The sequence below is a fragment of the Hemiscyllium ocellatum genome, chromosome 24 (assembly GCF_020745735.1).
Source record: "Hemiscyllium ocellatum isolate sHemOce1 chromosome 24, sHemOce1.pat.X.cur, whole genome shotgun sequence".
Classification (NCBI taxonomy): domain Eukaryota; kingdom Metazoa; phylum Chordata; class Chondrichthyes; order Orectolobiformes; family Hemiscylliidae; genus Hemiscyllium; species Hemiscyllium ocellatum.
In genome coordinates this window covers 23,008,149-23,080,237 of record NC_083424.1, presented here as the reverse complement: position 1 = coordinate 23,080,237, position 72,089 = coordinate 23,008,149, and the positions used below count along the sequence as shown (strand labels likewise).

At 42.6% G+C, this 72,089-nt stretch overlaps 1 protein-coding gene across 1 annotated transcript; it reads right to left on the bottom strand.

The window, feature by feature from the left end:
* Positions 1 to 25,825: 25,825 nt before the first annotated feature.
* rtn4r (reticulon 4 receptor) lies at positions 25,826 to 30,867 on the bottom strand. The gene is made up of 2 exons (XM_060843954.1): positions 30,599 to 30,867; positions 25,826 to 27,820 (listed from the first exon to the last, which is right to left on the bottom strand). The coding sequence occupies exons 1-2, from the start codon at positions 30,606 to 30,608 to the stop codon at positions 26,385 to 26,387; spliced, it is 1,446 nt and encodes a 481-aa protein (XP_060699937.1). The 5' UTR covers positions 30,609 to 30,867; the 3' UTR covers positions 25,826 to 26,384.
* Between the last annotated feature and the right edge of the window lie 41,222 nt (positions 30,868 to 72,089).

Genomic DNA, 72,089 nt, shown 5'->3' with positions numbered 1-72,089 from the left:
TTGGGAGTAACAGATACAGTACATTTACTCTGTCCTGGAGGAGGAATGCCTCATCTTGTGCCTCGGGATCCTCCTACCACATGGCATCAATGTGGATTTCACCCATTTCCTCATTTCCCCTCCCCCATCTTATCTCAGTTCCAAAATTCCAGCTCAGCACCGCCTTCATGACCTGTCCCACCTGTCCATCTTCCTTCCCACCTATCTGGTCCACCCTCTCCTCTGACCTATCATCATTACCCCCATCCCTATCCACCAATCGCACTCTCAACTACCTTCATCCAGCCCAACCACCTCCCCCCCACCCCCTCCCATTTATCTCTCCATCCTCTCGGTTAACAAGCCTGATGAAGGACTGCTGTCCGAAATGCCGACTTTCCTGCTCCTCGGATGCTGCCTGACATGCTGCGCTTTTCCAGCACCAGCACTCTCCATTTTCTTTGATATGCCAAGACCTAGGCAATTGGATCACACTGAACTTAACCTCATGGCATTCTCCTTCCATGAGGACATCACACAGTAATAACAGGTTGGAAAGGTCACAAGAGACCAATACACATACTGCAAGAAGCAACAATTAAACCAGTCACCACTTTGGAATGAAGAGGCCCACCTCAAATAATCAGAAGCACCCTCTGAACATCATGCTTTTACATGCATAATTTACATGTAATGATCACAAACTATTTGGAAATAAAGTGTTTTTTGTTGTCAGTTGAATTCCAGAGATATTCCACAGATGTTTGCATGAACATCCACATGGATGCATCAATGATCTTTCTTTGACAGGTGCACCTTTCATCAAACCCTATCAGCCAATCATGATGCTCTTTCAAGGTGGTGACTTTAAAGTGTTCAACAGCCTGTTGAAATAGCTCATCTGTGACCTGGGTAACTGAATTGCAAACAGAATGGCCTTTTGTCAGGGAGGAGTACATACCAAAATTGTTGTATTGCTTTTATTGATATTGGACAGGGCTGATATTGTCACTTAGTTTCAGATCTGGTTCAAAGAGATTCTATCATTAAATTGTCTTCCTTTCTAAGATGTGACTTCCTTGTGTGATAATTCATGTGGTTACGCATCTCTGTTATTTTCAATAAATGTCCTGTGTAATAAATCTTGCTGTTCCTCATCTTATGACTTCAGATCCGCTTCTATCAAAATTCCACAACATACCATGTCCACATCCTGACTCCTCCCCTCTTGCTTATCATTGTGTCTCTTTAATTTTTCCAGTAATCTGTGACATCTTGATGCATCCATTCTGCTGTGAGGTACAAAATTGTTGATTTATCCATTTAAGTGTCTCATCTTTTACCTTTCTGGACTTTTCTGAAATGTTCTAAGGGCAAATTTATAGCCACCATAATTAATGCAATGTGCACTGAGAGGCAACCATGAGTAAATTTGCACATCTCACCATTAATTGGTGCTTAATAAGCCCTTAATGGCCCAGCAAAACTATCTCTGAGCCTGTGTGTTAATCTAAATCACTCCCAGGAGAGATTTTAGGAGCCTGGGCAAAAATATGCTAATAATCCATTTGTGCCAACACTTAACATTGCTCTCTCTTAGCACATACGTTAACATTCAATGAAGTAGATTTATCTTGATACAGAGTGCGCTGGAAAGTCATCCGATTGTGGCAACACTCAACTTGATCTACTTTGAAGGCTGGGCCTCATTAAGATAGGGGACTGTGGAAGCAACTTAAGGGGCCCAGCACAGCCCGGGGTGTGTCTTGTTTGGTTTGCTGGTCGAGACAAATACAGACTTGTGGTGCATGTGGGAAAGAGTGCAGAGTGGTCTACTCTCAAAAGGAATAGAGCTCAGTTATGGCAGCACAGCCCTGATTATTCTTACGAAACAAGGTGTGTTCAAGGTCTTTCACTACCCACAAAGTAACTTGATTCACCTTTATGTTCCTCTTGAATGACAGCATTCTGGCCACAGCATGCAAACTGCTACTCAGTCTAATGAGATGCAACACTTATTCTGGGGTCCTTGTTATATCAAAGGACCCAATTTAAACACCCATACAAGCTGCACACTTGTATTAAGCAGCTACCTATCATGAGAACCCTGGTAAGATAGTAATCGCAGAAATGACGAGGGTGGGAAGGCTAGTTTTAATCTCTAGCTATTTTTTATTGGATGGAGAGGCAGCTGTTCTGGTTACATCATGCAGTGGGCTTTAAAATCTCTCCCAATATGTCTTTCATAGTGTGAAAATCATGACTTTATTCACCATCAAGGCCCCCATCTCCTTTCTTTTTCATGTTGCCCGATAAATGTCCTGGCTCCTGGTTTGTGTCACTCTTGATCGTTCATTTTAGCCAGGATATTATCTCGACAAATGAAGGTGACAGCAAGCAGCAAATGCAAATCGAACCCACATAAAGTCCCAACACCTACACATTGACCCTTTAAACTATATAAAATCGAAAAAAAAAATACCTGAGGCTGGATATTGATGAAAATTTAATGAAAAGGCACTCATTAAGGGCAACAACACTCATCCTATTGCAAGAGATCTAAATCAATGAACTGCAAAAGCTATCACTGATTATTATCCAGACACACCCTGCACCCTGTAAACAGCCAGATTCAAGACAGGAATTCAGGTCTGTATTAAACTACATAATCTGTCATCAACAGCAAGTCATCCCAGTTTTCCTGATTCTAACAAATAAAATTGCAGATAATCAAAGTAGAATTTGACTTGTTCAATATTATGAAACAAATGTAATCGAATTAAGTCATGGAATATGGTCAAAAACCATTGGTAAAAATCCATATGTCCCATGTAATGAAATTGAAATATGACATAATCTGTCACTGTTCATCAATTTCCCTCTCTATCACCGTCTTCATTCTGGCCTCACTTGGTTCATAGGACTGTTCCTCTGAATCAAAATTTTGTGAATCTGAAATACCTCCCAGGAACTGCAAGTATCATCACAACTGACATACCAGAATAGTACTGAGTGAATACTTGTCCTTTAGATGAAATATTAAATTAAGATTGACTACCTGTCATGTTGGTACAGGTGTTTGTATGGATTCCCATAGCAAATTTGATGAACAGCAGACAGTGAAGAGTTCTCCACTGTCCTGCTCAAGGCTTCACCCTCAGCTCGCACCATCAGAAACAGATTAATTGTCTATTTGTTTCAATCATACTTGTCTGGTGCAGTTTGGACAGAATAACATCCACGCATACCTCAGTGGTTACTGCATTTTGAAATGAAATTAATTCTGTGATGAGCTTTGTGATATTTTAATGTGGTAAGGACAAAGAGTCCGAAGTTAGCAAACCCTTCTGCATTACTTAGTCCTCTAATTAGGCACTATTCTGTGGTCCTCTGCAAGTGTTGCAATGGTATGTAAAAGCCTTAGCTTCTGTTGAGATCTGATTTGAAGTTAAGTAACATTTTTTTTTGGTCACTTCTTTCTCCTCTTATAATCCTAAACAAATTTATCATTGTTGGTTTTTGACAATTTCATTAAAAATAATTGTACTTTTTCTTAATTGTTCAACTATGCAGGTATCATTGTGGTTTGGAGCAGCCCTCTTGAGTGATCATTGGGCAAATGATCATTAGTCCTTTCCACTGGAACTGCAGACCCATTTAATTACTTACTTATTCACTAATAATTGAAAGACAAGAAAGTCTAATGTACTGCAATTTGAGTAATGGAAATGATGAATACATATCCCCACATAATAAGTATTTATTTGACCTTGCAACATACACAGGTTGTGAAACAGTCTTTTGTAAATGCAAGTTCTTTCTTTCCAAATTGTATTATACAAACTGAATGGCCAAACACTGTGCATTTAGTGCTGAATAATCCTTTCCAAGCCTTTCATTTCTTGAACATATCAGTTGTTTCGTTGCTGTTCCCGGTTAGCAGTACTTGATGTGCAGACAGCACAAACTGTGCTGAATCTTTCATTACTGATTTCATTTTTCTACTTTCTCCATCTGAAAGACAGTACTTTTAACAAAAAATGTAGACAGTCAACATCTACAAATGACCTCAAAGATTCATCCTTATCTCAGAGAAAAAGATGTAGAATGGCTAAAAGTAAGTCACAAATCATGGCTAATTGGTGCAGTAAGCTCTTTTCTAAGTGAGAAGCCACCTGGCAGAAGGTTATAGTCCAACAGGTTTGTTTGAAATCACAAGCTTTCAGAGTGTTGCTCCTTGACAAAGGAGCAAGACTCCGAAAACTTGTGATTTCAAATAAACCTGTTGGACTATAACCTGGTTTCGTGTGATTTCTGACTTTGTCCACCCCAGTCCAACTCTGGCACCTCCACATCATGGCATTTTTTTTAAGTAACAGCTAGAAATGAAACTGTTCTACACATCTGTTGCCGAGTGGGCAAATTTGTTCTGCACTCACCTTGGGTCACGATTTAAACAAAATAACTGAAATATGTTTTAAAGATCCACACACAATATTTTTTCTAATGGAAGCAGTTTGACTGCATAAACCTTTGTTTATATTATTACATTTCTGATAGTGAACCAAATTCAGGCTTCTTAATAACCCGAGACTCAATCTAAAAGAATAACTAACTTTATTCAGGAATAAACCAACATTAAATATGACATCAACTGCGGCCAGAATTCCATCTTCAAAGTTCTGGGTAGTGTAATTGGCCCAAAAATCATGATGCAAGACCACTCTTTCACTAAATAGTGTTATTCCATTTAGTGCAAACCTTGCAGAAGCATAAGTTTCCCATGTCACTCAAGATTGAATTAGCAGGCTGTGTGTGGATCATTGGTTTCAACTCAATAATCTTAAACCAATTATAGGAAAAAATAGAATCCTACCTGCCATACCATACCCCCAAAGGGAGAAAATTAGAAAAACATCTAGAACCAAAAGTATTCATAATATATTGATTTTTGTCTCATTGGATTGTTTTGATCAGTTAATTTAAGGGCATATCTGTTTGTGGGTTGATCTTTGGACTATGGGCAAGTATGTGTATAGGATTGTGGGTGGAGTGTAGGGGAAGTGGAGGACAGGAGCACATGTGTGTAAGCCAATTTTTTTTTGTCCGTAACAATGGTCTATGTGGTCTGATGGAGAGAACAAAAAAAGTGGAACTTAAGGGAAGCTGGATATCAAAGTTACTGTGGTTGGAGAGACTGTTTCAATGATAAATGTGTTTAATATGAAGGATGGGTAAGGAAAACGGAGATGGAACAGCAAGGGAGGTTTAAAAGGAATTGGAATTGGGATGGAAAGAGTGAAATAACATGGGGAGCATGGAATGGAATGGGATGGAATTGGCATTTGTGGGAGTGGATAGCACAAGAGGGATAGCAGGGGAAGGAAGGATAAATGGGATGGGCATGGCTTGGCATATAGGAAGTGGCATGAGTTGAAAATAGTTAGAAATGACTATGCATAGTGGTCAAAATTCACCATAGGATCGTTGGTGGAAGCAAACATATTGTTTATAAAAGGGCCAAAGTATTGACATTAAATGGCCTCAGTGATCACTTGACCACACAGGTTGAGCAGGTTTCATGAAGCCAACATGGACTGAAGGCCAACAAGGACCCAAGAAAAGGCTGAGCTAAAATTAACATCTTCCTTGCATGCAATTAAATAGCAGCAATCTATGTGAAAAAGTATCTCCTATTTCAATTTACAACTTTGTGAGAATGTTCCCATTCCAGAGATGGAATCTCACCTACAATGAAGAAGCCTAAAAATATAACTACCATATACATGGAATACACAATCAAGCTTGTGTTTCGATGAGCTTCATTTGATAAAACACAGAGAATAACTTTATGAATGTAGCCCCCTCTGTATCTCAAAAAGAAAAAGTACCTGATGACAATACTGATTGGATGGGATGAAATGTCATGACACCTAAAATTCAAAGGATACCAAGATTAGTGTAAAGAATTGTAGCTTGGGTGATGTTTGTTGCAGTTGTGAATATGTTCACCAAGCTGAGAAGTTGATTTGCAGATTTCGACAATACTTGCTACTGCTAATGGTCCAAGGCACTAACTAGCGAACCATGATGTCAGTTTAAACCCTCTACCCCAAGGACATTCAAAGGACATTAAACTGTGTATTTCTTTGCCTTATACTGGACAATATCTCCTCTTAACTTTAGTCTTGTGTGATGAGGACTCATGTGATTTCACAGAAGTGGACAGTATATTACTTTTCTGCTGTTGCCACTTTTAAAAGTTGCAGACCACTGACTGTATCTGGCATTTATGCCAAAAGTATGCAAAAAGATGGAGTATTCAGTGCTTTTGTCACTTTTCACACCTTTTCTGAGCAGTATGATGGAAGAATCAATCAATGTCTAGATAGAGGAAAGATCTAAAAAGCCCAGGGAATTTTTTTAATGTGATTCTGCCTGAGCTTTGCCCAAGGATCACTTTACTTGGGAGTCACTAATGGAGTGGAGCTGCCTTGCACCATTTGCAATATCCCTGGTGGTTTGGCATTGAGCCCAAAGACTAATCTACTTTCTGTTTCTGTAATCTGTTCCTTCATGCCAGATGGATAGATAAATTCTGGTCTCCAAATTTGAATAAAAAATGTACTGACAAATGCTCCTTCACCATTTGGGTTGTGGCACTTTGGCTGTTGCTTGTAAACTTTAGCTCTGTACGCATGCAGGTGATTAGAAATGGTTAGGAAAAATTTTCACATTTGTTACTACTATTACCACCTTTAAGTATCAACTGGCTGCCATCCCAATGCTATTTCTGGATAAAAAAATTACTGCCAACATGATATTGTTTGAGTATTTCCATATGTTAGACATTGTAACATAGAGCACAAAGACTGGCTGCTGGTTGAGATGGATGTCTTGAAATTTATTAACAATGCTAACTACTTACAATATCTCAAATTTACACAGAGTTTGGGCTTTGTGTTTAGTGGCTTCATAGAGAAAGATAGAGTACAGAAACTTGTAGAAGCCTAAGTGATATGGCAATGCCAAGATTTGTAGCAAAATCAGATGAGAATTCCAGCAAGGCTAATCATGGCATTAGAAGCATTTTGCCCCATCTTTTATGCTTTTCAGAAGTGTAGTGGCAAGTTTCTTGCAAGTCTGTGGCAAGTTTCCAATTAAGGGAAACTATTCTTCATTTATCACCTTGTTGATGGCCCAACCTATCTCATTAATTGTCAGTTTTCAATGTTACCAAACTTGCCAAAAACTCAACATAGAGGCAACTTGGAAGTCACCTGACAAATTCAGCTTCCCACTTGTTCTGCAGGACCCATATGTTGGCCACCAAGCACCACCATCTCCAGGGCACACTCTAAGGACAATGGCTACACGCAAGTTCTACTTGCAGACTTTTTTTTAGCTAACCTTTCAGGAAGGCTATGACATATTTGTGGACTCAGTGGAACTTGAACCTAAGCTTTCTGATTCACAGGTAGGGAACACTACCACTCCATCTATCCTAAGTTCTACTGATAGATATTTTCCTAATCGACCTACTCAGAGTTTTTGAGACACAGGTGAGACCTGGAACCTCACCTACCTGGTTTGGGAAGGAATACTGCAGTTGCACCACAAGAGCACTCTAAGTTCTACTTAAATTCTGTTCAACATTCATCCCCCAAACAAGATGTCAGGTAATTTATGTTATTGGTATTAGTTGTTGATGCAATTGATTGCCATGCCTTCCTACATTACAATAGTGACTACATGCCAAAGAATAATTAAAAGCTGCCAAGTGCTTTGCCTCACTGTACACTCTTGAAATATATAATTTCAAGATTTCCCTTTTCACATTCATATATTTGGAGAGCTATCATGTTTTACTTGTGGCTGTTCTTCTATTAGTATTTCCTTGAGGTCTCAAAGGTCTCACTGTTTTCGATCTCAACCCTGATTAAGTTCTTCTTCTGGTCATAGAGTCTTAATAAACATGCAGTTCAAGTAATCTTGAATATCCCCATCTGCCTTTTCATTCTGATCTGTAATGCTTGACAGTGTATCAAAGCTATACAAAGATTTTCCTGGAGTATATGATATCCTCAGGCTATCGTCCTGGAGCCTGATCATCATTCATTGCATCCACAAAGGACAGTCATTCAAATATCTATCAAGTAGAGGGACTGGCAGCTTGCAATCAATTTTGGTATCAACACTACACAAAACACAACTTTTCATAAGCAAGAATTGTGTCATGAGTTCATAACTCAATTATGTATCGATCAGTGGCTTCTCCTGTTTTTTTTGTGTGTATGTGAAAAACCTGTCTTTGATGCATCATATGCCACTGAAGGTGGATGTGCCCCTCAAACTATATCACAAATTGTGTATAATTGAAATGATAGCTATCCAATGTATCTTCCCAGTGACACCTAGGAAAACAGATGTGTTCACCTTTTGACTTTTAAGACTGGCTCCAACATTTGGCAGAAACATTTCCAATTGCTTTTGAAATCCTCCTGCCCTTCAACAGCATTTCCAGAATTAAGATGGTGAGTCTTGCAGGTAGAGCGAGCTAGTCATGGGGCATTTTTGAATTGTCTTGTCAAGATGGAATTTAGATTTTCTTCGAACAGTGATTGGTTTATTTTATCTACAGATATTCTCTGTTGTTTTATGGCCACACATCACTTACATTATAAGCAATGCAGTGGTGCTGTATTTATCGTGAGGCAGCAATGGCATGTAGCAGAGCTTTCAGTGATGGGATCTTTATCTGCACTCAGCCATTAATATCATTGTTAATGTTTTGATAAAATCACGTTTACTGCAAAAAAAGGTTTATTTCAGTAGGATTGGAAAGGGAAGGAGAATGTATTAATGTAGTCGTACTAAGGACAACTTTTTCAAGCAGATGGTGGTACATTTTTGGAATGAACAACCAGAGGAAGTGGTGGAGGTGATACAGTTGCAATGTTCAAAAGGCATCTGGAATAGTACATTGTTAGGAAGGGTTTAGAGGGATATGTGCCAAATGGGACAGGATTAACGTAGGCTATCTTGCTGGCATGGACGAGTTGGTCCAAAGGGTATGTTTCAGTGCTGTATAACTCTATTTTGACATTTGTAAACATGGTGGCAGTTTGTTTTTGTTTTGGAGGACATTTCTAGTGAAATATCAAACCCAGTCTTTCACAATCACATTATGCATGGCTAACAGGCTGTTATGACGGAGCAGAAAGCGCGGTCAGCCTGGCCCGGTTACTGCACAAACATAAATGGAGGACGAAGGGATTCCGGAGCTTTCCAGCATCCAATTATCATTGTGTGCAATACTGTTCAGGCTGGAACAGACATCGACTGTCACTCCCTCTGAAGCGGTGGCTTTTTAAAAAAGATCACACTTAAGGCAAGCACCAAACCTTGTATGTTCAATATCCACATGAAGTAATGGGACTTTTCTCAGCAGTTGGAGTAAACTGCGATTGGCGTGAGTGCGTTGAGACAAGGAAAGGAGGTGCTGCTGAACTCCATCTCTCTGATGAATCAGGCACCCTACGCAGAGACAGCCGTTGAACGTCACTGAGCGGGATGAGCGTTCCCAGGTTAGCCAGCGATAAGAGGCTGCATTCCTAAATTTAGACCGCTTGTGTTAACCAGAGAGCTCTGACCTATACTGTCTGCAGCGAATCAGTGCGGATCACTGAGCTCATGCATAAATTTTCACAGCGATATCGTGCTGGTCTTTTGTGCTTTCATATTAATAACTGCCCGCTGTTGTGTGTGTGTGTGTTGCATTTTGAGCGGTCATTCATATTCTCAGAATATTTGTACAGGGGATACAAAGCGGACACTTTTTTAATGCAATGGATGAAGGCGGTTCCTAGCCTGCTCATAAAAATCAATAAAACTAGAATCAATGGTAACCATTTCCAACAGGAAGTTTCAAAAATACTGGAAATCGGAAACAAACGTACAAAACAAAACTTTGAAATTTTACTTGGAGAATTTTACTTTGAAATTGCGTAAATCCAAACGGACAACTATTGGAAACGTCCAACTAGTTCTCATTTATGTTTCATAACTTTAAATGGTATGTTTTCTGTTTTGGTAATGGCTGCGGGCTGACCTGCAGAACCAAATCATTTCTAGAGTTTGCATTTCCCCAGGCTTTTGCAGACCATAGGACCTTAAGAAATGAACAGGAATAGGCTGTTCGGCCCCTCCAAGCGAAAGTGAGGGCTGCAGAGGCTGAAGATTAGAGTCAAGATTAGAGTGGTGCTGGAAAAGCACAGCAGGTCAGGCACCATCCGAGAAGCAGGAAAATCGACGCTTCGGGCAAAAGCCCTTCATCGAGTTCGGCCCTGGATCCTGCTCCACGCTTCAAGAGGATCATAGGTGATGTGACATTACTCAAATTCACTTTCCTGCATTTTCCCCACAACTCTTGATTCCCTGACTGATCTAGAAGCAATCTCAGCTTTAAATGTACATAAGGTCTCCGTCCCAACAGTCCTCTGTGGCAAGGGGTTCCAAAGATTTACAACAGCCAGAGTAAAAATTCCTCCTCATCTCAGGGTTAAATCAGTGCCCCCTTTTTTCTGCCCTCTGGTCCTAAACTTTCCCATCAGGTGAAACATCCTCTCAGCAAGTATCCTACAAGCCCCCTAAGAATCCCAAATGTTTCAATGAAGTCACCTCTCAACTGTCTAAACTCCAGTGAGGAGACTCTTAAAGCCGTTTAGCCTTTGCTGACAAGACAATCCCTCCTTACCAGGGATCAGCCTTGTTAATCATCTCTGAGCTGCCTCCAGTGAAATGATATCTATCCTTAGGTAAGGGGATGAAAACTGCTCGCACTCCTCCAGATGTGGTTTCAGCAGCACTTGTTCAGTTGCAGTAAGTCTTCCTTACTCATATATTCCAACCCCTTTGAAGTAAGGGTCAATATTTCATTCGCCTTCCTAGTTACCTGTTGTACCTTTGTGCTGGCTTTCTGTGTAATCATACACAAATCCCCCCAAGGCACATTAAATTGCAGTTTTCTGCAGTTTTCTCCATTTAAATAATATATTGTCCTTTTATTATCCCTTCCAAATTGAACAAATTCACATTTTCCCACATTATACTCAATTTGCCAACTTTTTGTCCACTTAAAATATTAATATAAGCCCATAAGACCATCAGAACTAGGAGCAGGAATTGGACCATTCAGCCCATCGGGTCTGCTCTGCCTTTCAATCATGGCTGATACATTTCTCAACCCCATTCTCCTGCTTTCTCCTCGTAACCTTTGATCCCCTTGATACTCAAGAACCTATTTATCTCCATCTTAAATATACTCAATGGCTTGGCCTCCACTGTCTTCTGTGGCAATGTGTTCCATAGATTCAACACTGTCTGTCTGAAGAAGTTGCTCCTTATCTCCATTCTAAAACGTCTTCCATTTCCTCTAAGGCTATGTCCTCGGGTCCTAGTCTCTGAATGGAAACATCTTCCCAACATCTACTCTGTCCAGGCTATTCACTATTCTGTATGTTTCAATTAAATACCCCCTCATCCTTCTAAACTTCATCAAATATCAACCCAGCGTCCTCAAGTGTTCCTCATATGCTAAGCTTTTCATTCCTGGGACCATTCTCATGAATGTCCTCCAAACATGCTCCAGGCCAGTACATCCTTCATCAGATATGGGGTCCAAAACTACACATAACACAACAAATGTGGTCTGACCAGAGCCTTATAGAGCCTTACAGAGCCTCAGAAGTACGTCCCCGGCTTTTGTATTCAAGTCCTCTCAAAATAAACGCCATAATTGCATTTGCCTCTCTAACTACTGACTCAACTTTCAAGTTTACCTTGAGAGAATCCAGGACTGCAAATCACAAGTCTCTTTGCACTCCAGACTTCTGAATTTTCTCCCCATTTATAAAATAGTTCATGCCTGTATTCTTCCTAACAAAGTGCATGATGTCTCAATTACCCACATTGTACTCCATCTGCCACTTCTTTACCCACTCTCCTAACCTGTCCAAATTTTTCTGTAACCTCTTCACCTCCTCAATGCACCTGTCCCTCTACCTATCTTTGTATCATCTGCAAACTTTGCCAGAACATCCTCAGTTCCTTCATCTAGATCATTAATGTATAAAATGAAAAATTATGGTCCCAACACTGAGCCTTGTGGAACACTACTTGTCACTGGCTGCCGCCTTGAGAAGGACCCTTTTATCTCCGCTCTGTTTTCTGCCAAACAGCCGAGCTTCTACCCATGCTAGCACCTTGCCTCTGACACCATGGGCCCTTATCTTACTCAATAGCCTCCTGTGCAGCACCTTGTCAAAGACCTTTTTGAAGTCCAGATAGATAACATCCATTGGTTCTCCTTGATCTAACTTGCTCATTACTTCCTCAAATAATTCCAGCACATTTGTCAGACATGACCTCCCCTTGATAAAACCATGCTGACTTTGCCCTATTTTACCATACACTTCCAAGTATTCAGAAATCTTATCCTTTACAATGGATTCCAGGATCTTACCCACGACTGAGTTCAGGCTAATCAGTCTGTAATTTTCTGTCTTTTGCTTTACTCCCTTTTTAAACAGGGGTGTCACGTTAGTGATTTTCCAGTCCTCTGGGATCTTTCCTGACTCTAGTGATTCCTGAAAGATCACCACTAACACCTCCACTATCTCTTCAGTTATCTCCCTTAGAACTCTGGGGTGTAGTCCATCTGGTCCAGGTGATCTATCCACCTTCAGACCATTCAGTTTTTTCTAGCACCTTCTCCCAAATGATGGCCACCATAATCAGCCCTGCCCCTCACTCTCTTAAATTTTTGAGATATTACTTGTGTCTTTCACCGTGAAGACTGACATAAAGTAATTATTCAGTTCCTCAGCTATTTCCTTGTCCCTACTATTATCTCTCTGTAAACTGTTTGTATCCCTCTTGCAACCTGCCTTTCCACCTTTTTTTTGTCATCTGCAAATTTGGCTACAGTACATTCACTTCCTTCCTCCAACTCATTAATTTATGTTGTAAATAGTTGCGCATCCAGCACTGCTCCCTGTGGAACCCCACTGGTCATGGGTCACCAACCTGAAAAAGAACCCTTTTTCCCTGCTCGCTGTTTCCTGCCCATTAGCCAATTCTCCTTCCATGCAAATATATTACCTCCAACACATTAGGGTCTTATCATATGACTTAAACATTTTTGAGATACTTTGTTGAATGCCTTCTGAAAGTCCAAATACAACATATCTACTGGTTGCCTTCGATTTACTCTGTTTGAGACTTCCTTGAAAAACGTTAATAAATTCTGCAAGAGGCATAGGCCGACACTCTGGTCTGCTATGATCTGTTACTAACTGTCATGAAAAGAAATGATAAGAACATTGGATTTACACACGTAATATCTTTAATATTACAGAAAAATACATTTCTGGATCAGAGAGATGACAGGAAAAAATTAGCCCTCCACCTCAAGGGTAACTGTACATTTTGGTGTAGATTCAGAAGTCACACAACACCATGTTATAGTTCAAAACGTTTATTTAAAATCACAAGCTTTCAGAGCGCTACTCCTTCATCAGGTGAAGTGACATAGGAGCAGTACTCTGAGAGCTTGTAATTTCAAATAAACCTGTTGGACTATAACCTGGTGTTGTGTGACTTCTGACTCTGTCCAACAACAGCATCTCCACATCATGACTACCATTTTGGAGTAAACATTGCAGGCATTTGTGCATAGCTATGTGATTTTATAGGTCTCTATGTGTTTAAATGTTGATAAAGGATAATCCGTGTGTGTGTGTGTGTGTGTGTGTGTGTGTGTGTGTGTGTGTGTGTGTGTGTGTGTGTGTGTGTGTGTGTGTGAGATATACATACATGTATAAACAAATAAATGCATTTTAAGTGTCTGTATAAGTATATGCCGATATTTACATGTGAATGTATTTATGGGAGAAACACCTTTCATAGACATGAAGGTTCTTACAAATATAATCTTATACCATCACATATTAACTCAGGTAAACACAAGCAACATATTCTCCCATGTTTGAGACAATCTAATCCCACTGTAGACAAGTCTTAAAGTAAATTTTGCCTGGTTGGCTTTTCAATTTTCTCCACAGTGGATAACAATCAAACATTCAATACATGGAATGTTAAGGATTATAACATAATCTGCAAGCAACCAAAATAGAAGAAGTAAGAATAATTTCCTTGTGTCAAAAAGACTTGTTATGGTGGCTCCACAGGCGCTTGCCTTAGTATAGGATGCTTTCCTCAAGCATTTGAAAAATTTGTTGCATGATCTTCATCCCCGAGGAATACACAACATCATTTTTTTATCTTTAATCAATTCAATTCTAGGCAGTGCAGAACGGAATTAATCTAATCTGTAAACTATATGACACTGTTTAAATTAGCAGAGAAAAACACAACAGAATAAGATTAGTGACTTTTGAGAAGATTTGTAGATCTGGTTGATGGTATGTCTGTAAGTTAGCTCGCTGAGCTAGAAGGTTTGTTTTCAGATGTTTCGTCACCATACACGGTAACATCATCAGTGAGAGTCTCCGGTGAAGCGCTGGTGGTATGTCCCACCTCTCTATTTATAGGTCTTGGTTTTGTAAGGTGTGTGATGTTATTTCTATTTTTTTTTCAAGGGACGTACCACCAGTGCTTCACAGGCAACACTCACTGATGCTGTTACCTAGTATGGTGACAAAATGTCTGAAAACAAACCTTCAAGCTCAGCGAGCTAACTTGCATGCTTAACAGAAGAACATTTCTGAGCAACGTGCCCATTTCTCTAAATCAGTGTGAAAGATATTGACTGTCCTGGGAGTGTTCTTCATTCTTTTTATTCTGTTTGAAGTCTTTAATTTGACCATTCTTTTCCAACGACTCTCCAATCATGTAGCTGAGTGGCATTTACCTTACCTGGATCCATGTTTTGCTGTGCAGTTGTATTCAGATAATTTCCCTCAATTCATTCCTTTTCTCCCCCTTCAATATTACTTCCCGAGTCCACCTGGATCTAAATGAGAGAATATCAGAGGTAGAGTTGTCACCGTTCAGATGAGACATTAAACCAAGGTCCCATTTCCCTCCTCTGATGGTTGTAAAAGATTCCATTAAACTATTTCAAAAAAATCAAGGGAGCTACCCCTGGGGCCTTGGTCAATGTTTATTACTTAATCAAGAACATAGAAACAGATTGTCTGGTCGTTGCTGTTTGAGGAAACTCACAGAATAAACATTTCCTACAGCACTATACTTCAAAATACTTAATTGTGAAATACTTTAACTTTCCAGTGGTTGGGAGAAACGCTTTACAAATGCAAGTCTCCCTTTCTTTACTTTTATCCACATGATACACATGCTGCATCCAAATTCACATCAAATTCCAAAGGCAGGAACTTGTTGTCTGTAATAAAGTGCAGAAATCTGGCCCAAATGTTTCTCCTCACCACATCCTGGTGATGCTTGGCTGCCCATCTGACTGGAGATGGTCCTGTTGAGCGACTGCTCCCAGGTATGGTATCTAACTGAGTGCAGCAAATGGGATAGGCACCCAACTGGTCCAAAGGAGATGGAGAGAAAACTTCGCTTCTGTTGTAGCCATAATGGGTGCCATGGTGATGCCAATGAATTACTATTTCTGAGGCCTAGGCTAATGCCCTAGGTATACTTTCAAATCCCACCATGATAGCAATGAAATTCAATTCATGAAATACAAAGAGAGTCTTAGTATTGATGACCATCAATAACAAAATCTGCTATCCTAAGTTAGTCTAGTCAATGTATTACTTCAAATCCACAGCAATGTGATTGACTTTTAACTGTCCAGTGAAACAATCCAGCACACCATTCAGTTCGGGGGCAACTAGAAATGGGCAACAAATGCGAGTTTTGTGCCTGAGCCAAGTTTCAAGATGGCAGTGGTAGAATAGGCAATGTCTGGGCTCCTAAGCTTGGGCCTCATCCACTCCATCCATTTCATTTTTTTTTCCTTTTCTCGTGTTTATCTCTTTTTAGTTTTTGTTTCTACTTACCTTCTCAGAGAGCTCGATCATGGCAGTATTGGGGACATTGACATCGGTGAGGAAGGTGGAAGGCGATAGGACGGTAGCTTCGTTGGGGTCCGGAGCATGGAGACAGCTGGTGAGCCCTGAGTAGGACTCTGGTAGACAGTGGTGAGGCGGCCCATGAATGCAGAGGTGGGACTCTGGTAACGGCAAGGAGGCAACTGGTGGATGGGTGAGCACAGGACCTGCATCAGCTGCTACATCAGTGGAGGCAGCATTCGTGATGTTGGGTCTGTGGTGAAAGACAGCGCCTGAGGAGCAGCGATTTCAGCATTGGTTAGTTCCAGTGCTGGCAGCAGTGAAGCAGCGGCAGAGGGATCATGGATTCTTAATATTTTGGACAGTGTGATAGCTCAATGGTTAGCACTGGTGTCTCACAGCACCAGGGACCCAGATTTTATTCCAAACCCACATTGTGTGTGGGTTTCCGCTGGGTGCTCCAGTTTCCTTCCACAGACCAAAGATGTGCAGGTTACGTGGATTGGCCACAGTACATTACACTGGAGTGTCCAGGGCTGTCTAGGCTAGGTGGATTAGCAATGGGAATGTAAAGTTGCAGGGATGGGGCAGGGGAGTGGGTCTGGTGGGATGCTCTTCAGAGGGTCAAAGAGATCTATGGCTTGGGAACAGGCCTTCCAGTCTAACTTGCCCCTACTGCCCAGCTTTCACAATTAAGCTAGTCCCATTTGGTCGGTATGGACTGTATGGGCCGAATGGTCTGCTTCTGCTCTGTAGGTATTCTACGATTGTATTTTTTCACAGTAAAAAGCACATGACAATAAAATCATTCATTCATTCATGAGAGTCACGTCCATGAATAATAAAGAAAAAACTTGCTGGCAGTCCCATTTGGAGAGTTTCGCACTGCTGAGGCATGGGTGAAGGTGCTCTCTGATAAAGTGCAAATTATTTAAAATGATTCATAGTCACAGAACAATATTGTGCAGAGAGTCCAACTCTGGGGATCTTTCAGATTTCATCCAAAGGATGGAGCCCCCCTGGCTCTGGCAAGATCGCAGGCAGATAATTCACGTTAATTGTGTACCTGTCATTTCAGGAGGAGTGGCCACCTGCTTTGCAAGATTAGCCTGAGACAGGATTGCATCTGGTCAATATTGCTCAGTCCCCTTCCCCAGCCCACAATATCCTCAGCTACCAATTTTTACTTGTGGCATACCCCAATCTGGCAAGCAGTTGCAGCAGTGACACCTGGCTCCAGCTCATAGTCCAGTTAGGAGAAAGGGAGGACTGCAGGTGCTGGAGAGTCAGTATCGATAAAGTCTGGCACTGGAAAAAGCACAGCAAGTCAGGCAGCATCCGAGGAGGACCTGATAAAAGGGTCTTGCTGTAACGGTGACTCTCCTTCTCCTCAGATGCTGCCTGACCTGCTGTGCTTTTTTCCAGTGCCACACTTTGTCAACTCCAACTGTTCAACAGCTCTCAGCCCCTTTATTGTCTGCAATTTGCCATGTTGCTTCTTCAGAAAAGATGTTATAATCAGACACTTACAGGATAGTGTGTACAATGACAGGGTGTCAGAATCAGACAGTGTGTGTATAATTCAATTCTTACAGGACATTGTGCGGAGGAAGGAGATACTATAATCAGGCCCATGCAGCATAGTGTAAACAGAGACAGAAGATTATAATCAAAACATTTGGGTCAATTTGTACAGTGAGAGGTGATAATAATTAGACTGTTGCAAGACAGTGTTATAAGGGAGACAAAATAATAATCAGGCCTTCACAAAATATTATACACAGAGTATCCTGAAACAGTATGCATGGGAAGAGTATATTATAGTCTGGCTATCCTTTTACAATGTATACAGAGAGTATCGTATAACCAAAATGTCCCAGGACAGTGTGTACAGAGAAAGCCAAGTACACTTACAAACCAGGGAACACAAATTGGGAGTATATTATGATCAGACATCTCTGGACAGTGTGTGCAGACTTTGGATATTTGAATGTCCCAGGATAGTGCATATAGAGAAAGTTGATTATACTTCGACTCTTAACAGGATAGTTTGTACAAACGTTTGATATTATAATAAAATTGTCCCGGGACAGTTTGGACAGTTCAAGGGTATTATAATCAGAATGTCGCTGGACAGTTTGTACACTGACTGGACATTATAATGAATCTTTCTTGAGACAGTGTGTACTGAATATGAATATGAATAGCTGGAAAAGTGCAGCAGGTCGGGCAGCATCCAAGGAACAGGAGAATCGACGTTTCGGGCATGAGCCCTTCTTCAGGATTCCAGCAACACATTTTCAGCTCTGATCTCCAGCATCTGCAGTCCTCACTTTCTCCATGAATATGAACAGGACAATGTATACAGTCAAAGGATATCATAATCAGATTATCACAGGATAGTGGATGCATAGAGAAGGTACTACAACCAGGCTGTCCAGGGACAATGTTCACAGTGAGAGGGTATTGTAATTGGACTGTCCTCTGACAGTATGAACAGAGAAAGGATGTCATAAACAACTTTCCCTGCCATGTGTACAGGGGGAGGATGTAATCAGAATTAGTTAGGAAGGTTTGTCCAGCGTTAGGTAAAAACCATCAGCCTTTCCCAGGATATGGTTATACAGAGATAGTTTATTTTAATCAGGCCTCACAGACAATGTGTACTGAGTGTGGATATTAGATTAGATTCCCTACAGTGTGGAAACAGGCCCTTCAGCCCAACTTGTCCACATCAACCCTCTGAAGAGTAACCCACCGTAGACTTATTTCCCTCCAACTAATGCACCTAACACTATGGGCAGTTTAGCATGGCCAATTCACCTGACCTGCACATCTTTGGTTTGTGGGAGGAAACCAGAGCACCCAGAGGAAACCCACGCAGATATGGAGAGAACATGCAAACTCAACACAGATAGTCATCCAAGGCTGGAATTGAACCTGGGACCCTGGTGCTCTGAGGCAGCAGTGCTAACCATTGAGCCACCGAATATTATCATGAGACAATCCGGGACAATTTGAACAGAGAGTGGACATTATAGTCAGTATATTCTGGGATGGTGTGTCTGAAGAGAGGTTATTATGATCAGACTGTGTTGGTACAGTGTTTACAGGGAGAAGACATTGTCATCAATCTGTACCAAGACAGTGAGTCCAGACAGGGGAAATTCTAATGAGACTGTGTTTGGACAGTTTCTACATTGAGGTGATACTATAATCTCATCCTTGCATTGTATAGTCTAAAGGGGTTGATATTATGAACAGAATACTTAAGACTTTGATCATACAATAATCAAAATATCTACAGACATTGAATGCAGGTATTGGATATACAGGTCGGTCTATCCTATGTGTACATAGAGATAATATTATAAACTGAAACTGCATGGACATTGTATTTTGGATATCGTAATTAAACTGTCCCAAGATGTAGGTTTGCTTGCTGAGTTGGAAGGTTCATTTCCAGACATTTCATTAACCTACTAAGTAACATCTTCAGTGGGCCTCTGGGCAAAGCACTGCTAATGATTCCAGCTTTCCATTTATATGTTTGGGTTTCTTTGGGTTGGTGATGTCATTTCCTGTGGTGATGTCATTTCTGGTTCTTTTTTCTGAGGGGGTGGTAGATGGGGTCTAACTCGATATGTTTGTTGATAGAGTTCCAGTTGGAATGCCATGCTTCTAGGAATTCTTGTCTCTGTGTGGCTTGTCCTAGGATGGATGACATTAGTTTTGCTGGCAGACTACTCAGCCCCCTTGGTATCATGATAGCCCACAAACCGACCAACACACTAAAACAGCAGCTAATGAACTTGAAAGACCCTGTACAGACAACAAGCAAAACTATGTCATTTACAAAATGCCATGCAAGGACTGTAGTAAACACTACATTGGACAAACAGGCAGAAAACTAGCCACCAGGAGGCATGAACATCAAATAGGTACAAAATGACATGACCCTCTCTCACTAGTATCCTCACATACAGATAAGGAAGGACACCACTTTGACTGGGACAACACATCCATCCTAGGACAAGCCAAATAGAGACATGCACGAGAATTCCTAGAAGCATAGCATTCCAACTGGAACTCTATCAACAAATGCATCGAGTTAGACCATCCCCTGAGAAAAAGAACAGGAAATGAAATCAATACAGGAAATGATATTACCAACCCAAAGAAACCCAAACATATAAATAGAAGCAGGGAATCATCAGCAGTGCTTTGCCTGGAGGCCCATTGAAGATGTTATCTTGTACGGTGATGAAACGTCTAGAAATGAACCTCCAGCTCTGTGAGCAAACCTACAAGCAAAAGATGGTATCATCAGAATGTCCCAGTTGGTTGAGGGCTCAATTATAATACTTGAAAGACATTTGGATAGGTACAGCAATAGGAATGGTTTGGAGGGATATAGGCCAGGACCAGACAGATGGGACTAGTTTAATTTGGGATTATGTTTGGCATGGACTTGTTGGACTGAAGGGTCTGTTAGCATTGTGTATGGCTCTATGACTCTATGACTATGAATGCAAGCAGGTGATATTATCACCAAACCCAGGACAGTCTATCCAGAAAAGATATTGTGTTTGGGCAGAGTGTAGAGGCATAGGTTATTTTCATCAGACAAACTCTGGACTATGAATACAGAGAGATATGATTATAATCAGATGTCCTAGGACTATCTGTTCAGGGAATGAATAATATGCTTGGCCCATTCGTGGACAGTGTGTACAGAAAGGAGATATTATAATGAGACCATCTGAGGACAGTGCATTCAAAGACATGATTTTATAATCAGATACTCCAAGGACAGTGTGTACGAAGAGAGGATGTTGTAATCAGTATTTGTCAGGATTGTTTGGACAGTGAGAGAAAATTATAATCTGTCTAACCCTGGGACAGTGTTTACAGGGAGAGTTTATTATAATCAGATAATCCCAGGACAGTACGTTTACGGACAGGATTTTATAACCAGAGACTCTCGGGGTAATGTGTACAAAGAGAGGATATTACTGTTGGACTATTGCAAGATAGCGTCTACAGGAAGTAGGTATTATAAACAGGATTTGTTGGGACCATTTCTACAGTAAGAAAAATTATAATCTGACAGTGTGTTCAGAGAGGTACTTTATTATCTATATGAAAAAAAACCATCTAGTGTGTCTGATCCTTTCTGTCTAGGGATTATACAGCAAGATAGGCAAATGAGGTTCACATTAATTGGAATATTATATTCCAGCTTGGATAAGCAACTCCATTATTATTCTGAGTTATGATGGAAAATCATCGACCTATAGCATGAACAGACGTTGCCATACCTGCAAAGTATTTTCATCATTTTCTGGCTATATTTCAGACCTCCGGCACCATCAGCATTATCATCTTCCGTTATTCTGGTGATAATTGTTTTACTGTCTGTGGGAGTTTTGCTCTGTGCGAACTGGCTGCCTCAGTTCCTACGGTGCAACAATGATTCCACTTCAAAAGCACTTCATTAATTGCAAAACACTTTGAGATTTCAAGTGATTATGAGCAATGCTACATAAAGACTAATTTTAATTATATTGTTGTACCATGTGACTCCCAGTATGGTAGAAGGCATGCTAGTTGGCCCTTTGTTTTTTTCTTGTCTTCCAATTTCTATGCTCGTATATCTGTGGGGATATCACAAGATGAATACAAGGGAGCTGTATTGCTTTGGGAGTATTCTGTTGGATAAGTACCTGGGAACACTATCATTTTGGGCTTTATAGAATGGAGTGAATACCTGTGGCTCCTTCTGTCCAGGGTATTCCAGTCGGATGAGAATATGGGGGTTCCACCACCTTGTGTTATGCTGCAATCAAAGATATTTGTTCTCTGCTCTGTCTGTTTAAATGCCAACATCTGTAGTTACCTCGTGTGAAATAAGTTGTTCTCCAGCTCCACATTCCTTGAGCAGCCTATTTTGCTCACCAGCATTGTCACCTACTGAGATTGGGGTTGGGTCATGGCATCAGATACTGGAAACGACTGCAATGCAGCAAAAATGCCGGAAAGTTAAGGTGATTTATACAACTCGTGCTGGCTTGAATTTGGTAGTCATTTTGAATTTAAGTAATCTGAGAAAAGTCAGTCAAAAACTGCGAATTTGGATTGAAATGCAATTAAAACCAGAACACAAATTTCAGCTTTTGATCAATTGGGACTCATTAAAAACTGTCAGGAAACCAATAAGGTCGTTTTCCTTCTGTGTTAAAGTCCGGTAACACACCTGAAAAAAAGCCGAAACAATGCAAATATATGTTACTTTATTTATTTAAAATAGTTTCTCCTGCTGAACTCAAAACAGAAGCTCCGGGATCGCCCTCTTCCCTCCCCCAGCTGTCAATTCCGCTAATGAGTGCGGATCTGTGGCCTACATCATAAGTTCGCTGTGCTTCTCAAACCAACACAAAACACAAAAAGCAAAAGAACCAGATCACTGCTTCCTGCAAGTTGGATCAGGGACTGTTCGAACCCGCAAGGGTTTAACCTGGTAGGTGGACCCATTGTTCAACAACAATACGTTAATGAGGTTTTGAACAGGATTAAAACCCTCTCAATGTTGCGACATTGTTTTCCTGGAGAACAGCAGTCTGCCGCTGACCATCATTTCAGAAGCCCCCCAGGGACTGAGTGAGACAGATGCTCCTTCAGACAGAGTAAACGAGGAGCGTTGCACTCACTGCCTGGCTGACCTCTCCCGTGGTCCCTGGCGTTCTGGCAACCTTTTCCAGACAAGCTCCTTCGGCAGTGCTGACGGGCGCTGCTGGGATTGAATGACCTGGTCCGTACAGGAAACAGGAAAGTGCCGCCGCTGGAGCTAGAAGCCGCTTCAAAGTTTTGTCAACCGGACCATGTTGCTGCGAACTGACTCCTCGGTTTTTGCGGCGGGATATTTACCATTTACCAACCGAATGGGAGAATCAAAGACGTCATTCTACTGGGATAAACGCCACCCACATCAATATTTTATGTCTGTAGATATTATTGACAAGAAGCTGTCTTGTTTCTGCTCAGCGAGGACTCATCTGCGGCCTGAGGATTGTTAAACTGCACCCAATCCTCAATTCATCCCAAATCTGTAACTCGCTCCTCCCACGAAGAGGCAGATTCCACTGGTTATTCTCTCCAACCCAATCCAGCATACGGCATTTGTTCCCATGCTTCTGGCATTGCCAGCACTTGACTCAACGAAATTTGGACGTGATGTATTGAATGGCACGGGCAGGGGTCGTGGAACCGCCTTGACTCTGCACAATGTTCGGACGCGGTCAATGAACTCCCCCGTTCCCCGGTGGACTGACGCCTTCATTGCAGGGATTCTGAAGGCACGAGAAGATGAAATATTTCTCAAACACGGAGAAAGGTCAAAGCGACAGGAATGCAATCACTGGAGACTGACTGACAGAAATCTAATCCGGGCCACTCAATAAATGTTAAGGTACAGAGAGATGTACCCAGTCCTCATTTGTCAGAGATTTTACACAGCACTACCTCTGAAGCTTTGACTTCCATTAATGTTTAATTAATTTTGAGCAAAAAAAAAGATTAAAGTGAAATTCGGATGGAAATAGCCCCTGGCAATCTTATTAGATTTTCGTTTCTCCTCTCGCTCTATTTTCTTTAATTTGGCAATGCGGGATGATCCCTTTGAAGTGTTTCTGTTGAAATTGAATAGCATTGGTTTCCGATTTGCTGCTGTTTCTTTTTGTTCACCTCAATCCGTGCATGCATCCTGTCAGAAGCGAATGAGCGCATGGGTCCTGGGTCGGTGGGTACATGCAGCGCAACGGCACGCCCTTCGCCAGGCTGCCCCTCTGCAGCCCAGAGTCCACCTCGACCCTGCGGTTCCCCCATTTGTTTCCAGCACTATGTTGAGCAGTGAATTGCTCCCACTTTGCTCGTCACTTCTACATCGGATGGGCTGAGAAAGCCAGAGAGCAAATTTTTAATAAAAATGGAGGCTTTTTGAGGCAGAAAATCGGGGATTTAACACTAACAGGGGATTTAAAAAAAAAGAATCGTTGAGTTTCAGCTAAAGTTCTGTCCCTACCGGTTGAACGGATAAATATTTCAGTTTGACCGACAGGGTCTGCCCCAAATTCAATTACCACCACACCCCCTCACTATGTGTCCGGGGTTACCTGCCCCCCAGTCACAGGGAGAAACCATTCAGTGGTTCCTGTTTGAACATTCAGCTTGGAGCAGGGGCAGGATCAGTTGCGGCCTCCTGTCCCAAGCTTTAGTCATTCTAACAAAACGCTCCATACATACCACAGTACACACTTACACACAGTACATCCAGTTTATAAGCACAGTACATTCATTCTGTACATACATATACATACATTATATACACACTACATACATTCTGTACGTACATATACATACATGCAGTATATACACAGTACATACATTCTGTACGTACATATATATACATACAGTATATACACACAGTACATACATTCTGTACGTACATATACATACATTATATACACACTACATACATTCTGTACATACATATACATACATGCAGTATATACACAGTACATACATTCTGTACGTACATATATATACATACAGTATATACACAGTACATACATTTTGTACATATATACAATATATACACAGTACATACATTCTATACATTCAGCATATACACGCAGTACATACGTTCTGTACGCACATATACATACATACAGTATATACACAGTACATACATTCTGTACATATACATACAGTACATACATAGTACTTACAGTATATACATACAGTACTTACGTACATATATCCACACATACTGACAGGTCACTTTGTGAGGAGTGAGGAGAGGGGGTGTTGCACACCCGTGGGCCTGCAGCCCAGCATGCAAGGCAACCTCTACAGGGACGGCGGAGATTGAACAAGATCGAAATTGCTAACCTACAGGAATCGGGAGGTTGGATGTTTTACTGATGGGCTCACGATCAACAGTCGGGGCGACGAGGCTCGTTGGGACATACATAAGGGCACGCAGCAGGTGGGCCGAATGGCCCGGTTTTCTGCCGGTTCGCTATATTGTTCATTGATGGCTCTAAACCAGATCCGCTTCATCCATGGTCATCCCTCGGGCCACACTGAGACCCGGTTAACGGTGGCTATACAAAATTGAAGGGCAATAAACAGGATCAGAAAGTTGTTGAAAACATACGGGGTGTATGTGGAGAGGGAAGTGGAGGGGGTAAATGCTGCGTCGAGAAAGTCCATTCTGGAGGGGTGTTCTTTACTTCCGATCCCTTTGGGAGTGCAGCGATTTGGAATTAGATGGGTCTAATACATTATCCTATACATTAGTTCCCTCTTTCTAATCATTGCCACATGGTTCTTATTGTAACCATGCTGCAATTCTATCTGTGCCGTGTAAGCATGTTTGTGTTTTGTTCTAAATTGACCAGTTTACAAAAATAAAGACAAGTACGCATTCCCAGGTACTAACATCTCGAAGCTTTGCTTGAGCAGCAGCGTGTGGAGTAACACTAAACTCCCTACACTCTGAAACACCCCTCTCACCTCTGCCTTGGTGTTTTCGATATGGCTTTGATCTCCACGCTCCAAACTGAATAAGTAAATCTGTAACTTTGAAAAGGTAACTGAGTACCTTCCACAACCAGGGCAATTAAACATTCGTTCGATCCCATAGAGTCTTAGACGAAAAGGATATATTAAAAAAATCGCTTTTTAATTTTTTTTTGAATATATTTCAACCTTTTACACAAATAAAATCGAACGGGTCCACGGTTTTGTTGGGTTTTTTTTTGCCTGCGTTTGACAGCATTCTGAACAAATGCAGCGGGAGCGAGAATGATGGAGAGTCGGCAGGTTAGGAGCAGGGGAATAAAACAACAGCGGAGCCCGATGAATCACATTCCACATGGGAAATCAAATCAAACCATCCTCAAATCAAAATTCAACAAAGGAGATAGCAAATACCCGAACATGGATTCCTAGTTATCGATCCGCCCCTTTTCGTTTTTGTTAAAGACTGTTCCTGCATCGTAAAACTGACTCGATGCTCCATCAGTAAATTAAACTTGAAACATTTTTTGTTTTCAGTCCTTTTTCTTGAATCTCGATGGGCTTTGAAAGGTCGAATCCCTTATTGTAATGATTGAGCACATACAGGTATATACACAACTCTGGGTTTACATTTTATTTTCATAAAGGCATCCAAGTTACTTTCGTTTCGAACGATCAAAGCTTTCTGCACTTTTTAATAATTGTTTCTCTTGCAAATGTCTGTGGAGGTCAGTGACAGTGCTCACTGTCCTCCCCCTTTCACCAGGGGTGCAGTAAGAACAGCAGGATGTACGCGCTGGCCAATGCTGTCTTGCACAAGTGCTTTCTGTTGGAGCCGTTATTGAGGCGGCAGGAGGATGAGTCCGTTTTCGGCTTTTTGTAACACTTTCGTTTCTTTTTCGTTGTGGGTGACGTGGAGTCCTCCAGGTTGTTTAATAGTTCCGGGCTGAGCATGTCTAGGGACTGGTCCAGTTTGGCAGAGAAGGTCCCCATGGGTGCGTCGCTCAGGCCAGTTTTATAGGTCCCGTTTTTGGTCAGGTCGTTCTCGGCGTACCTGCTCTTGGAGATGTTTTCCTTGTCCTTGAGCGGGTTGGTGGTGGATCCTCTGCTGTTGTACGATGAAGGGGCGGGCTTGGCTTTGGTGTAAATGAGGGAGGACTGCTCGCTGTCCGGTTGGCAGCACTTGATGGCTCCATCACGCGAGCCGGACCTCGGTGTCTCCACCGTGGGCAGTTTGCCCGCCCGGGTCCGGGTGCTAAAAATGCTGGTGCGGATCTGGTGAGAGGAATCCAAGCAGGTCTCCAGGTCGCGGCGGTCCAGCGTCTTCAGGTCGCTGTGAAACAGCCGCGGCGGGACGTGGCACTCCAAGACTGAACTGGAGCCCCGGAAACGCCGGAACCATTCCCACAGAGACTTAGCCCGGCAGTCACAGATCCACTGGTTACCGTTGAGCCGGAGATACTGCAGGGAGATCAGAGGGTCCATGGTCTGCCCACTCAGCACGGTGATGTTGTTATTGAAGAGGTACAACAAACCCAGTTTGCCCAGATCATGAAAAGCCCTCCTGTGCACCGAGTCAATGCGGTTCTGGTGCAACAACAGCTTATCCAAACTCCGCAAGCCCCTGAACACGTTTTCCGACAGACTCTGGATCCTGTTGCCGTGCAGGAATAAAGAGGTGAGGTTGCCCAAGTCCAGGAAGAGGTCATCTTCCAGCCTCTCCAGCACGTTCTCCTGCAGGTACAGGTACTGCAAGGAGACCAGTCCCCTGAAGATGCCGGTGGGCAGCTGCGAGAGGCCGCATCGGTGAAGGTGCAGGGTGTGAAGGCGCGCCAAACCGCGGAAGGAGCTGGGAGCCAGAGAGCGGAGGTTAATGTTCTCCCCGATGTCCAGTTCCTCCAGGCGCCGCAGGCCCTCGAACGCCCCGGCCTGGATGACACTGATGTTGTTGGAGTGCAGCCACAGCACGGTCAGGTTCTGCCGGGAGCTGAAGCTGGTGGAGCCCACCGAGGGGATCTTGTTGTTCTGCAGAAAGATCCGTTGGCTCCTGAGCGGGATCCCGTCAGGAATCGATTTGAAAGCCTGCTGTTGACAGCTGACAGTCATGGGCTCGCTGTAACAGGTACAGTCGTTGGGACAGGCCTCGGCTTTGGGGAGATACTGCAGGCAGAGTGCGAGAAAAAGGAGCCGGTTTCCTGTAGACCAAGGAGAATAACAGCATAGTCATTCTGGCCGGTGATGGCGAGCTGCCTGAGATGGAGAGGAGCCACACACTGTCCTCACTGCACACACCCGAGTGTCTGTGGGCAGCTTCTCAGTCCGGCTGCACTTCTGTTAATGACAGCCGTGAATAACTCAGCTCCTCTCCCCTGATATTCACCAGCAGCCCTGCTCATCAGCGTGTTCCAGCACCCACACTCTCATACTGCAGGCCGCCTACACGCCAGGCTGATTGCCTCCCTGTCTACCAAGATATACTCACACCAAACCCCAACCACACACACGTACTCCACCCTCACCCCACCCCCAATACACACACACACACACAGACACAGACACTCTCTGCATCTATGGAATGGCCAGAGCAGGATGGAAAGCCCATTGTGCTCAGGTGTGGGAATGGAGCGCCCCCTCTCCCGCACACTGTCATTGTCTGAACTTCGCGAGGGTCATTTCAAAAGCCGCCCGGAGTTCAATTTATTCCAGGTATAAAGTGGACGTTTTGTCAGTGAAGACAATGCATGTGTGTGTGTGTGTGTGTGTGTGTGAGTGAGTAAGTGTAAGTGTGTGTGAGTGAATATGTGTGTGGGGGGGGTGGGCTGTGTGTGTGTGTCTGTGTGTGTGATTGTGTGTGTGTGTTTGTGAGTGAGTAGGTGCGTGTGAGTGTGTGTGGGGGGCTGTGTGTTTTGTGAGTGAGTATGTGTGTGTGTTTGTGAGTGTGTGTTTGTGTGGGGGGGGCTGTGTATATCTGGGTCTGTGTGAGTGTGTGTCAGTGTGTGTGTGAGTGAGTGTGTGTGTTTGTGTGAGTAGGTGCGTGTGTGTGTGTGTGGGGGGGGGGCTGTGTGTGTGTGTGTGTGTGGGGGGGGGGGGGGTATTTCCACACCATTGCCGTTTCCCCGTCACCATTTGCTGTCAGTTTAAGGTTGGGGACTGACTGACAGAAAGCTACAGCCACACTCCCGCTGGGCGGTGAGAGAACGACGGAGCAGTTACAAGTTAAACTTCGACACGTGGGGACATCCAAGGTGACCCCTCCCTTTGCCAGAACAGTGAGCCATTAGTGAAACAGGACACTCTTCCTGGCCATACAAGACAATTCCTGGGGAATCACTTTCCCACTTTCTACTCAATGGTTGTCGGCTCTATCAATTCACCAATTCCTGCAGTCCGCTTCCAAATAGCACAGTCAATTATGGTTCTCTACACATCTCTGTGTCTGACTACTTATACTTCCCCCGTTCCTGCAGTCTTTATCCCTTTGGCAATCCCACCTTTCTCTTCCTCTACCTAGATCTTTATCTGTATTCTTGTTCTCATCCAGTCGGTACCACTAATTGGCTGGATCTCTATTTTACTCCAGACTTCCAACATCCGCAACATTGTGCTCATCGATCTAGGTTCCTCTCTATACTAACCTATACTTTTATCATTTAATTGTAAACGCACGCACATCTCTCATTTCTATGCATCTCTCCCTCCTGTTCAATTTCAGTCCGTTCTCCACCTGTGCCCTCTCACTGTTATATCTTTATTCGCCCAGTTTTCAATCAATCAATTTGTTTTATCTATCCAACCGCCTACTATCCTCTGTATCCATATATCTGTCGCTTCCTTCAAGCCTCTGTGCGTCTTTATTCTAGTTTCTGTCTAATTTATTCTCTTTCCAGTCTATCTGTATTTATGCGTAGCTCTGTCTATCTTTTTATCGCTTCGTGTATCTCGCTCTTTCTGAGCGCCTATCTCGAAAGTATTTCAATTTCTCTCTGTACCTCACAGTCTGAATCCTTCTATCAGGAAAACTCCCAACACCGTCTCGTCCAGATTTTGCTCTCCCTCACCCCTCGCTGCCTCGCTTAGACCTGATCCTGGTAAACACTTGCACCTCACCTCCACACACTCGAACCAATCGGAAACCAGGAAAACTCGCCTTTGCATAGCTCACAGGACGTTTTTGTCTAAGACCGGGTTCTAGGGGGGGCTGGGGCAGAGATGGGGATCGTCCAAGTACTGCAGCACCTGAGGAGTGTGTGTGTATGTGCGTGAGAGAGAGGGAGAGGTACCGGCTCCGGGTTGTTCAGTAGTGAGCCTGTCCTGTCACATTCACTGCTGCAATGCCTGAACAATTCTCCAACCACCATAATCCTACGGTCTGTCTCCCAGTGTTCATTAAAGGGAATCCTGGTCACCTCCCCTCACCAAAGATTTCAAATCCTACACCCCCCAGCCTTCCCCACTCTCATCCCTCTACCCTCTGAGAGATTAGCCGGTGTCAGTAGTATTGGGTTGTGAAAACACCCTTCCAACTTTTCTCTGGGAATTCATCTAGCCCCCGGGGTGGGGAGGGAGGGAATAGAGGGATGGGGGAGGAGGGGAAGAGAGATGTCGATCTTTCTGTATACGCGGTTCAGTCAGAACCACTGTTAACTAGGGACACCCACTCTGACATTAAACCAGCTCCTTCCTCATTGACACTGTTCACAAAGTGTGGAACATTTCCCATCGTTTCGCGTTCTGCGCCCCTGCTTTAATCGGTAAATTCCCCGTGGACAGCCTGAATCTCGACACAATCTGAAATGCTGCAATTTTCCCCTCAGCTCCCCCTCCCCTCAGCCACCCCCTCCCCTGAGTTTATTAAAGGCAGTTTTCCTGCCTGAAGTTGCTGTTAACCGCTCCCTGCCCTCGTCCCCTCTAGCTCCCAGGTAAGACCGAGAGGAAAGTTGTTCTAGTTTGGTTTCCTTGAAACCTTCCCTTACCTTCGGCCATCGCCTTTTCCGTGATCGCCGAGCGGCGGGACCGCTTTCCGGGAGGAACCAGGCTGTGGGATGGGGCGGCTCTTAAGTCTGAGGCGTGCGGGCGGTTTGCACAGGACGGTCCCCCGGCGCAGTCAGCATCGCTCCGGAGCGAAACACAGGGGGGAGCAGATCCACATCCAGGCGCCTGGTGCCGGCATCAAAGAGCCCCAGAAGTCAGCAAAGTCCGATCCATCAGAGCCGCCGGGAGGTGGACAGTAAATGTCCCCCTGGTGCTGGAGCTGCTGGAGTTAGAGACAGAGAGAGAGACACACACACACAGGGAGAGAGAGAGAGCGAGGAGACTGACCCGCTGTCAGGTCCGAGCGCCACCGATTGCAGGCTCACGGTGCAGAAACAGAATGAATGTTTTATGGAGCTGCTAGGGCGGGTTCACGTGGTCCGACGTGCAGAGAATCTGTCATCAGCATCTTGTCAAAGTGAGACAGAGAGAGAGAGAGAGGGAGGGAGAGAGGATGCAGCACCCCACCAGGAGCAGATATGCCCAATGATTAAACCGGAGCCTGAGCCAGGAGGGAGCAGAAAGCCGTCCATTGGGGAGGGGGACAAAAGGACAGAGGCCAGTGCAGTGAGTGGCAACTAGGCTGGGTCTCATTCCAAACGCACTTGCACTTTCACACACCAGAAACACAGCAGCGGCTACATGTGTGGGTGGGGAGGGGGAGTTGTTTCGGAGTTCAGGGTCGGCAATTGCAGGGGTGTCCCCCCCCCGCCCTCACATTGGGTAGGAATCAGGGGTGTCCCAACCCCGCCTCTGATTGGGTAATTGGGGCAGGCGGCAGTGGGCAGTCCTGGAGGGAGAGGGAATGATGGGGAAGCAGGAGGACAGCTCCAGAGGGGCAGATCCAGAGGGGCAGCTCCAGAGGGGCAGATCCAGAGGGGCAGATCCAGAGGGGCAGCTCCAGAGGGGCAGATCCAGAGGGGCAGCTTCAGGGGGGCAGATCCAGAGGGGCAGCTCCAGAGGGGCAGCTCCAGAGGGGCAGCTCCAGAGGGGCAGATCCAGAGGGGCAGCTCCAGAGGGGCAGCTCCAGAGGGGCAGATCCAGAGGGGCAGCTCCAGAGGGGCAGCTCCAGAGGGGCAGCTCCAGAGGGGCAGATCCAGAGGGGCAGCTCCAGAGGGGCAGATCCAGAGGGGCAGATCCAGAGGGGCAGATCCAGAGGGGCAGCTCCAGAGGGGCAGGTCCAGAGGGGCAGCTCCAGAGGGGCAGATCCAGAGGGGCAGCTTCAGAGGGGCAGCTCCAGAGGGGCAGATCCAGAGGGGCAGCTCCAGAGGGGCAGATCCAGAGGGGCAGCTTCAGAGGGGCAGCTCCAGAGGGGCAGCTTCAGAGGGGCAGATCCAGAGGGGCAGCTTCAGAGGGGCAGCTCCAGAGGGGCAGCTTCAGAGGGGCAGATCCAGAGGGACAGCTCCAGAGGGGCAGATCCAGAGGGGCAGCTTCAGAGGGGCAGCTCCAGAGGGGCAGATCCAGAGGGGCAGCTCCAGAGGGGCAGATCCAGAGGGGCAGCTTCAGAGGGGCAGCTCCAGAGGGGCAGCTTCAGAGGGGCAGATCCAGAGGGGCAGCTTCAGAGGGGCAGCTCCAGAGGGGCAGCTTCAGAGGGGCAGATCCAGAGGGGCAGCTTCAGAGGGGCAGCTCCAGAGGGGCAGCTTCAGAGGGGCAGATCCAGAGGGACAGCTTCAGAGGGGCAGATCCAGAGGGGCAGATCCAGAGGGGCAGCTCCAGAGGGGCAGATCCAGAGGGGCAGCTTCAGAGGGGCAGCTCCAGAGGGGCAGATCCAGAGGGGCAGATCCAGAGGGGCAGCTTCAGAGGGGCAGATCCAGAGGGACAGCTCCAGAGGGGCAGATCCAGAGGGGCAGCTTCAGAGGGGCAGATCCAGAGGGGCAGATCCAGAGGGACAGATCCAGACGGGCAGCTTCAGAGGGGTTGTTCCAGAGGGGCAGATCCAGAGGGGCACAACCCACCCCCCCCCCCCCACACACCACACACACAGAGCCCTGGCCTGCTCCGGCTTTCCCACCATGTTCACCCCAGCGTCTGGCCAGCTTGGCTCAGCTACAGACTCCTGGGGGGGGGGGGGGGGGGGGGGGGGGGCGCACAAGGAATAGGACAAGGCTTTTCCAATCTCCCTGGGAATGTCCCCACATGGACAAGTGGAAGACTGATTGCAGGGCTATGGGAGCCCGACTTTGCAGAAATTGAATGCCCCATGACAGCAATGAGTCAAAATCCCATCACCACCGAGGTAACCAGCTAATTAATTATTTCTTTTGCAAAAATATGGCCAAATCCATCTGGTTCCCTATTCGCTTTTAGAGAAGGGAATCTGCCATCCTTAGCTGGTCATGTGACTGGAGACCCAGGACAATGTGGATGGCCCATTGATCTAGGTGCCAGTGTGTATTAAATGAGAGCTCTCCCAACCCAGCCAACCTTGTCAAATCTTCCTTCCTAACATCTGGGGACTGGTGTCACAGATTAACCAAGCTCCAGTCTACCAGCTAATCAGATTTCGAACCCTAGTCCCAAACTTTCACATCAACATTCCCACCTATGTCTAGTTCCACTGGCAGAGCACACCCAGTAGTGGCTCAGTGATATAGAACCAAGAGAGTTCAAACTCCACAAAGTTTCAGATGGAATTGGTGAGACCACATCTGGAATATTGTGTGCAGTTTCTGCCTTCTTATCTGAGGAAGGAAATTCTTGCTGTAGAGGAAATATAGCAAATGTTGACCAAATGGATTCCCAGAATGTCAGGACTGATTTATGAGGACAGATTAAGTCAATTGGGACTATATTCACTGACGTTTAGGAGAATGAGGTGGGATTTCATAGAAACCTGTAAAATTCTAACAGGACTGGGCTGGTTGGAGGCAGGTGGATGTTCCCAAGAACTAAGGGTCATAGTTTAAGGATAAGGGGTAAATCTTTTAGGATTGAGATGAGGAGAAATTTCTTCAGTCAGAGAGTGGAAAGCCGATGGAATTCATTATCACAGAAAGTGGTTGAGGCCAAAACATTTTGTTTTCAAGAAAATGTTAGATATATCTCTTGTTGTTAAAGGGATCAAGGGATGGGGAGAGGGCAGGAATAGGCCATCGAGCTGGATGATTGGCATTGATTGTAATGAATGGTGGGGCAGGCTCAAGGGCCGAATGGTCGACCACCGCTCCTGTCCTCAATGTAATGTGGTATGAAATCTCCTGATTACCATTCATTGGATTCCCCCAATGAATAAGTCAGTATTCCACAATGTTGAAGACCACGTAGCAAGAACACTGTTGCAAGGATACAGAAAGGAGGCTAACTCTTTAAGGTCTATCAATAAAAATGGGGCTTAGTAGCACTCATACTAATGAAGTTGATTCAGCTCTGAGGACACAACCCATCATGACCTCCATCCGAGATTTGCACTATCACAGATGCCTTTCTTCAACCAATTTGGTCCACACCACATGATAATCAAGAAGTCAAATCTTTGTTGGCAGATGTGATGAGCTAGGCAGCCTCCTTCTGTGCTGTAAACATCTTAGAATCGCTGAGTAAATCATAGAATCCCTACAAAGTGGAAGGAGACCATTTGGCCCAACAGGCCTGCACCGACCCTCTTAAGAGCATCTTAACCTTACCCAGGCCCTCACTCTGTCTCCATAACTCACATTAACCATGTCCCATTCACCTAGCCTGCACATCATAGGGCAATTTAACATGGCCAGTCTACATAACCTTCACGTCTTTGGACTGTGGGAGAAAACTGGAGCACTTGGAGGATTTCCGTACAGACAGAGGGAGAATTTGCAAATGCCACACATTCACCCAAAGTCGCCAGGTCCCTGATGCTATGAGGCAGCAATGCTAACCACTGAGCCACCCTGATGCCCCAAATGGCTGAGCACACTGGATACAGGAAAGACTGTGACAAGATGCTTGATGCAGAACTGAAGACTTCCAGAACCAGCCACACCTTGAATCAATTGTTCTACTCTGGATGCTGCACTGGTATTTTCCTGACATGGATGAAAATTGTTCAAGTACATACTGAGCACAAAAGCTTGAAAAATCTAATATAGCAATTTCCACACAATCAGATTGTTCTTAAGCATCAGCAAAGTGATGGAAGGTGCCATCAATACTGTTATCAAACAACACTTACTTAGCTTGCTCTCCAACGCTTAGCCTCGGTTCTACTACGACTACTCGATTCATGATTTTTTTTTTGTTCAGCTTTAGTCCAAACATGGTCGAAAGAGCTGAATTGTAGAGGCAAGGTGGAGTCTCTGCTCGACATCCGTCTGCACAGCATTTAACTGGGTGTGATCCCAAGGAGCCTGAGAAAAACAAAGAAATTAGTGGGAATCAAGGGACATCTCCTCACTTGTTGAAATCATGCAGCTAACATCAATGAGACATTGAAATGTGATGGGATCCTCACTATTTGCCTGAATGAGTGCTGCTCTACCAAGACTCAAGACACCCAACATTAGCCAGTACAAGGCTGCCTACTTAAATAGAATTTACATTTGCTGTTGACTGCTCGAACCAAACTAGACGCTAGATTCTTGTGCTCAAAGGACTGCCCTATAGAATGGTCTTCCTGTTCATTGCCAATGATGAGCAGTAAATGGACCTCAGTGAAGCATATCAAATACCAAGTAATAGAAAGTGAGGACTGCAGATGCTGGAGATCAGAGTCAAAAGTGTAGTATTGGAAAAGCGCAGCAGAAAGGGCAGCATCTGATGAGCAGGAGAATCGATGTTTCGGGCACAAGCCCTTCATCAGTAACACACTCTTAGCGATGTCAAATACCAACCAGAGCACACAACTCACTCTGAAGGAGGACAAACTGAAACGGGAAAAGAGATCACAGGCATATTCCCCTTGAAGACAGGATGGTTCACAAAAATTGTCTTTCCAAGAGCTTCACATCAAAGTGCTATTTCAAGTCAATCCTACCCAATTTCAGGATGCCTTTGCTTCTAGATCAATCTCCTCACTGCCCCAGGATTCATAAAACTCTCTGTAGACACCTCTCTATTCCTTCCAGGGTACACACTATCAGTGAAATACAAACCTACCTTCTCCAGACAACCCTACCCCCCCCGACACCATCCCACTTTCTCTAAGTAACCTACTTCCTCCAGCTCAATTGCCCATTCTTGAACACCCTTCAAGACATCTACCAACTGCTTTAGGATACATACCCTTCCAAAACATCTTTAATTGCCTCAACCCCACAGCTCTAACATAATATTTACATTCCTGAATGCATTCGGATTACTCTCAGTAGCTGAGCTATATGTCGACAGACAACTGCATCACTCAGTGTTATTTTCAGTGAGAAATCATCTTTAATCATTTTTCTCATAAAATATAAAAATGCAATGAGGTTTTAGGTGTCCTTTTGTAAGAATGCAGCTTACTGAATACTGGTGTTTTAATCCATGTGCTGGATGTTAGAGATGTCCTGTTCTTATTGGCTTCTTACCAGAAACATCCCAAATATAAGCTAGGTAGGAGGAAATCACTGTAGCTAAGAATAAGGCTTCTGAGCAAGATCAGTGAGTGACTCCATAGCAGTTTCTGTCAGGCTGTGAAAGCTTCTAGACTACCAGAACACATGCAAATCCTGCTGTAAACCAACACAAAGCTATTTGAGACAGACATCAATAGAGAATAACTCACAACTCAAGGGCAAAAAATCTATCAACTGCACTATCCTACAGTTAAAGCTGCCCACAGACCGAAGGAGGGATACACAGAAAATCTGAGGGTCGCCACAAGAGAAAAAAGAACAGATCTCAACCAGTCATGTCACTTTAAATACCACAGCTGACAGTTGCAAACATGCTAGTGGGATCATTTCCCCTGATGACCTTTGACGTAGCAGCATGAGATGATATTTTGTACAGTTATCTGGAAAAATAGTAGGAAATGTGTGAAAGGGAATGGCAAACAAAGAAACACAAAACATGAGTCTTAAAATTAAGCATTGCCTCTGTTCCATGACTGTCAGGCTGTGCGTTTCATACAGATGGAATATTTGTGTCACGTTTTGCACTAAATTGGCTCAAATGTCATGTTCATCCATGAGCAAAACAATCACAAATGAATAAATTGCAAAAATGGAAAACAGCAGAACAACTAAGCAGAGTACTGCAGGACAACTAGCAACTGGAAAGAGCATCAGTGACATTATTCAGAACACTTTCCAACGTCCTCTTCACTGTCGTTTTAATTTTCCAGTAACTTGAGGATATTGTACTAAAAATAAAGGGGTCATGTTTCTGTGCAAGTCCGCCACTCTCTTGGCACAACCTCATCAGAAAACAAGCTGAAACCAGCTGTTTACACCATTTTAAGAGACATTTTGCTGAAGTTATGGCAATAGATTGGGAGAATCCTCACAGACAAGTCTGGCTAAGGATTCTAAGACAGCAAACACATAATTCACAATAATTGATCAAGTGGACCCATAAAGTTGCCAGTTCTGGCTTTAAAATTTTCCTAATAATATGTCCTCCCCTTCTACACTTTTTCCTTATTCCCCAGAGAATTAACTTAATGACCTTGTGGAGTTGCCTGTGTGTCAGTCAACAGAACATTGAGTATAGCAGTTGGGAGGTCATGCTGTGGCTATAAAGGACATTGGTTAGGTCACTTTTGGAATAGTGCATGCAATTCCTATCTCCCTCCTATTAGAAAGGTGTTGTGAAACTTGAAAAGGTTCAGAAAAGATTTACAAGGTTATTACAAGGCTGGAGGATTTGAACTACAGGGATAGGCTGAATAGGCTGGGGATGTTTTCTCTGGAGCATCGGAGGCTGAGGGATGACTTTATAGACATTTATAAAATCATGAGGGCATGGATAGGATAAATAGACAAGGTCTTTTCCCTGGGGTGGAGAGTCCAGAGCTAGAGGGCATAGGTTTAGGGTGAGAGAAGAAAGATATAAAAGAGAGCTAAGGGGCAAGTTTTTCACACAGAGGGTGGTGCATGTTTGGAAAGAGCTGCCAGAGGAAGTGGCTGAGGTTGGTACAATTACAACATTTAAAAGGCGTCTGGATGGGTATATGGATAGGAAGGGTTTAGAGGGATAGGGGCCAAATGGGACTAGCTTAGGTTAGGAATATCACGTCGGCATGGACGAGTTGGACCAAAGGGTCTGTTTTCATGCTGTATGTCTCTCTGACTCTGTGACTATGAATGGAGAGATTCAGCAAATCGCATGCAATCAGATTGCACCAGTGTCATTCCACGTAAGTATTTGGTTAAATTGTATGCTTAGAGTCTGATGGATACTCCAGAAACACAACTCATGTAGCGGAGACCAGGGATCAAATCCTACCTTGGCAGATGGTGGAATTTAAATTCATTACAAATATCTCAAAATAAGAATTTACTGCTGACCATGAAATCATTGTCGATCGTTGGAAAAACCCATCTGATTTACAATTGTTTTCAGAGAAAGAAATATCCCATCCTTACCTGGCTTGACAGAACCACAGCAATGTGTTTGACTCTCAAATACCCTCTGAAATGGTCAAGCAACCCACTCAATGTATTGATCACTGCAAAGTCTCAGCAATGAACAATACTGGATGGGCTACTTGGCATTGATTGAGGAATTAGAAATAATAATGGTAAAATCAGGCCCATTGACTCTGCAAAGTCCTCCTTACTATCATTCGGATGCAAGTGCCAACATTGGGAAAGCTGTCTCACAGCCTAGTCAAGCCAACAGCCTGACATAGTCACACTCAAGGAATCATACCTGATAAGCAATATCCGAGACACCAGCATCACCATCCCTAGATATGACCTGTTCCAATGGCAGGACAAACCCAGCAGAAGTGATGGCAAAGTGCGGTATGCAGTTGGGAGGGAGTCGTCCTGTGAGTCCTCAGAATTGATTCCGGATCCCATGAAATCTAATGGTATCAGGTTAAATGTGGGAAGAACACTCCAGCTGTTAACCATATACCATTCTCTGTCTGCTGATGAATCAATACTCCTCCATGTTGAATAACAGTTGGAGGAAACACTGAGGTTGGCAAGGGCACAACATGTACTGTGGTTGGTGAGTTTAAACATCCAGCACCAAGAATAGCTCAGCAGTAGCATTACTGATCAAGCTGGTCGGGTCTGTAGCAGGTGGTTAGGGAATCATAAAGAGAGGAAAATATACTTGACCTCATCCTTACCAATCTTCTAGCTGCAGGTGTGTGTGTCCATGACAGTATTGGTAAGCATAACTACTGCACAACTCTTGTGGAGTTGAAGTCCCACCGTCATGCTGAGAATAACCTTCATCATGATGTGTGGCACTATCACCGTGTTAAATCAGACAGACTTCAAACAGACTGAGCAACTCAAGACTGGGTGTCCATGAAGCGTTGAGGGTCACAAGAGCAGAAGAACTGTTCTCTAATACAACCTGTAACCTCATGGCTCAGCATGTTCCCCAACCATTTACCATCAAACCAAGAGATCAACCCTAGTTTATTGGAAAATGCAGGAGGGCATGCCAGGAGCAGCACCAGACATACCTAAGTGTGTGGTGTGAGCCTGTTGAGGATACCAAACAGGACTACTTTTGTGCCAAATCGAATAAATAGCCAGTAATGGACAGAGTTAAGTGTTCCAAAAATCAGAAGATCAGATCTAAACTTTGCAGTCCTGCACATCCAGTCCTAGAATGTAGGGGACAATTAAACAACTCACTGGGGGAGGTGACTCCACAAATAACTCCATCCTCAATAATGGAACTGTCCAGCACATTGACGCAAAAGATAAGGCTGAAGCATTTGCAGAAATCCCCAGCAAGAAGTGCTTGACTTCCGCCAATAGTCCCCAGCATTACAGATGCCAGCTCTCAGCCAATTCGATTCACTCCACTCAAGAAACAGTCAGAGGCTGCGGAATATAATAAAGGCTATTGGCCCTGACAACATTTTAGCAATAGTACTGAAGACTTGTGCTCTGTAACTTACTGCTCCCCTTGCTAAACTCTTCCAGTACAGTTACAACACTGGCATTGACCCAACAAAATGGCAAATAATACACAAAAAAGCAGAAAACTTCAACCCGGACAATTACCTTCCCAAGTGTCTACTCTAGATCATCAGTAAAGTGATATAATGTGTCAACAACAGTGCTATCAAGTAGCACCTGCTCAGTAATATCAGTGACGCCCAGTTTGGGTCCTGCCAGTGCCACCCAGATCCTGACCTCATTATAGCCTTAGTTCAAACTTGGACAAAAGAGCTGGCTTCCAGAGGTAAAGGGAGAGTGACAGCCCTTGACAACAAAGGTGCATTTGACCAAGTGTGGCATCAAGGAGCCCAAGCAAAACTGGAATTAATGGGATTCAGGGGGCAAACTTTCTACTGGTTGCAGTCATATCAGGCACATAGGAAGATGGTTGTAGTTGCTGGCAGTTAGTCATCTCAGCTCCAGGCCATCTCCGCAGGAGTTCCTCAGGGTAGTGTCCTAGGCCCATCCATCTGCTTCATCATAAGGTCAGAAGTGGAGATGTTCGCTGATGATTGCACAACGTTCAGCACCATTTGCGACTCCTGACATGCTGAGATCTGAACAATATCCAAGCACGGGCTGACATGTGACAAAGTAACATTCACGTCACACAAGTGCCTGGCAATGATTACCTCTGATAAAAACAATCTAATGACTGTTCCTTGATATTCAAAGATGTTACTATCACTGAATCCCCCAATATTGAAATACAGGGCTACAATTGACAAGAAACTCACCTGGATTCACTATAAACCATATGTCCAGGGATGTGTAGGCTAGGTGGATTAGCCATGGGAAGTGCATGGTTACAAAGATCGGATAGGGCGTGTGTCTGATTGGGATGCTCTTCAGAGGGTTGGAGTGGACTCATTGGGCTCAATGACCTGTTTCCACACTGTCAGGGTTCTATGATTATACGATGAATATACAATGGCTACAAGAGCAAGTCAGAGGCTAGGAATATTGCAGTGAGTAATTCATCTCCTGACTCCACAAAGCCTGTGCACCATCTACAAGACCCAAGCCAGGAGTGTGATGGAATACTACACACTTGACTGGATGAGTGCATTTCCAACAACACTCAAGAAGCTTGACACAATCCAGGAAAAAGCAGCTCACTTGGTTGGCATCCACAAGCATCCACACCCTCCACAAATGAGGCTCAGTAGCAGCAGTGGGTACTATCTACAAGATGCACTGCAAAAATTCACCAAATATCCTTAGATAGCACCTTCCAAACACACAACAATTTCCATCTGGAAGGACAAGGGGAGCAGAAACGTGGGATCATCACCATTTACAAGTTCCCCTTTAAGCAAGTCACATCCTGATTTGGAAATGAATTACCATTCCTTTATTGTCACAAAATCCTTCCTTGAGGGCATTATGGGTCTACCTAGAACACATGGACTCTAGTAGTTCAAGAAGGCATCTCTTCACCACTGTTGCAAGAGCAACTAAGGATTGGCAATAAATGCTGGCCAACCGGTGGCATCCATGTCCCATGATTGAATACATTAAAAAAAATTAAGTTTTAAGCTAAGAATGATATAATATTTTAAGAATCTTTTTATGATAACAAGTATAGCTGTTGACAGAACATTGCATAAGGTTATCATCTGGAGATCCACATCCTCAACACCAATTGTTCATCATTAAACCTCCAGAAATCATTTTTAGGGCTTTTTTATTCACATATAATTTATTTAATAGTAGCCGTCCTATAACATTGCTCTTTTGTGCTGTACATGCTCTTCTTTCAGCCTGAAGTATTTGTGACCCCAAAGAAAATGCGGTGCAAAGATGGTCTTCTGACTCCTGCCTCAGCTGTGTGCAGAGCCTGACTCTCTGAGCTTTCATTGAGAGTTCTGGTCCAAACAAAATACCTTTCATTTAATATAGTAGCATGCAACACCTATGTGCCTGTATTGTATTACTAAGCCTCTGTCAGACATTTCGAATTAAAATAAATCATATCACAATGATGCGAATTGATTAAAATCCAACCAAACAGTTCAATTTTCTTAGAACTGAAGGAGCATACAAAAATAAAAGAAAACTTCAATGGCTCTTCTGACACTTTCTGGGTGCTTCTTGATCATTTTCCCTAACCCAGGCTTGTCCACATTCTATCCGTAAGGAATAGTATATACTAAAAAATTTCTCCTGCGATCAAACCCAAAATGCTACTGAGAAGGGAGATTTAATCTCTTCACCTCCTACATGATTCTCTCATCTGTATCACAGCTCACTTCTGATCTCACTTTAGATTTCATTCTAAATCTTTACTGCCCTTATAAACAAGGCCTACTGTCAACAGCCTCATTCATTGACATGCAGAGCCTAGAAGGTAGCATTTGAATTCATTAAACTTTCTACCATTATCTTGTTACAATAGAGACATAGTTGTCATCACCTTGCTCTATCCCTACTTCCAGCACCTTTTCATTTTTTAATACCTTATTTAGTACCAAGTTAAAAATCACACAACACCAGGTTATAGTCCAACAGGTTTAATTGGAAGCACACTAGCTTTTGGAGTGACGCTCCTTCATCAGGTGATTGCCTGATGAAGGAGCGTTGCTCCGAAAGATAGTGTGCTTTCAATTAAACCTGTTGGACTATAACTTAGTGTTGTGTGATTTTTAACTTTGTGCACCCCAGCTCCAAATCATTATTTAGTACCTAATTCTTTCTTTCTGCTTCACATTTAGAGTAATTTCTGTCCAGACCCCTCCAATAAGCACATTTATTCTCTGATCCACCCTTTCCAAATGCATTTTTCTTTCTGACATCCAGCCTTGACTCATTGGCCTACTATTGTCTCTTAAATCCTCTCTGCTCAACTGCTATGAAGTAAGGTTGCTTCATCATTAGTGGCATGACTCTGACATCAATGAGAGACCAGTTTAAAATGACCATATGGGGAGAGAAGTCTTAGACATTAAACTAGAGAGCTGTGTTTGATAATCTGCCAGTACAGATATAAATAAAGGAGTATTACAGTAGATAAGGAGTTGAAGAATCTCATTTGATAATAGGCAGCAAATAGCCTCAGGCATAACGGACACCCAACATATGCCAGATCTCAATCTGCAGGTAGTAGTATTAGCTTAAAGCACAAGACAAGGCACTGCATGCCCCTGTTTGAATGCTTGACTTAGTTTTCTATACATTGTTTCATGCTCCAACACCACCAATTCAAATTTACTAGTGATATCCTCTGTGAAATATACCCACTAACCTCCTCAGTGTCTACAGTATTCAACACAGTTAATCATACCACCCTCTAATCTACTGTCCTTTATGGCCTAACTCCACTTGACACACCTTGAACAGTTCCACTCCTACATAGCTCTATGGAGCCAGCTTACCTTCTCCTCCAATCTCTACTCAGTCACCTCCAGAGTTAACTCATCCCAATCAAGTCCCTTTTTTTTACATTAGTACAAAAGCAAAGTGCTGCAGATGATGGAATTGCAGGAAATACTCTGCAAGTCAGGCAGCATCCGTGGAGAGAGAAACTGGGTTAACATTTCAGACTAACAAACTTGTTAACATTTATTTTGTGTAGTTTTCTCAGAGTTACTTAACAACAGAATTGTCCCTTGGTAACATTGTTCCGGGTTATATTGTCAGCATTCATATATTTATAGGCTAACAGCACTAACAGAAAATACTGAAAATACTAATGTCAGGTAATATCTGTGAAGAGGGAAACAAACCTAATGTTTTTTTTTCTGATGACCTCAGTTTTAATGAAGGGTCATGGTTAAGGGATTAAATACAGGAGTCGTGCCCCCCCCCCCCCCCCCAAATCTCTTGCGATCAGGGCTCCTGAATGTTTTACTATGGTGAATTTCAAAACATCAGAAATTCAGAATTTTACAGAAGTTGGTGACATCACTAATATAATTCAACTGTGCCCCCCATGAGTATAGTTCACTGAAACTCTATTCAATCATTAAACAGAGATGTTATAGTTATGATTTCATATGTAGCATTGGTAAAAACAGTATATTACAGTTCTCTACAGTATATTAAATGCAATTGAGAACTATAATACCCAGTGTCCTTTAAATAGAAGATATATCCATGTTACATGATTATGCTCTTCTCATTCACTCTTGTGTTGTCCTTTATGTATCTTTTACATTGAGAGAAACCCATAGCTCCTCAGTTAGTCCGTAAGTTTGGAACTGCTTTTTTTAGTATGTGTACTCAAAATTAATGAAAAAGTAGGAAGTAATGACACAGATAGCTTTATGTTCTCTTCTTCAAGTTGCAAATAGCAGGATACTTGTGAAAGGTCATCATTTTGCACCTATAATCAGTGAGCTGGAAAGTTTAAAAGTAGTTCATTTTGCAGAAACAGTAGTTCCAGGCAAATGTGGGCCATTTAAGTCCATATCTGCCTAACTTCTCTGCGTGTTGTATTAAGTCAATATTGTTACACAGCAGAAATGGAAGCCTTGTTTAAAATTGACTTTTGCTGCAAAGGTTTCTCAGAGGGTTAGGAAACCTGATAGTGAAGGATTTGGTTGCATTCTCCAGCTCCAGTAAAATAAACTATTGGTCTCCTGTATATGTGATTGCCTCCCTGCCCTGATTTGCTAACCTCTTTCTTATTTTTCAAACATGAAGTCACTCTCTCTCATTCACCCACCACTAGCATTCCCTTTCAACCACTTGGTTAGCTGCTGAGCATGAGAATAGATAATGGGTCCTTCATAAGGATCTCTGCATTCTCAATTTCATCCATTTTTGACTTTTCCCATCCTCCTTTCCGAAAATATCTGAGCCTTTTGCATTGGTATTTCAAGGGAAGCATTGATTTGGTTATTCCTTCTGTTTTCACTGTGTTTGGTTTCACAACACATGGTCTTTGAACATGTTGTGTCTTTCTAGTTGCATTGTTGATTAATTAAATATATTCAGGGAACATGATTTCCATGTCTAGAGATGGTCGGATTTCAAAACAAGGTGGATGAAGGGTGAAATAACTCCACTGAGGTCAACTCTCAGAGTGATCAGGATGTCTGACATTCCTGTTTATATCTGTCAGCCCGGGCTCCCTGATTAGACCATGTTAACAGCCCCAATCAGGGAACTCATATTCTGTGAGATGCACACGGCTGACCTCATTTCAATCACTCCAAAAAGAATGTGAAACACAGAATGTGGAACCTAGAAAAAACAATAGGGTGGTTTTTAGTTACTTGTTTAACATTTAACTTTGTTTTTAATTTAGTTTTATTTCGATTCATATGCCTTTACACTGTGTTTGTGGTTCCTTGTAAATTGATTACTCAAAGATGGAATTTTATTACTTATAAATATTGATAGAACAATTGTTTATTTCACTGTTGTATTGGTTGACTATAGTCAGTGCTAATAATTTATCGTGACTATGCAAGTCAAATTCCATTTACGTTATATGTGAGTCCAAGGTTTTTACTGATGTCTTGTGATCATCATTCCTCCCCCTTACAATTAGAGCCATTGTTTCCAGTGACTAAGCCAGATTCTGGTTTTATTTTGTAGGATTCTGAAAATTTTATTGGTCTTTTGGGGATTGAAAGCTGTGAGCCTGCCAATGTTCCAGCAGAACAATAACTCTGGGTGTTAAACATCATTTGTTTTTTATGTATGTGTTACTGCAGTTGCATATTGATATATTGGAAAAATAAGATTTGCGTCTGTATTAGATCTCTCAGAAGAGCATCAAAATATCTCACAATGAATTGCTTTCAAGGATAATAATTGTTGCACTTTAGACAGATGTAGCAGTCAATTTTCATTAAGGATGATTTCAGAGATAAGAATTTATTTCATTCATTAAGAGGATGTGGGCTTATAACATTTTCAAGTGTAACAATTGTTGTATTATACAAAACATAGCAGCCAATTTACATTAAGGAAGATCCCAGAGACAAGAAATTATTTTATTCATTCAGGGGATGTGGGTTTCATTGGTTAATCCTTCATTTATTGCTTATCGCTAGGTGCCCTTGAGAAGGTGGTGGTGAGCTGCCTTCTTCTACTGGAGCAGTTCATTTGGTCCAAACAGACCCACAATACCATTAATGACAGTTTCAGGAGTTGGATTGAATGACAGTGGAGGAACGACGGTATACTTTTGAGTCAGGAAGGTGAGTGGCGAGGAAGGGAATTTGCAAGTGCTGGTGTTCCTATGTGCCTGTTGTCCCTGTCCTTCTAGACAGGGAAGTGAATAGGAGGTTGGAAGGTGCTGTCTCAGCAGCCTTGGTGAATTCCCGCAGTGTATCTTGTAGATAGCACACATCGCTGTTAATTAGCATCTATTGTGGAAGGAGTGAATGTTTGAGGATGTGGTGCCAATTAATCAGACTGCTTTGTCCCCGATGGTGTAAAGCTTCTGGGCATTATTGGAGCTACTCTCATCCTGGCAAGAGGGGAAATATATCATAGCACAGAAAACGAGTTATGCAATGCAGAATTCCCTCACTAATGAGGTAACTCATAGCACCTTATAGCTCAGCAGGAGACCATTCAGCCTTTCACACCTGTGCTGGTTCTTTGCTAACCAGCCAATCGAATTTTACTGCTCTTTCCCCAATTGTCTTGTAACTTATTTTCTCCTCAAGGAGTTGCCAATGCTATGCTGAATGTTTATGTTGAAACTGTTTCCTCTTTTATGCAGTTCATTCCAGATCACGATAACTTCACTTTGATAAAAAGTGTTCATCTTCGGTACTTTCAACAATCGCCTTAAAATATCCTCATATATTTATTCTTCTGCCACCAGAGCCAAGGATTGGATTTTATGGGATTGGTTGCCCCTACAATGGGATGGAGTGTTGTAGGGGGCATTCCAACTCATGAGGGAGAAATGAAAGGGTGGGCTTAACACTTGAGGGATTTGCCCAATGTGTATAGATACTCCCCTGAATGATATTCCCTCTTCCTTCCTTCCTGTTCTCACACAACTTGTATATAAAGAAAAATAACATGCCAACTCAACAGTCAACAGTATAATGCTGCTAGACCTGCTTTTGCAGAAACTGCTGAGTTTCTTTAACAGTTTATGCTTTTGTTTTAGATTTCCAGTTCTTTTGTTATATTTTAACGGTCATTTTTAAAGTTTATTCAGTGGTATTTATTGTGGATGCACTTACATGTTAGAGGCTGGAATGAGTTTCATCTAATATCAGTGAGAAACTGAAAGTACACATTTCCTTTCTGAAGTGTGTGTGTGTGTGTGTGTGTGTGTGTGTGTGTGTGTGTGTGTGTGTGTGTGTGTGTGTGTGTGCGTGTGTGTGTGTAAAGGAAGATGTTCTGGATTAAGAAGCATGATTCAACAGAATTCAAAGTGACATCTGTCCAGCTAAAAACTGAGAACAAATGTTTGAATAAAAGCTGAGCAAATGTTATTGCAAGAATCAATATCTTGCCAATTGTACAGTTCCTCTACTGCCACAACAATCATTGTGGAAACTGCACCCTATACACTCCAGAGCAGTGTTGAAGCATAAAGAGACATGACCTTGGGCTGAAACAAATTGCAAGGCTGATGTACTCCTTTTGGTGCAAGGGAAAGTTCATAACTTTTATATCGGAGATTGGAGGGTCATTGTGTAACCCCACAGAAACCCATTTCCAATCAGAGTGGTTTGCAATGAAAAAGTCATTGCTCCTGAGTCTAGGTCTTTTCTTCCAGGGTATGGGAATCCACAACAAGAAGGTATAAGTTTAAGTTAAGAGGAGAAAGATTTAAAGGGGACCTAAAGGGTAACTGTTTCACATAGCGGGAGGTGTGGAACAAGCTGCCAAAGGGAGAGGTGGGGGCTGATAAAATTACAACATTTAAAATGCATCTGGATGGGTATATGATTGGAAAGGGTTTAGAGGAATATGGGTCAATTGCTGGCAAATCAGACTAGATTAATTTAGAATATCTGGGCAGCACGGACGAGTTGGACCAAAGGGTCTATTTCTGTGCACCTGATGGAACATGCCTACTATAGAACCAGATGAGGGCTGGAGCCAGAGCTGACATCCACTGATCATGGCACTAACCAGGAAGACACTGAACATCTCAGTTTGCTGCTGAGTTGATGCTGTGCTATAGGATCTCTTGCAGAAGTGGTATTGGGTGAACTACCCACTCAGAGTCACCATCTTTCCCTGTGCCTCAGGGTTACACCAGCTTGTTTTTTCCTTGCAGTCTCTGACGGTCTCCATAGAATCTCTACACTGTGGAAACAGGTCATTGGGCCCAATAAGTCCACACTGACCCTATCCCTGTAACCCTGCATTTTCATGGCTAATCCACCTAACACATGCCTGGACACTATGGGTAACTGACCATGGCCAATCCACCTAATCTGCATATTTTTGGGATGAGGGAGGAAACTGGAGCACCTGGAGGAAACCCATGCAGATGCAGAGAGAATGTGCAAATTGCACACAGTCACCTGAAGCTGGAATTAAACCCGGGTCCCTGGCGCTGTGAGGCAGGAGTGCTAACCACTGAGCCACTGTGCTGCCCCCTTGCCACCTCTACCTCTCTCGTTTCCTCAGGAGCTGCCATTTCGGCAGCTGTTGCCAAATTGTCTTCCACTGCTATTTCTGACTCTGCCAGGGTGGGCGACTCTCAGGGAAATGATAGGGGACACTTCACTGGAGAAATGAAGGGGTAGTGCTGACAAAACCAGCAAGTGGTCTGCAGTTTATCCTAATCCCAAGAGAAGATTTTCTAAATATACTAACAATGGGAGAGTCACCAATCAGATAAACAAGCTGTTACCAAGGATAAGTTTTTCTTGTTGTACTGATATAGCTTGGTGCACTGTGACACTCATTATTATATACAAGACATAATATTAGCTATTACAAGCAATAACTCCATTAAATGTGAGTAGAGGAATGTCAAAAACAAGCCCAATCAAATTCTGCATAAGCTACAGATAAATTTTAAAAACAAATATAGAAATTCTTAATTTGTCAGGATTACAATTGCTCCTATACAATGTTACAGGATCACTGTTGTTAGTTTGGCAAAGTACTTCCAAAAGAAGATATTGGCTCCCTTAGTGAGGCTACATGCTAAAAGTTTGGTGTTGCAAACTCTAAGCCAGCAGTGGCAGCCATGGGGCCCTGACTGAATTATAACAGCTCCATTCCTGTCCAATAGACAGGGTCCCACTTTCACAGGCTCCTCCCTGTTTTCTCTCCCTCATGCCCACTCCCACCCTTCACTGGTCCTTTCCTAGGAGGTTGAGACTGTTTTCAAGTTTCAAAATAGGATGATAGTGGCAAAACGTTTGGGAAACACTGTTTAAGCACAAACATCACGTGCATCAGAGCTGACCTTCTCAGACTTTGCAGAACTAAGGAGTACATCCTCCTACCTCTCTCAGGTAGGGATGAGTGAAGACAAAAGCCAGACAACCTTCTACCTCTACCCCTCAACTCCATCCCAGATCCTCAAAAGCCTAACATTGTTTCTGATGCTGTTGCTGGTTCTCTAATGCTGGCCATTCTTGCCATTAGAGTGCACTATGATATCCCTCTTTAAGCAGTGATTTTTGACCTTGTCCCTTTAAACATCTCACCATTAGGAATAGATTTCTCTAATCCAGAGGGACAGGTGAGGTGTGGGGATTGGTGTATTTGGTTGGTCAAGTGGGAGACTGACATGTTGGAAAGAAAGAAACAACTGGAGGTGTAAGTGAAACATGAGAGAGAGGAGTCTTCACTGGCTGCTACATTCCCATAACATTGATAACAGGTCAACAGGTTTCAGCCGAGGTTAGTGAAATGTGCTTGTGTCAACTAGAGTTCTGATGAGATCAGTTAAAATACTAGTTAATTGATCATCCCTAATTCAGACCAGTTCAATCCAGTTCTCATCAGTTTTGCACATGTCGATCTTGAATTCCACTTTTTTAACCATTAAGTTTCATTGGCCACATATCTATCCATTTCACAAGTCTGTCTATTATCTCCTGAAGTCCTTGGCATCCTTCTCATTGTTTACGGTGCTTCCGAAATTCCTATCACCAGGAGGCTTTGAAATTAGGTCATGTGCACACACGTCCAGGTCAATAAAAAAATGTCCTGGCTTAACACTAATCACAATAGTTCAAATATCAACAAATCATTGCTGGATATTTCCTCCAGTCTGAAATGAAACCATTTACTACTATTACCTACTTCCAGTTCCTTAACAAATTTTGTAACCACACTGTCATTGTATCTTTAATCCTGTATAATTTACTTTTAGCAGCAATCTATTACTTGGTACATTGTCGATATTTTTTGAAAGCCTACATACATAATAGCCAACTATTCTACCTTCATGAACCATTTCCTTTACTTCATCAACCAATCTTAGCAATTAATCAAGAAATTTGTGTATTTAATAAATTCTTGCTGACTTTCATTTGTTAGCTATATTCCAAATGCCAATTAAGGTTATCCTGCATTATTATCTTTAAATGTTTTCCCAATACTGACCTAAGGCTGACTGATCTGTAGTTGATGGTTTCCCTTCATTTTAATCAGGATTGTTTGCAATGGTGTCCACTGTCACCATCTCGATATCCACATATACAAGGAGGTTTGAAAGATTGTGGTCAGAGCATCTATCTCTTCTATCCTTAATCCCCTCAGTATTTTGAGGACTGCCAAATTCTGAAATGTCCATTCTTTATCGATTTTATCATATCCATCATCATATTTCTTCCTTTCCTGTTACACTGACAGCATCCTTTTCTCAAGTGAAGTCAGATGCAAAATTTTCATTTAGTACCTAAGCCTTGTCTTCTACTTCCTCAAGGAGTCTTTAATCAGACATAACATTTTGACAATCCTTTCACGAAATATGTGTTTATAAAATGCATTTGCATTTCATGTTATAAAGCAATTAATCTATTCCTACCATCTCTCTTTGTCCCTCCTATGCTTTTTTTCTATTTTCCCTCTGTATGCTCTATATTCAGCTTGGTTCTCTGATGTATTATAAACATACAATTGCCATAAACCTCTTTTTACTATCTCATTTTAACCTCTAAATCTTCAGTCATCTAGGGAGCTCTCTTAGTTTTATGTATTCCCTTTCCTGCTCATGGGAATGTGTTTCCTCTGTATCTACACATTTTCTCTTTGAAGCACTCTTGTTGTTAGTTGTTCTTTTATTCATTCTGGGAGGTGGGTGTCACTAACTGTACCAACATTTATTGCCTGTCTCTAGCTGTCCTGGAGAAGTTGGTGCTGCATTGCCTTCTTAAACCATTGCAGTCCATTTGCAGATAGACCCACAGTATTGCTTAGGAAGAAGCTCCAGGAATTTGGCTCAGCAACAGTGAGGAGACAATAATATATTTCCAAGTGAAGATGATGAGTGGCTTAGAGGAGACTTGCAGGTTATGGTGTTCTCATATATCTGCTGTCCATGTCCTTATGGATGATAATGATTGTGTGTTTGGAAGCTGAAATTGCAGGAGCCATGGAAAGTTTGTGCAGTGCATCATTTAGGTGGTACACACTGCTGCTTCAGTGTGTCAGTGGTGGATGGACTAAATGTTTGTGGATGTGGTGTGAATCAAACAGACTGCGTTGTCCTGGATGCTTGTTCACCCTTCTTGTGTGTTGTTAACGCTGCACCCATCGACGCAAGTGAGGAGCTTTCCATCACACCCCTGACTTGGGCCATACACAGCTAATAGGGTTTGGAGTGTCAGGATGTATTTGCTTGCACTGCAATTCTTAGTTTCTGACCTGCTCATGTAGCCACAATACTGAAATGGCTCGTCCAGTTCATTTCATGGTCAATGGTGACCCCAGAATGCTGCGAGTTGGAGTTTCGGCGATGATAGTGGCATTAAGTGTTGAGCAGCAATAGTTAAATTGTTTCTTATTAGAGGTGGTCATGCCTGGCACTTATCAGATATAAATGCCACTTGCTATTTGTTAGCTCAAAACATTGCCTGGTCTTGCTGTGTTTGGACCTGAGTTACCAATGATGCTGAACATGATTACAACAGGATCTGGACCAGACGGGCCAATGGGCTGAGAAGTGGCTGATGGAGTTTAATTCAGATAAATGCGAGGTGCTGCATTTTGGGAAAGCAAATCTTAGCAGGACTTATAAGCTTAATGGTAAGATCCTAGGAGTGTTGCTGAACAGAGAGACCTTGGAGTGCAGGTTCATAGCTCCTTGAAAGTGGAGTCTCAGGTAGATAGGATAGTGAAGAAGGCATTTGGTATGCTTTCCTTTATTGGTCAGAGTATTGAGTACAGGAGTTGGAAGGTCATGTTGCGGCTGTACAGGACAATTGACAAGGTTGAAGAATTTGAGCTACAGGGAGAGGCTGAACAGGCTGGGATTGTTTTCCCTGGAGCTTCGGAGGCTGAGGGGTGACCTTGTAGAGGTTTACAAAATTATGAGGGGCATGGATAGGGTAAATAGGCAAAGTCTTTTCCCTGGGGTCAGGGAGTCCAGTACTAGAGGGCATAGGTTTGGGGTGAGAGGGGAAAGATATAAAAGAAACTTAAGGGGCAACTTTTTCACGCAGAGAGTGGTACGTGCATGGAATGAGCTGCCAGAGGATGTGATGGAGGATAGTACAATTGCAACATTTAAGAGGCATTTGGATGGGTATATGAATAGGAAGGGTTTGGAGGGATATGGGCCAGGTGGGACTAGTTTGGGTTGGGATATCTGGTCGGCATGGACAGCTTGGACCGAAGGGTCTGTTTCCCTGCTGTACATCTCTATGACTCTATGATGCAATCATCAGCAAATCCCCCTACTTCTGATATTGTTCTGATGGGGGAAGGTCCTGATCTAATGGTATTGTTGCAATCCAGAGACCTAGATAATGTTCAAAGGGTAATGGAATTTGAATTCAATAAGCAAGAAATCTGGAATTAAAAGTCCAATGATGACTATGAAACCATTGTTGACTGTCATTGAGGAAAAAACACCCGGCTGATTCACTGGCATCTTTTAAGGAAAGAAAATTGCTGCCCTTACCTAGTCTAGCCTATATGTGACTCCAAACCCACAGTAATGTAGTTGACTATTAATATAGCCCTCTGGAATGAAATAGCAAGGCACTCATTTTATTAACTGCTGCAAAGGACCAAGCTGCTCTAACTTTTAACTCCAATTACACCCCGAGTCAGATTTTTTTTGACTCTGAAATTGTTCCTCTCCAACTCAGCAACTCTCCAACACACCTGTGCCTTACCCTTTTCCATAACGTTTCTGAATGTGTTAATATTTTAATCATGGTTCCCCAAAAGCTATCCCACTTTATTCTCCAAAACTGGATGTAGTACAGCTTGCTTCCTAATTTCGTTGAAATCAGACCAATAACATTCTCTGTTACATACCATGTGTCAGTAGCTGGAGCTCACAATTTCAAGATTGTCAGCAAAGACATCTGGGAGTGAGATGAGGAGAAACACAGAGGGTTATTAAGATTTGAATTGTGCTGCCTGGGAGAATGATGGAGGTTGATTCCATAGGAGGTTTCAGAGAGAGCTGTATATATATTTGACAGTGATGACGTTAGACGCTACAGAGATAGGGCCAGAGAATGGAACTAGCTGGGTAGCTCTTTCAGGAGCTGGTACAGAAACAAAAGGCCGAATGGCCTTCTTCTGTACTGTAAAATTCTATAATTCTATAATACTATACTTAAGGAATTCTTATATATTGTAATGAAGCATTAATCTTTTTGTTTTTTGGTGCTTTTAGTTGAGAAAAATTGGCCACGGCTAGGTCAAAACTCTCCTATTCTTCAAATTGTGGATGTGTAACATTTACCATCAAATCTCCAAGCGCTTGATAATGGAAACTACAGCTGCTGGACACTGACTTCAGGCTTTCAACACTTTCACTTTGAAATGAGAAACCTTCCTGCAAGGCAGATCTACAACAATAACAAATTGATTTTACTTTCACCTTTATATTTTATCTGTATTTACCTTTTTATATGATTTGTAGCAAATAATTGTACAATTTTTACATGGGAACTTTCAACAGTCATGTAGTAAACTAACTGTTGGTCCCGTTTAAGATCAAAGCTTTGCTGCTGGTTATTTTTAACTTGGATCACTAGAACGACTAAAATGAACCAGCGAATCACACCTCATAAATTTGACAGTTCTGATGAAGGGAGTCAAAAAGTTAATTCTGTTTTTGTCTCCCTAGATGCTGCCTGACCTGTTGAGTTTCTCCAGCACTTTCTGTTTTTGATCCAAATCTCCGGCATGCGTGATTCTTTGTTTTATTTTCTATATACAAATTTACGATTCACTGAGCACTATATGGACATGCATGGCATATGGTTGTTTCGGATTTGCTCAATTCAGAGTGGCGTTTACACCCAAAAATTAAAATGAACATCACACCAACTGAACAAAGCTGCCACTTTGCAATGTTTGGAAGGTTTAATATCATTCCATATATTGAGTTTTTAATATGTGGACATTTGTGAAACTGTCACAATGTCAGACCCCTAGATACTGCTGCAGTGCTGTTTATATTCTACTAGCTTGACTGTATTTACTGCATATAAAGAATCTGTATCCCCAGGCATGGTTGAACACAGGGGTTTCTTTTAAGTTTGCATTCTGAATCTATCAACTAAAGAGAAACATTGAGAATGCATCCTGTGCTGTTAAGCTGTCATGAACTCATATGGATGAAGCTGTAGTATAGCCAATGGCATGCATCATGCTGACTTCTTTCCTAATGTTCATTAATTTATTTGCTGCTTTGGGACTCCCAGGAAGAGAGAGTCAGGTAGTAATGACTGGGGGATGGAATATCTGATGGGTAGCCTTGATCAGCGGTTGCAGATGGGTATTGGTCGTGGGCAAGCCTGCATACAGTGACAGCATTGTGGTATGAATGCAAACAATACTGATGTTGAGTGTGAAGATTCCAGCCAATATATATGTCAGATCCCCAAAATGAAATATGGCTTGATAGATACGTTTAATTTTTTTTTGCAGGTAGTTACTGAGATGGTTAGTCTTTGAATTATATTCCCATGAGGCTGCAGATATTCGCTAACAAAAGAACCAAAGTTTGGTACATGAAAACATAAGCTATATGTAAAAGACAGCTAGAAAGACCCTTCTTACATTGACTCGTGGAATGTAGGTGTCAATGGCTAACAAGGGTTTATTGCCTATCCAGGAGTTGTTCTTGAGAAAGTGGTGGTGAGCTGCCTTCTTGAACCACTTCAGTCCATGTACTGCAGGTACATCCACAATGCCTATCGGGAGAGATTCCAGTACATGCCAGGAGCAGCACCACGCATATCTGAAAATGAGATGTCAACCTGGTGAGGCCATAAACCAGGTCTACGTGCATTCCAAACAACATAATCAGTAAGTGATTGATAGGCCTAAATGATCCCACAACCAATGGATCAGATCTAAACTTTGTAGCCATTCCACATCAAGTTACAAAGAATAATGGACAATTAAACAATTAAACTTTAACCCAGTGACAGTAAAGGAAAGGCGATATATTTTCAAGTCAGGATTGTGTGTGGCTTGGAGGGGAACTTGCAGATGGTGATGTTCCCTTGTATGTGCTAACCTTATCCTTTGAGATGAAAGTAATTGTGGGTTTGGAAAGTGTGGTCTAAGGACTTTTGGTAAATTTCTGCAGTGCATCTTGTGGATAGTACACATTGCTGTGACTGAGCATTGGTGATGGAGGGAGTAGTTGCATGTAGATGTGGTGCCAAGCAAATGGGCTGCTTTGTACTTGATGGTGTCAAGCTTCTTGAGTGTTGTTGGAGCTGCCCTCATCCAGACTAATGGGGAGTATTCCATTATAATTCTGACCTTGTTGATGATGCACACAGACTTGGTGGAGTGAAGAGGTGAGTTACATGCTTGAGTGTTCCTAGACTCTGAGCTGATCTTGTAGCCATGGTGTTCATATGGCAAGTCCACTTGAGCTCCTTGTCAATGGTAATTCCAGTATGTTGAAAGTGGCTGTTTAAGTGACAGTAACATCATTGAATATCAGGGATAGTGATTAACTTGTATCTTATTGGAGATGGTCATTGCCTGGTATTTGTGTGTCGCACAAATGTTACTTGCCACTTGTCAGCCCAAACCTGGATATTGTCCAAAACATATTGCATTTGAGAATGGGCTACTTCAGTATCTGAGGAGTCACAAATGGTGCTGAACATTGTGCAACCATTGGCAAACATCCCACTTCTGACCTTATGCTGGAGAGAAGGTCATTGATGAAGCATCTGAAGATGGTTAGGCCTAGGACACTACCCTGAGGAACTCCTGCAGAGATGTCCTGGAGCTGAGATGACTGACCTCCCAACAACCACAACCATCTTCCTATGTGCCAGGTATGACTTCAATAAGCAGTTTTCCCCCAATACCAATTAATTCCAGTTTTGCGAGGGCTCCTTGATGCTGTACTCAATTCAGTGCAGCCTTAGTATCAGGTCTGACACGCTGACCTGACTTCTGGAATTCAGCTCTTTTGTCCATGTTTGAACCAATGCTGTCATGAGGTCAGGAGCTATGTGAGGCCCTGGCAGAACCCCAACTGGGCATCACTAGCAGGTTTTACTGAGCAGGTGCTGCTTGATAGCACTGTTGATGACATTTTCCATCACTTTACTGATGATTAAGACGAGACTGATGGGGCAATAATTGGCCAAGTTGGATTTGTTTTGCTTTTTGTGTACAGGATGTATTTGGGCAATTCTCCACATTTTCAGGTAGATACCCATATTGAAACTGTACAGGAATAGCTTGGCAAGGGTAGCAGCAAGATCTGGAGCACAAGTCTTCAGTACCATTGTCAGCATGTTGTCAAGGCCCATAGCTGTTGCAATTTCTAGTGCCTCTGACCACTTCTTGATATCAGATGGAGTGAATTGAATTGGTTGGAGACTGATATCTGCTGGATCATCCGTTTGGTGCTTCCAGCTGAAGAATGCTGAGAATGCTTCAGCTTTATCTTTTGATGTGTTTGTTTCTTCCATCACTAAAAATGGCGATATATTGATCCTACTCCTCCAGTGAGTTGTTTAATTGTCCATTACTCTTTGTGACTTGATGTGGAAGGGCTACAAAGTTTAGATCTGATCTATTGGTTGTGGCATCACTTACTGATTATATTGTTTGGAATGCAAACAAACCTGGTTGGTAGCCTCACCAGGTTGACATCTCGGTTTCAGGTAAGCCTGGTGCTGTTTCTGGCATGTCCTCCTATACCTCTTCATTGAACCAGTGTTGATCCCCTGGCTTGATGGTAGTGGTTCAGTGGGGGAATATGCCAGACCACGAGGTTGTAGATTATGCTAGGGTACAATTTTGCTGTTGTTAGTGGCCCATAATTCCTCATCGATGCCCAGTCTTGAGTTTTTAGTTCTGTTTTAAGGTTGTCCCATTTAACACGGTGATAGTGCCACACAACACAATGAAGGGTTTTCTCAACATGAAGGTGAGATTTCATCTTGACAAGAACTTTGTGGTGGTCACTCTTACTGAGGACAGATGCAGTTTGATCAATAGTATTGATGCTGAACCACTCTTGGTTATAGATATGATGGACATACTCCACCATGAGTACATTTTATGCCCTTGCTACTCTCCAAGTGCTTCCTCCAAGTGATGTTCAACATGGAGGAGTGCTGATTCATCCACTGAGGGAGGATGGTATGTGTCAATCAGAGGTTTTTTTGTCCAAGTTTAATCATGAAACTTCATGGGTCGGGTGTCAATTCTAAGGACTCCCAAGGCAACTGTCTCCTAACTGTATACGAATTTGCTGTTGGGTTTGTTTTGCCAGGGATGGTGATGGTGGTGTCTGGGACACTGTCTGTAAGGAATAATTCCATGAGTATGACTCTGTCAGGGTGTTGCTTGACTAGTCTCTGAGATAGTGTCTCAATTTTGACACCAGCCCCCAGATGTTAGTAAGCAGGGCTTTGTAGGCTTGACAGTGCTGTGTGTGTTGTTGTCACTCCCAGGGCCTAGGTAATACTTGATGGACTGCCCAATTTTGTTTTTTGATGAGCTTTGTAGCGACTAATTAAATTGAATGGCTTGATAAAAAATTCCAAGCGGTAGTTGAGAGTCAACCACATTGCTATGAATCTGGAGTCACATTTAGCTAGACCAGGTGAGGATGGCAGATTCCCTTCACTGAAGGGCAGTAGTGAGCCAGATGGGTGATTGATAATGGTTTCATGGTCAGCAGTAGATTTTTAATTCCAGAAAGTTTTTGTTGAGTTCAAATTACACCGTTTGCCATGTCAAAATTTGAACAATAGCTGAGTTTCTGAATTAATAGTCGAACGATAACATCATCAGGCCATCATCTCCCAAATGGATATTTACATAAACAATATTAAAAGAATTCAACTTTGCTCCCAATGTTATCAGTGTACAGCTGCTCAATGCCAGAAACATATAGTTCCTATCTCAATACTTCTTTAAAGATTTAACTGATTCTTCTCAGTTTCTTTACCTTGGACTGTTGATGTAATGTTTTGATTCCTTTCTGGGTCTATTGGCATGAACGTTTGTAATTTCTGATGGCTTAAAATTTTTCAAATTTAACAACTCGAAGACTTCTGACTAAATCTGCTGGCTTGGAAACTTCACCAATTAAAAACACTTACGCAAGGGTGACTGCTCCCTTGAATAAAAACCTGATTGTCTTGCTAGAAGAGAACAGTTTTCCATTCTGACTAAACACCTGATTCTTCAGAACTGAAAGATTTACAAGGATGTTGCCGGGATTGGAGGATTTGAGCTATAGGGAGACGCTGTGGCTGTTTCCCCTGGAGCATTAGAAGCTGAGGGGTGACATTACAGAGACTAATTAAATCAAAAAGGGCATGGATAGGGTAAATAGACAAGGTCTTTTTCCTGGAGTGGGGGAAGCCAGAACTAGAGGATATAGGTTTAGGGTGAGAAGGGAAAGATTTAAAAGGGACCTCAGGGGCAACCTTTTCAAGCAGAGGGCGGTGCGTGTATGGAATGAGCGGCCAGAGGAAGTGATGGAGGCTGGTACAATTACAGCATTTTAAAGGCATCTGGATGGGTAAATGAATAGGAAAGGTTTAGAGGGATATGGGCCAAGTGCTTGGAAATGCGACTAGATTGGGTTAGGATATCTGGTTGGCATGGACAAGTTGGACTGAAGGGTCTGTATCTGTGCTGCACATCTCTATGACTCTATGACTCTGAGTCAAAAGCTAAGTGAATTACTTCTGGCCTGTTTACTTTGTCTGTCATAAACTCCACAGTTTAAATATTTTACCCTTTAACACTATATCTGCCCAGATGGTTGACTAAGTCACAGCCTCATTGAAAATGAGACATTTCAGTCACTGTTCCAAATGCCTTGCTGACCTTTATTGATTTTAAACATGTGTTCTCAGAACTGACTGAAGTCCATCAGCATCAACTCTAAATACTTAACTTCAAAAAATGAAAATATATTGAAAATATTTGCTACATGAGGTAGGTACATCACATGGACATTGAACTTTGGACAATGAAAGCTTAACCTCTTCGGAAGGCCTGGCATCCAATATCTCAAAATCTGGAAATAGCATATTGTTACAAAATTACATTGTTATCAAAACATTTACTCGTAGATTAAAGTTGGATGCCATCTTATTGGAGTGATACATGAGCACACCTACATATTGAGGTTTGACAGATCAGTGTTTCATATATTGGAAGTCAATATACAAAACCATTGTGCTTATTGTTCTGTCAGTGCATTCATAAATATGTTGTGTATGTGCTGAAGTTGCATAACTCTTTCAGTTTAAGTATGTGTTTATTTTTATTATCTATTTGATTATCAGCTAGAAATGCTTTTTAACATATAAAACTGAAATTGGCATAAATAGTTTTCCTTATTGGTGTTGAACATAGCAGTTCTGATCAAACAATCAAATATCATCACATTTACTTTAAGGTAGTTAATTTCTTACTTTGAGCAATGCGCTATTTTGTTATAAACATAGCTGAAAAAGCATCAGTTGTAGTAATGACTGGTGGTATATTGAATAATGGTGAATTGTCTTGCTAAGTGTATCTTTTTGAGTTGCTCTTGTATACTGTGAGGATAAAATAACAAGATACATTACATATGAAGGTCCTGAAGTCTTTTTAGTGACTTGGTCTTACGATGATGGATGCTGAGACATTATTGATTCATGTTCTTGTTCTTCTGAATTTTTAAATGTTCTTTATGCTTTGAGAGAGACTGGAGTGCTGCTATAGAGTTGAACTCAGTTTTGCATTTCTATTCGATGAGTCCAGGTGAGTCCTGGAGGTGAGTCAGGCCTGGCCAGCATGGAGAGGGTGAGTCCCAGGCCTGACCAGTGTGGGGAATGGCAAGTCCCAGGCTAGGCTAGTGTGGGGAAGGTGAGTCCAGGCGAGTCCTGGAGATGAGGTCCTTGGGCACTGGAAGCAAGGCCTCAAGGTTTGAAGCCCAGTGTCTTCGAGAGATGTGGCCCGGGTGGTCTGAAGGCTGGCGTGGATTTGGTGAATAGACTGAAATTCTTTATTCTTATGCTTTTATATTAAGTTCTTAAACAGATTGCTGGTAACTTAGGACAGAAACCAATCTTTCTGCCAGTTTTCTATTCATTCACAGTCTGAAATATTATAAAGGTATTGCTTTTAATTTTATTTCCACACCAGTGCCAATAAGTCTCTCTTTATCTCAGTGGGGTGGGGTTTGGAAAACCAAACTGGGTTGCAAGCTGAAATTTTGGGGCCACAAGCTGCACACCTGAAAGAGCCACCCTGGACCTCTGATTGAGTTGTATTAAGTATGTCCCACACTAATGAGCACGTCCCCACTTACTCAGGGACCCCTCTCAGTCTCGCAAAGACTCTCTGCCTCAGCTCCTCGGAGTTCTCACTTATGGGTTCTGACAACTTTTAAAATGGACTCACAGTGGGGAAAAAAAGTTCAGCTAATACTGTTTGAGGTGCTCAAGCAATGACCCAATCCAATTTATGCCTTCCACCTGAATGTAACCGTGTACAACTAACCACTTAGACCAGAGAAGTGTATTTTTTACTTTTAACTGCTTCATATGGAAGAGGGCGTGCATCACTGCAGTCTGTATGTGGGAAGTAAGCGTCTGCTGCATGTGCAACCACCTCAGTAATATTGTAACACCGTTATGTATATTTCTGTTTCATTTCCCTACATTTTCCCCTTTCTCTTTTCTCCTGTCTTGGTGACTTCAGCTGCAAAAAATAAGTGACTCCAAAGAGTGCAATCCGTTACAGAATGAACAATTTTTTTCAATCATGGGAATGGCACATGGTCACGGGTTGAATATAAATCTTGAATTTAGATATATTTAGCGGAAGTTTAGTTTTGATAAGATTCAATATCATCGCAGAGCCATTTGAAACATTTTTTATTGGTGGGATGTGGATATTGCTGGCTGGTCAACATATATTGCCCATCCCTAAGTTCCCTGCAGAAGTTGGCACCTTCTTGAACCACTGCAGTCCATCTGCTACAGACACAATACTCAGTGCTCCATGTGAGCTCCATGCGTTTGACCTAGTGACACTGAAGGGACAGCAATATATTTCAAAGTCAGGATGATGAGTGGCTTGGAGGGGGATTGCTGGTCATGTTGTTCTAGATAGTTATCACTGTGGATTTGGAAGTTGCCATCTAAGGACCTTGGTAAATTTCTGCACAACATCTTGTAGATGAGAGGGAGTTGTGGGATGATCATTGATGAACCAGCTGGAGATGACTGGACCTAGGACACTCCCCTGAGGGAATCCTGCGTAGATGTCCAATAATGATCCCCGATAACCATACTTGCCTTCCTTTGTGGTGGTAATGACTCCAAACAGCTCAGAGATTTCCCCAATTCCCATTGACTTTAGGTTTCCTGGGATTGGAGAAGATGTCAGTGTTTTGGCTTTAAAAATGTTATTGGCATCATCTCTCCATAAAACCCAGCCAAGTGTGGGAAGTACTTTGTCTTCAATTGTCTGCTCAATTTATTCTCCTAATCTATTGGACTTTCAATGAAACTATTGATACTGTTCTCGGCTCAAAGTGTTGTATTGGATAGCTGCAGGTGAATAGAAACTGTAAGAGCTGAAATGATTGAAAATTCATGTTTACAGGCATGTCTAGAATTGAAAGAATAACTTAATAAAGCAGACAGAACTGCCTCATGTTTTCAAGGTTGTGTAACACAAGGTAGGTATTATTTGCGATTTTCACAACCCTCATGGTGGCTCAGTGTTTAACACTGTTGCCTCACAGTCCCAAGGACCTGGGTGTGATTCCAACCTTGCGCGACTGTGTGGAGTTTGCGCATTCTCCCTGTCTCTGCGTGGATTTCCTCTGGGTGCTCTGGTTTCCTTCCACAATCCAAAGATTTGCAGGTTAGGTGGATTGGCCACGGGAAATGAGGGTTATGAGAATGGGGTGGGTGAGATCCTGTTCGGAGGGTCAGTCTGAACCCGATGGGCCAAATGGCCCACTTCCACACCACAGGGATTCTATGATTGCTGAGCTTACTTCCAGAATGGACTGCTTATTGGATATATCTACTGAAACTTCTGGTCTTGCCTGGTGGAACCATACCTGAGCATTTTTTTATTTAGGGGATGTGGCATCACTGGTTGGCCAGTATGTATTTCCCAACCCTAATTGACCTTGAGAAGGTGGTGATTTGCCACCTTCTGGAATTGGTCTTGTCACTAATATGGTTTTGCAATATGCACAAAGCTGTTAAGAAGCGAGTTCTTAGATTTTGACTGAGTGTCAATGAAGTAGTGGCAACATAGTGCAATTTAGGATGGTATGTGGCTTGCAGGAGCATAAGCAGTAGTGCACCCATGCCTTCAATGCTGTTCCAGATGGTAGAGATAGAGCCACAGAGATGTACAGCATGGAAACAGATGCTTCGGTCCAACTCATTCATGCCGACCAGATATTCCAATCCAATCTGGTCCCACCTGTCCCGCATTCCTCCAAACCCTTCCTATTCATATACCCATCCAGATGCCTTTTAAATGTTGCAGTTGTATTGGCCTCCACCAGTTCCTCTGGCAGCCCATTCCACACACACACACTACCCTCTGCGTGAAAACTTTGCCCTTTAGTTCCCTTTTATGTCTTTTCCCTCTCACCCTAAACTTATGCCCTCTAGTTCTAGACTCTCCCACACCAGAGAAAAGACCAGAATTGCATGCAATATTCCAAAAGTGGCCTTACCAGTGTTCTATACAGCTGCAACATGACCTCCCAACTCTTGTACTCAATACTCTGACCAATAAAGGATAGCATACCAAACGCCTTCTTCACTATCCTATCTACCTGTGACTCTGCTTGAAGGAGTCTTGAACCTGCACTCCAAGGTTTCTTTAGAGTCATAGAATCATAGAGATGTACAGCATGGAAACAGACCCTTTGGTCCAACCTGTCCATGCGACCAGATGTCCCAACCCAATCTAGTCCCACCTGCCAGCACCTGGCCCATATCCATCCAAACCCTTCCTATTCATATACCCCTCAAATGCCTCTTAAATGTTGCAATTGTACCAGCCTCCACAACTTCCTCTGGCAGCTCATTCCATACACGTACCACCCTCTGCATAAAAAAACTTGCCCCTTTGGTCTCTTTTATATCTTTCCCCTCTCAGCCTAAACCTATGCCCTCTAGTTCTGGACTCCCCGACCCCAGGTAAAAGACTTTGTCTATTTATCCAATCCATGCCCCTCATAATTTTGTAAACCTCTATAAGGTCACCCCTCAGCCTCCGACGCTCCAGGGAAAACAGCCCCAGCCTGTTCAGCCTCTCCCTGTAGCTCAGATCCTCCAACCCTGGCAACATCCTTGTAAATCTTTTCTGAACCCTTTCAAATTTCTCAACATCTTTCCGATAGGAAGGAGACCAAAATTACACAAGAGAGTTTGATCATTTCAAGCCAGGCACTCTCCATAGTATTACCACTGAATGTGCTCTACTGTCATACACCATCTTATAGTTGGGAGAATTATTGAAAAATATGACTCAACCTAAGCCTCCCCTCTTGCCTCTTGGCCCAGGTCATTATCTTGGTGTAGATTCTGGCTGCCTTATTCTATATTTATCACTTTTTTGCTTTATTCCAAATTAGACTATGAAAATTTAAATACATTTCTTTTCATCATTCTACCTTACTGCTGCACATTGTTTATCATTGTTGCTCAGTTCTTCACATTCTGGGACAAGAATTCTGGCAATCTTGTTTTTGTTACATTCATCAGAGCAGGATTGACCAGCGCAAGGTTAATTGGGTGCGGCTTATCAAACCATTTTCCACCTAGTTTTCAGCAAATCAGCTGACAAATTTATTCATCCCATAAAGCACATTTGCTGTGAATGACACTGAAAAACAAAGTAATTGGAGGGCATGTTTAAGATAGAAATCTGCTCATAATTCACAAATGCCTGTCTAAGAACATAACTTCACTTAATTCAAAAATCACCATATCACTATTTATATTCAGCTTGTGATAATGGCTGGCTCATGGGATTCTATTCATGAATAACTGATAAGCCCTTGCCAGCTCTACATTCCCCACCAACCTCTCCTTCATACCGGGTACCTTTCCGTGCAACCACAAAAAGTGCAAAACCTGTCCCCACACCTCCCCTCTAACCTCCATCCAAAGCTCCAAACAATCCATCCAGGTCTGGCAGAGATTCACCTGCACAGCTTCCAGCCTGGTCTATGGCAACAGTTGCTTCTGATGTATCGGGGAGACCATATGCAGACTTGGAGACAGGTTCATGGAGCACCTGTGCTCCGCATGCACCAATCAACAAGACCTTCCAGTTGCTGTCCATTTCAATTCCCCCTCCCACTTCCTTGGTGACATGTCCATCCTGGGCATCCTCCACTGTCAAAGTGAGGCCAAATGCAAACTGAAGGAACAGCACCTTACATTCCACCTTGAGAGCATACAGTCCAATGACCTCAATATAGAGTTCACCAGCTTCAAAATCTCCCATCCCCAGCCTCACTCCATGAACACCCCTCCCTTTTCTCCCCACCTCCCTGACCTGAACTACTTATCCATCGTCCTAATCAACTATCCACTCCACCTCTCCCACGAACTAATCACAATTGCCCCATACCTAATTCCACCTATCACCATCCCACCTACCCTTTCCCCAGCCCCACTCCCCTTTATATCTTTGCTCCTTTCCCCTTCCCAGTCCTAATGAAGGATGTCAGCCTGAAATGTCGACCTTCCTGCTCCCCCAATGCTGTCGGACCTGCTGTGCTTCTCTTGCTCCATATGTATTGACTCTGGCTTCCAGTATCTACAGTGTGTACTGTCCCTGAACCCTTTCCCAAGCTTCTTTCTTTGACACCAGTTTGATACAAATCTGTTTCAAAAGTCTTGGTTACCGCAGAAGGTGCTGGTCAGAGAAAACGCTTTGCTTAATAAAAAAAATCAAAATCCTTTATTCAACAGAGTAAAGGCTCTCAATCTGAAATTCTACAGAATTATTGTTCAATCAACAGATATGGTTTACTGATCATGTACAGGTTTGCAGATAAGTTCCATTCCTGAGTCTGTTCATAAGTCAATTTGTACGCAAATTGGAACACAATGCCGTTTGGAGGCCAGGAAATATACATGTGTTGGCTCTTCAAAATTACATCCCTCTATGGGATTGCATTAGTATGAGTGTTCGTAAATTGGATGTCCGTAAATTGAGAACCCATATCTTCATATAGTTTTCTCACCTGGGTAAGAGTTATTAGCTGTGTCATGCATTATAGGTTATTGTTGCATGTTGTCTTCATTGGATGTCATATTTCTTAATTAAACTGTGTAATCTGAATGCATTTCATCCTCATGTGTTCATATGATCAAATAAATTTTGAATAGGTGTAAAAGAGAAACAAAAAAAGAAAATGCTGGAAAATCTCAGCAGGTCTGGCAGCATCTGTAAGGAGAGAAAAGAGCTGACGTTTCGAGTCTAACTGACCCTTTGTCAAAGTAGAGGCTGCTTCTATATTCAGGAATGGCTCAGTGGTTAGCAGTGCTGCCTCACAGCACCAGGGACCTGGGTTTGATTCCCACCTCGGGCAACTGACTGTGTGGAGTTTGCACATTCTCCCCGTGTCTGCATAGGTTTCCTCCGGGTGCTCCAGTTTCCACCCACAATCCAAAGACGTGCAGGGCAGGTGAATTGGCAATTCTAAATTGCCCATAGTGTCAGGTGTATAAGTCAGGGATAAACATAGGGTAGGGGAATGGGTCTGGGTGGGTTGCTCTTCAGACGGCCTATTTCCATACCACAGATAATCTAATGTAATCTAAATCTAATGTTTGATCAAAGATGTACCAGCTAAGAGACCTATGGAGTATTACTGTGCCTGATTTTGAGTAAGTAATAGTCTCAAATCACCACTGGCTCAATAACCAGAAGGTGCAGTGATTGGCAAATGCATCAAAGGCAACACGAAGAATAATTCTTTTGTATAATGAGTGGGCAAGGTTTGGAATGTACTGCCAGCTGCAGTTGTGGATGAGTGAGGGCAGGGGAATAAATTAAATGATAGTTTTCAGAAGAAAATAAGAAAAATGCTCCAAAGGGAAATAATGCAGAGTATGAGGAAAGGGCAGGGCAGTGAGACTTGCTGCACTGCTATTTTATAGAATAAATGCAAATTAAATGGGCTGAATGGTCTTCACCTGAACTTTTACGATTCCATTACCAACTGATAATTCAAATGTTGTATTAAACATTTGATAGATGATTCTATTATTTCCAACTGATGCCAAGTATTTTCAGATTGTTGAAATACAGAAAGGCTCAAAGAATGTAAACAATTATTTTCCCATTGTTTAGTGAGTATTACATTTGTCAGCAAATGTTGTTTATCAAATAAATTACATCATATCAGAAGGGTAAACCTCCTAGGACTGGTTGCTGATTTCTATTTATTTGCTAATATTAAATATCTGATAAAGTTTTTTGAACTCACTTGGTGTTTGTTGCTAATATATTCTGCAGGTAATACCCCAAAAGCCACAACTATCTTCAGGCACGATAAGAAAAGTTGAAAACAGTAAATGCTGTTTGCTCATTCACTTTAATCACAAAACAGCAACAGCATAAAATTCAGACTGTTATTGTTATTTGGAACTGCTGGTTTCCAAACAGGGACCAAGTCTGAACTGGTGCTTTGCATGTACAAATTCAGAGTGAATTATGTTGGATGCTGTATTCAGGAAGGTGTTAGTACATGATCAGTGAACAGGAGAAAGTGAGGACGGCAGATGCTGGAGATCAGAGCTGCAAGTGTGTTGCTGGAAAAGCGCAGCAGGTCAGGCAGCATCCAAGGAGCAGGAGATTCCTGAAGAAGGGCTCATGCCCGAAATGTCGATTCTCCTGCTCCTTGGATGCTGCCTGACCTGCTGTGCTTTTCCAGCAACACATTTTCAGCCATGAACAGTGAACAGCCAATACTGATCATGAAGATCAAGGCATTTGTCAGTGCATAATCCTATTGCTGGTGTTGTTTTGGAGTTAATGCTCCCATTAAACTCCACTTTTTTGAATCTGGTACAGCTGAATACGCATTCTAAAGGCAATAGGACATCCTCCCCAGTGTCATTTAAAGGGATTATCATTTTACATGCTGTCATTTTTGTTGCTGGTTGATTTCCTTTGGCTGTTGCTACTACTCTACAAATATACTCTGTTTTCTAAAAATGTTTCAAGCTGCAGAATGTCCATAGGGAATGGCATGGCAGGTGCTGAAGTTTTTTTGCTAACTGCAAGAATTCTGTATAAACCAGATTTTCCAAAACCCATACAGTATACACTAATAGACATTCCCCTTGGAATACAACATGATTTGGAGAATGATCACAGACCGTGTAGAGCAGGGGGAACTTTTGCAAGAGAAAAAGGCAAAAGTGCATTGAGCAGGCGGCCATATCCATCAAGACTATTCAAAGAGCAATTTTCCATCTGAATCTTGGAGAGGAACAAAACGTGAGATCTGTGTGCTTTCAGTAAGGATACCGTCAGTGAACATGGGAACCTGCTGCAGACACAATTGCAATCTCAGACTTCAGGATGGAACATAATAAATGCTAAATACTTTGGGTGCTGGATATCTGAAACAGACACAGAGAATGCTGGAGAAACTCACCAGATGTGGAGAGAAGGAAACTGGGTTAACATGTCAAGCCTGGCATTATTATTCTTCAGAACTGTTTCTTTCTACACAGATGCTGCCAGACTTGGTGGGTTTCTCCAGCATTCTCTGTTTGTCACTGGATGGTCCATACTTGTCTGTGGTTATGGGGTGACTTTGGCACCTAACCTTTGTGCATCTGGGTTCTAGCAGGCAGTATTGTTCTGCTAAATATTTAGAACCATGCCTTTATTAGGGGACAAATCTTGCCAATTGCAATACAAGGAAATGCTAAGGAACTAGAGAATGAAGAAAAGAGGAGGCAACTGAGACCGCCCCTTTCTGGCAATTTTGTCTGTGAAGAACACAGAAGAGTGAGAACCAATAACTACCCTAGTTCTCCATTCATTCAGAGGGGAAGAAGGGCACTAATGGAAGACCATGGTATTCAGGGAGCTGCCAACTTACTTTGACTTCATCACTGACCAGTATAACATCTATTTGGCCACCATACACGAGTCACCACCACTAGTCTGAACTAGTCTGAACAAAACTTACAAATTAAATCATTCCAAACTCTATCTGAAAGTCAAGTCACTATGCATTCCCATTGTGTCAATCTTCCATGTATCTGCACATGTTGGTGCTGCAACACAGTGCTACCCCATATAGAGTGGATAGCCAGAGACTTCTTCCCATGGTAGAAATGTCTATCACTAGGGGCATAATTTTAAGGTGATTGGAGGAAGGTTTAGGGGAGATGTCAGAGGTGGGTTCTTTACTCAGAGAGTAATGGGTGCGTGGAATGCACTGTCAGCAGTGTTAGCAAGAGTTAGATGAATTAGGGAGATTTAAGCGACTCTTGGATAGACACATAGAAGCTAGTATAATGAAGGGTATATAGGTTTGGGTGATCTTAGAGTCGGACCAAAGGCTGGCACAACATGAAGGGCAGAAGAGCCTGTACTGTGCTGTACTGTTCTATGTTCTAAAGTGACTGATGGAAGTCTGTTCCCTTCCTGTGAAGGAAACTACAAACAGCTTTGCAGGACGGTCTCAAACAGCTTAGGGCTTTGCCATTTCAGCTACAACTGCATTATCAAGGCTGGAGTTGAAGGTTAAATATTGACTTTCTGGCAGAGGACAGTGGACTCATTCTCCTTTGAGACATTGCTAATCTTCAGGGGTGATATCTCAGCAATCATAATAATCTGCTGCTGGACAGATTCTTGATGGTTTTGTCACTCTTTAAGACCCTTTGCACACTTTAATCCATAGCCAGCTGACCTTGCATAACTTCAGTCTGAGATTCTAGGTTTCAGGCCTTCTGCTTATAGAAAACAGTCCCAATAATGACCAGTATTGTCTCCTACATCAGTCTTACTACACTTCACGTGCTCCTAAATCCTCCCATGACCAGTTGCTACCTTAATTTGTCTGGCGCCTAATCCTGTAAGAGTTGGAAGTGTGTCAATGAGTTTCATGTTTAGGTGAGGAGACTGTCTTGGTTGAATTGATGGCTGTGAGCACCAGTTATTGGTGTGAGGCTGACAGCAGTGCTAAGTCACAGATAATGAAGTCTCGTGTCAATTGTCTAGAATTAGTAGGACTGAACCCGGAGGATTATGTGCAGTTTTGAGCTTCTTATGTCAGGAATGATGTTACTGTCACATAGGGATTCCATTGAAGCTTCACCAGACTTATTCCTGGGATAAGGGCACTGTCCATGAGGAGAGACAGCAAACATTGGGTTAATATTTTGAAGAATGGGAAATAAACTTATTGAAGTTTATAAAATACATAAATGGATAGACAGAGTCAGAGGAAGTTAAGGACATAAGAAATAAAAGCAGAATTTGACACTTTGGCATTGCCATTCATGAGGTCATGATTGATCTGTCTTAGGCCTCAACTTTTCTTCATAACCCTCAACTCCTCAATATTTCAAAAAACTGTGTCTCTTTTTAAAGACTACCAGAGACCTCACCTCCTCAGCTCACTGGACTAGTGAATACTAGACATTCACTCCTCTCAGAAAAGAAATTCCTTTGCATCTCAGTTGCATCCCCCTATGCTGTAACTCTGTAACCTACTTTGAGTTCCTCCTAGTAGTGGAAACATTTTTTCAACTTCTACCATGGCAAATCCATTCAGAATCTTGCATGTTTCAATATAATCAGTACTCATTCTTATAAACACAGATGAATAAAAGTGTAACCTGTTTAGTTATTCTCAATAAGTCAAGGCCTTCATCCCAGAAATCAGCCTGGTGAATTCTGTGTAAAATGTCTCAAATGCCAATGCATCCTTTCTTAAACATGCGGACCAAAACATTACACAGTACTCCAGGTTCAGCCTAACCACCACTTTTTATACTTGTAACAAGATTTTACTATTTTTAAACTCCAAGCCTCAAATAATGAAGTCCAAAATTCTATTTGCCTTTGTAATCACAAGCTGCACCTGCATGCTAACTTGTTGTGTTTCATGTGCAGGATCAGCCACATCTCTCCGAGCTACACCTTTTGGAATCTCTCTCTTCATTTAAATAATAGTTGGCTTTTTGATTCTTTCTACCAAAGTGCATGATCTCACACTTTCCTACATTAAACTCCATCTGTTAAGTTGTTTGTCCACTCACTCAATTTATCTATAATCCCTTGCAGATTCTTGTGTCCTCATCACAACATGCTCTCTCATCTACTTTTGCATCATTAGTAAATTTAGATACGTTACAGTTTTCCACTCCTCCAAATCATTAAGATGAATAGTAAATAATTGAGGCCCTAGGACTGATCCTTGTACCACTCTAGTAAATTATATCTTGCTAAAAACCCATTAGTCATGGCTGTGCATTAATCAATCCTCAATCCATGTTGATACATTACCTCCAAGTATCATAAGCTCCAATCTTGCGCAAAAACCTTTTATCTGTTACCCTATCAAATGCCTTCTGGAAGTCCAAATACGCTACATCTATCAGTTCCCCTTATCAAATTTGCTTGTAAAACTTCAAAGAACTCAAGTAACTTTGTCAAACATGATTTGCCTTTCAAGAAAACCATATTAATACTGTTTGGTTGTTTTATGTTTTTCATAAATGTCCTGCTATTTCTTTCTTGACAATGAATTCTAGCATTTTCTCAATGACAGATTGTAGGCTAACTGGTCTATAGTTTCTGCTTTCTCTATCTTTCCTTCTTGGACAGGAATATCACATTGATGGTTTTCCAATCTGCTGCAGCCCTCCAGGAATCCAGTGAGTTCTAGCATATTTCAACCACGATTTCCACACTCTCTGTTGCCACTTCCTTTAATATCTTTGGCTGCAGATTATCAGCTCCTGGCAACTTTTTGCCTTCAGTTCCACTTGTTTGAAAGGTATTTTGTCCCTCGCGATATTGACCATGACAAGAATTTTCTTTTCGTTTGTGCCTTGGTTACTTAGTATCTGTCAGCATCTGTGGAGAGAAAGCAGGATTAACGTTTCAGGTCCAGTGACCCTTCCACAGACCCACTCTGAATTTCTGAAACAATTTTTGTTTTTGTTTCAGATTTTTGGCATCCATAGTTGCTTGTTTATTTTTTTCAGCTTAAACTCGTACTAGCCACTCCCAGCGTCAACTCTCTGCATAAAAATCTAACCACACAATGATATGCTCAGCACTGGTTGGAAGCTGAAATCATGTAAAACACCAGCATGTAGCGTGGGCTTTCTGAGCTACATACCTTGCAGTCAATGGACTAATCACATATTAAAGTCTCTGTAACAGTATTTGAGCAGTATTGAATTTAGTTTCCCAACAAGTGTTGAGTCATCTCTTGTGGAAAGTCATTTATATAATTTATGATGGAAGCAGAGATTGTCCATGCTTTTATTTTAGCATTTCCACGTGATATCTTCCTATATGAATTTTTAGCAAGATCAAGTAGTGGGAATGTAATATAAACTCTGTTTTACTCTGAAATCTGCCTCTGTTATATTGGTTGCTTTGTTCCAACAATGCACAAAGCTGCATATAGTTAGCAAATAAGATTCCAGAGGAATATGTGGGCTGCCTTTCTTTATGCTGCTGTCTATAAACAAAGTCTATTCAGATGTTATCTTAAGCCTGTGAAATAATAATCCATACAAGCTTATCACTAAGATCTGATATATGCTTGTGATGACTACTTCCA